The following is a 72,089-nucleotide window of genomic DNA, read 5'->3' on the forward strand; positions in this document are numbered from 1 at the left end:
TCACTTGATAAACTAGGTTAGCACTTAGGGTTTCATCAATTCACCAAAACCAAACTAGAGCTTTGAATCTCCCCCTTTTTGGTAATTGATGACAACCCTTGCACAAAGATATGAATTGAAATTCAGTTAAATCCATGTTGCTTGCTCAAGCATTTTTAACATTTGTAAAAGGATATGGACAAGTTTCATGAACCCCAAATGGTAGCAATTGCTCCCCCTACATATGTGGCAAGAGTTTGGATTGAAGCTTGCACATATGCTTAGATAGGAAATATAGGAGACAATGTCTACCAAATGATGCTAAGGTATAAAAGATGACCTTTGAAGCGTGATACCAATCGGAGTGCACCAATATACCATCCTTAGCATCATGGTTAACTCTATACCACTTGGAAACACTTAGAAATGAAATTACTAGATAAACTTATGCATGCTAGATTTTCATTTCATCATTCAATCCTACAACTAGCATACACCACATAAGCATGGATATTGAAATTTAAAACTTGTGCCATGCAAGCAAACATATGAAATGCACCTTCAAATGCACCATCCAAGTTCATGAGCTTGCTCCCCTTACTTGTGTGCTCAAAGTTTTAATTTATCCCTTTCCTTTGTCATATTTCTCCCCCTATGTCAAATCTCCCCTTTGTTGTCTTTTTCACTATCTTTGTACACTATTTCTCCCCCTTTATCATCAATGACCACAAAGGTTCAAAATGTAGATAGGTTGAGATTATCAATGTCGATCAATGGGGTGAGGATCATTTTCTCAAATTTGGTCCAATCTAGATCATTTGCCAAAGATATTTAACTCGGTTTGATCCAAGGACAAGCTTCTTCACACCTCCAAATAAGGGTTATCTTGTACCATGTTGAGTTAAACACTTATAGCTTATTTTCTAGATCAAACACTAGGTTTACAAGCCCACAAACATGGCATATGTTACCACTAGATCAAAATAAGCATAGAAGCAATAGTGGTACCATACAATCATCAAATTCATTTGATTTTCATGAATGAGCCTATTAAATGTGGAAGATGTCTAGATGCACTAAACAAGTCCTTAGCAAGGATGTATGCCATGCCAATCAACTTTTACCTTGGATTGCTCGAAGGAGAGGCATGTCATATGAGTGGGGGTGCATCAACACATATTTGAGAAATCCAATATGTTCAACTCATTCCTTAGCTTGCAAAACCTTTTCTCATCCAATGGCTTGGTGAATATATCGGCAAGTTGATCTTCGGTGCCTACACTCTCAATGCAAATGTCCCCTTTTTGTTGGTGATCTCTTATGAAATGGTGGCGGACATCAATGTGCTTTGTTCTTGCATGTTGAACCGGATTGTTGGTCAACTTGATTGCACTCTCATTGTCACATAGCAATGGCACTTTCTTGAACTTGATTCCAAAATCACTCAAGGTGGCCTTCATCCAAAGTACTTGTGCACAACAACTACCGGTGGATATGTATTCAGTTTCGGCGGTTGATAATGCAACACTATTTTGCTTCTTTGATGACCATGAAACAAGTGATCTTCCCAATAATTGACATATGCCCGAGGTGCTCTTCCTTTCAACCTTGCAACCCGCATAATCCGAGTCAGAGTAACCAACTAGCTCAAACTTTGCTCCTTTGGGATACCACAAACCAACATTTTGTGTATGCTTCAAGTACCTCAATATATTCTCTTAGTAGCCTTCAAATGACTTTTTCTGGGTGAGGCTTGAAATCTTGCACACATGCATACACTAAACATGACATCCGGCCTTGATGCGGTCACATAGAGTAGGCTTCCAATCATAGACTGCTATAATTTTTGATCCACTATATTTCCACTTGCATCACTATCCAAGTTGCCATTTGTTCCCATTGGTGTGCTAATAGCTTTGCTATCACTCATGCCAAACTTCTTGATCATGTCCTTGATATACTTGCCTTGACTCACAAATGTACCATTCTTCAATTGCTTGATTTGAAGACCAAGAAAGTAAATCAACTCTCCAATCATGGACATCTCAAACTCATTAGCCATCATCTTTCTAAACTCATCACAAAAATCTTTATTGTTTGATCCAAATATGATGTCATCAATATAGATTTGTAACACAAACAAGTCTTTTCCAATCTTCTTAATGAAAAGAGTGGTGTCAACCTTGTCCATTATGAACCCTTTAGAGAGTAGAAAGTCCCTTAATCTCTCATACCATGCTCTAGGTGCTTGCTTCAATCCATATAATGCCTTCTTCAACTTGTACACATGGTTAGGCTTCTTGTCATCTTCAAAACCAGGAGGTTGCTCAACATATACTTCTTCATTGATGTAACCATTGAGAAATGCACTCTTAATATCCATTTGATAGAGCTTGATATTATGGGCACAAGCATAGGCTAGCAAGATTCTTATTGCTTCTAATCTAGCAACCGGGGCATATGTTTCTCCAAAGTCAAGACCTTCAACTTGTATATAGCCTTGTGCTACCAATCTTGCTTTGTTCCTTACCACTATCCCATCTTGATCTTGCTTATTTCTAAAGACCCATTTAGTTCCAATCACATTGTGTCCCTTTGGTCTTTCTACTAATTCCCATACTTGATTTCTTGTGAAGTTATTCAATTCTTCATGCATAGCATTCACCCAATCAACGTCCTTCAATGCTTTATCTATTTTCTTTGGTTTAATGGATGACACAAATGAGAAATGCTCACAAAATAAAGCCAATTTAAATCTTGTTTGTACATCTCTAGAAATATCACCAATTATAGTGTCCAATGGATGGTGCCTTGCAATATTGGTTGGTTGGAGGATTGGAGCTTGATTGCTTACACTTGCTTGATCATTAGGTAGAGATGATGTACTAGCCACTTGATCTTGTTCATTTTCATGAGAGCCACTTGTACTAGCTTGATTTGTATCATCTTGCACATTTGAGTTGGAGAGCACTTGCACTTCATCTTCATCATCATTCACTTGCTTAGGCCTCAATTCACCAACATCCATGTTCTTCATGGCATTTGAAAGTTGAATGCCTCTTACATCTTTCAAGTTCTCATTCTCTATTTGTGAACCCTTGGTTTCATCAAATTCAACATCATAAACTTGCTCAAGAGTACCACTATCTAAATTCCAAACTCTATATGCTTTGCTTGTAGTGGAATAACCAAGTAGGAATCCTTCATCACATTTCTTATCAAACTTGACTAATCTAGTGCCTTTCTTCAAGATATAGCATTTGCAACCAAAGACCCAAAAATATGCAATGTTAGGCTTTCTACCATTCAAGAGCTCATATGGTGTCTTCTCTTTCAATGGGTGACAATAGAGGCGGTTGCTACAATAGCAAGTCGTGTTGATAGCTTCGGCCCAAAAAGATTGACTCACGTTGTACTCACTAAGCATAGACCTGGCCATATCAATGAGTGTCCTATTCTTCCTCTCAACAAGGCCATTTGATTGTAGAGTGTACTTGGCCGAGAATTGATGTCTAATTCCAAATTCATCACATAACTCATCAATTCTAGTGTTCTTGAACTCACTACCATTGTCACTTCTAACTCTCTTGATGGTTGTTTCAAACTCATTGTGAATGCCCTTGACAAATGATTTGAATGTTGCAAACACATCACTTTTATCCACTAGAAAGAATACCCATGTGTATCTAGTGTAATCATCTACTATTCAAAGCCATATTTGTTACCACCAATGCTAGTGTATTGTGTTGGCCCAAACAAATCCATGTGCAATAACTCAAATACTTTACTAGTGCTCATCATGCTTTTCTTAGGATGGGTGTTTCCAACTTGTTTACCGGCTTGACAAGAGCTACAAAGCTTATCCTTTTCAAACACAACATCTTTCAAGCCTCTAACCAAGTCATGCTTAACCAATCTATTCAATTGTTTTATTCCAACATGACCAAGCCTTCTATGCCATAACCAACCCATGCTAGACTTAGTGAACAAGCATGTAGATAATTTAGCTTCACTAGCATTGAAATCAACCAAGTATAGATTCTCATATCTAAAGCCTTTGAAGACCAAGTTAGAGCCATCTACACTTATGATCTCTACATCATCTACCCCAAATATGCATTTGAATCCAAGATCACACAATTAAGCCACGGATAGCAAATTGAAGTTCAAGCTCTCTACTAGCAACACATTGGATATGCTCATGTCATTGGATATTGCAATCTTACCAAGTCCTTTGACCTTGCCTTTGCCATTGTCACTAAATGTGATATTATGATAACCATCATTGCCATTAGTGTTGATTGAGTTGAACATTCTTGCATCATCGGTCATGTGTTGAGTGCACCCATTATCAAGAACCCAATACCTTCCTCTGGCTTTGTAATTGACCTACAAAAGAAGATCAATTCTTTTTAGGTACACAAACTTGCTTGGGTCCTTGAAGGTTAGTAACTAAGCTCTTTGGTACCCAAATGGCTTTCTTCTTTGAGCCCATCCATGGTTTACCAATGAACTTAGCCTTTACACCATTTGCACCCTTTATAAGCATATAAAAACAATCAAGCTTAATGAAGGATACATTAGCATTTTTGCTCTTGTTTTTGCATTCATGCTCTTTATGACCAACTTGCTTACAACTAGTGCAAAACTGACCATTGTTCTTCACAAAACTAGTCTTGTGAGGAGCAAAGGCTGCCTTGCCTTTCTTGGGGGTATAGCCCAATCCCTCTTTGTAGAGAGAATCTCTTTGGCTACCCAAGCACATGAGCAAGCAGTCCTCACCACCATAGGCCTTAGCCAAGGTGTGAGTGAGCTTATTGACCTCCTTTTTGAGGTTCTCATTCTCAACCATTAGTGAGGCATCACAAGTGAGACCATCACTACTAGATGAGGTGGAAGTAGAAGTACTACAAGAAGGGTTAGTGGGAGGAACAATGATAGGCATAGGTAATGATTCATCAATTATATCACAAATTGAGCCTACATTGCAAGTTTCAACATACTTCTTTTTATTTTGCTCATCAAGCAAAGAGGAATGAGCCTTTTCAAACTTTTTGTGAGCCTTGCCAAGCTTCTCATGGGCTTCCTCTAGCCTCTCATGAGTTGCTTTGAGTTTATCAAGGGCTTGCTTGAGGGCTTTTACCTCCTTATTCAAGCTCTTGCATTCCCTTATATTAATTTTAAAGTGTTCTTTAGCATCTTCTAGCATGTCATATAATTCATCTTTAGTAGGTTCATCATCATCATTATCACTATTATTTTTATTATCATGTTCATCATCACTTCCATCATCACAAGTTTATACCTTAGTGGCCTTAGCCATGAAGCATGATGGAGTGTCGAAGAGAGAAGGCTTCTCATTGATAGCAATGCTTGCAAGTGTCTTCTTCTTGGTGGTCTTGTCATCATCACTATCATCATCATCACTTGAGGAAGCATCACTATCCCAAGTGACCACATATGAACCACCCTTCTTCTTCTTGAAGGTCATCTTGTCCTTCTTATCTTTCTTTTTCTTCTTGTCCTTCTTCTTGTTCTTCTTGTTGTCATCATCATTATCACTATTGTATGGACATTGAGCAACAAGATGATCTTTGCTTTCACATTTGAAGCACCTTCTTGACTCTTCATTGTTCTTGGATGAAGATTTCTTTCTTCTAGCAAGGTACCCTTTCTTCATCATGAACTTGCTAAATTTATTGACAAAGAGAGCCATCTTCTTATCATCATCATCATCCCATGAGCCATCATCTTCACTTGATGTTTCTTGCTTTGCCTTGCCCTTGGATGATGTGGCCTTGAATGCCACACTCTTCTTCTTCTCATCTTTCTTTTCCTTCTTTTCTTCCTTCTCATCATCATCTTTATATGTATCATCGGTCATTATATCTTCCAACACTTGGTTTGGTGTCATGGTGTCCAAACCACTCCTCACTAGAATAGTGACCAATATGCCAAATCTTGAAGGTAGGCATCTCAAGAACTTGTGGGAGAAGTCTTTGTCCTTCACCTCTTCTTCAAGTGCTTTGAGATCATTGACAAGCACTTGAAGCCTATGAAACATCTCCGGCACACTCTTTGAGAATGTATGCCTTTGCACCCTTCATGGCTTGAGTGCCCTCAAATGATTCTTCCAACTTCTTCCATGCCTCATGAGCTCTCTCAATGTTCTTGATTTGCTCAAATGTTCTCTCATCCAAAGCATCATGGATGGCACTAAGAGCAATGTCATTATTTTGGAGTAGTATTTCTTCGGCGGCGGTGGGAGCCTCTTCATCTTCAATCTCAATCTTTGTCTGTACCACCTTCCAAACCTTCCTATTGATTGACTTGATATAAGTTGTCATCTTAGCTTTCCAATAGAGATAATTTGAGCCATCAAATTGGGGTGGCTTTTTGGTGTTGTTGATTTGAGCCATTTTTACACCGAAGGTTGTTAAGCCTCAAATCACGGTGACCTTGGCTCTGATACCACTTGAAAGGTCCTAATGGCTAGAGGGGGTGAATAGCCTATTAAGAATTTCTATAACAACACTTAACAAACCGGTTGGATAATTATGAGGCGAAGCAAGTGTTGCGCTAGCCTACTAAAATAGCAAGCCACCTACCACAATTCTAGTTTATATAATTTCTATCCACACAATAGCTATGACACTACACTAAGTTAGTGTGCTCTCAAAAGCTAACTAAAAGCTACACTAACCAAACTAACAATCCCTCACAACTAGCTACACCAAAGAGCTTGATAACTAGTTTGCGGTAATGTAATGAGAGTGAGCAAGAAGGTTATACCGCCATGTTGAGGAAGGAGCCAATCAATCACAAGAATGAATAACAATAAAGACCAATCACTTCGAAATCAAATGATGAACACAATGTTTTTTTTACCGAGGTTCACTTGCTTACCGACAAGCTACTCCTTGTTGTGGCGATTCACTCACTTGAAGGTTCATGCACTAATTGGCATCACACGCCAAACCCTCAATAGGGTGCCACCACGACCAACACAAGATGAGGATCACACAAGCCACGAGCAATCCATTAGAGTATCTTTTGGCTCTCCACCGGGAAAAGGTCAAGAACCCCTCACAATCACCATGATCGGAGCCAGAGACAATCACCACCCTCCGCTCGACGATCCTCGCTGCTCCAAGCCATCTAGGTGGCGGCAACCACCAAGAGTAACAAGCGAATCCCACAGTGAAACACGAACACCAAGTGCCTCTAGATGCAAACACTCAAGCAATGCACTTGGATTCTCTCCCAATCTCACAAAGATGATGATTCAATGATGGAGGTAAGTGGGAGGGCTTTGGCTAAGCTCACAAGGTTGCTATATCAATACAAATGGTCAAGACAGTGAGCTTAAGCCGGCCATGGGGCTTAAATAGAAGCCCCTATAAAATAGAGCCATTGTACCCCTTCACTGGGCACAACACGGGGTGACCGGACGCTCCGGTCATATCGACCGGACACTGGACCTTAGCGTTCGGTCACGTGATGTGTGCCACGTGTCCCCTCTCTTCAAATGTTGATCGCTCAATCTCAACGATCAAGTGACAACCGGACGTAGCAGCTCAAAGTGACCGAACGCTGAACCCCCAGCGTCCGATCATTTCCAGTAAGCATCCAGAGATGACTTTTCACGACCGGAAGCGTCTGGTCATGCTTGACCGGACACACCCAGCGTTCGGTCACTTGGCGACTCCTCTGTGCGTGACCATGTCAGTTTGACCGAACGCAGCCAGCCAACGTCCGATCGATGACTGACGCTACGCTTTTTCTGCTGCTACTGACCAGACGCGCCGGTCCTTCAAAGACCAGCGTCCAGTCACTTACAGTGACCTCCATCTTTTCTGTCTAGGGTGCCAGTGGCACCATCGGATTGTTCGCACTCTACGGGAGGACACTCCATCGGTGAAGTTCCTAACCCTTGCTCAAATGTGCCAACCACCATGTGTATCACCTTGCGCACATGTGTTAGCATATTTTCACAAACATTTTCAAGAGTGTTAGCACTCCACTAGATCCTAAATGCATATGCAATGAGTTAGAGCATCTAGTGGCACTTTGATAACCGCATTTCGATATGAGTTTCACCCCTCTTAATAGTACGGCTATCAATCCTAAATGTGATCACACTCACTAAGTGTCTCGACCACCAAAACAAAATAGCTCCTACCATTTATACCTTTGTCTTGAGCCTTTTGTTTTTCTCTTTCTTCTTTTCAAGTCCAAGCACTTGATCATCACCATGGCATCACCATCATCATGTCATGATCTTCATTTGCTTCACCACTTGGAATATGCTACCTATCTCATGATCACTTGATAAACTAGGTTAGCACTTAGAGTTTCATCAATTCATCAAAACCAAACTAGAGCTTTCACATTTTATATGTTGATTTCAGAAAGCATCATACATGTACATCGAAGCTTCTATAGGTTTCCTCTTACACAAAAAAAAAACAATCCACTGAACTTACTTAGATGTTCAAGAATTCCACAAGTAACGCTTTCCAACTTTTGTTATTGTATGATATGTTAATCCATTTTTCTTCACCAGCATGTTATTCCACTGATGGTCACTGCTTACTTCTCTGATTTTTTAAATGCAGCCTGTTCTGTAAAAGTTTTTGTGCCATGCCCCCCAGAATGCATGGGTCACTTCGAAGGTTGATCTAATATTTCAAGAATATGGTAATGTTGCCATCTGAGAATATTGTACTTTCCTTCGTTGTTGAGTTTCAATACAGGTTGTGGTTAAGGTCATTTTTCTTTTAGCACTAGCAGTGTACTTGCCCCCCTCTCCCTAGCTCACCTTATTATTACCAGTGATCTGATAGTGTGTGAGATATTTTAGAAATTTTCCACACCAGGTGAAATGGAGCCTTTATTAGGATACTATATTAATAAAAAAGAAATAGATTGCAGTATATACATTTTAATGCCATATTGTCATACGTCACTGAAGAGTCATGAACTATGTTATTTGTGTCAAATGATTTGATCGTTCATTGCCTAGATTGAAGCAGAAACAAACATTGTAGGTCTACTGCTGCATAGAGAAGGGACGACGCCAACCAGAGCCCATTTCATGGATAGATGGGGTATGGATTATTTTTTGTTTTCTCCTCAGCTATTTTTTTACAACTTCATGGTAGAAATAGTTGAAATATATTTTTTCATGGCCTGGACTGAAGCAGGGACAAACCGCCCAGGTCTACTGCTGTAGAGACAAGCGAGGATGCCAATCAGAGCACATTTTCATGGATAGATGGGGTATCAATTTTTTTCCTCCTCAGCTGTTTTTAGAAATCTCCATGGCACAAATACTTTTAATTATATGCCTCTCTATTAAAACTTGGACAGACATGATTTCTGTGCCTTGAATTATGTGATGAGCAACGATTCTTCTATACTTGGAATTTTAGTCTGCTTGTTTGTCAGTATATAACACCGGGATACATTGCTACTACACTTATGCATGTGTGCGCCAAATACAAAAAAAACTCTTAGAGTTTTGCTCATTAAAAAACTATTTATCAAAGTAAATGATAGTTCAGCCATGCTGCATACAGTGCTAGGTCATCTTCAAATGAAGAGTCTCAAACAAAACTGAATTGTTTCCTTTCTGTAGCCTGTAGGGTCCTCAGTGCTTCTATAAATCTATTACAATAATATTGTTGCGTGCTTCACATGTGTGTTCATATAAAGTTGCATGGTGATCTTCCGGTGAACGCTCCGGCTCATTTTCTAGGCCATCGATCCTTCATGGTCATTACGAAAGTTTGGTGCTTTGCATCTTGTCTTCCTTTTGATGATAAGAGGTTGCTCTGCTCATTCTTTTTCCTGCTGATGCAGACTCATTTCTATGTCCGTACACTGGATGTGGTTTTCCAATTGAATGGACAGGCTAAAGTCATTTTACACGTTTCATAAAATATCATTTACATACTCAAAGCTGATGATTAGTCGTTTCTTAGCTATTCCTTTTTTTGGAAATCCAGGCAACTAGATATTGACTGGTAATGGACTTCTATTAGGAAAAAAAGATGCTCCATGCATTTCCACTTCGTATAGAGAAGACACTAATGCTATGCTATTACACACAATTCGGAATTTCATAGTAGTACTTTTCCTGATGTATGTCACGGTTCACATTGCTGCTAATCATGTGTGTAGAACTTCTTGAGCTGTTCATCTGCTACCCAAAGAACTAGGCCGTAAAGCAATTGGGCAGCTCTATACATTGTTGAAATCCGTGTTTTCTTCCCTACAAAATTAGTTTCATGATTTACATGGATAATGCGTTTTCATTGTTTATGTTCAGTAAGAACTGCATCTTTGCTCAGCCCTCAAATAGAACCTTGTCCTATTTACATGGATAATGATCTCTGTTAGTTTCACATGTCTAAATTCAATCCTAGACTGATCCTATTGTGTGCCTTTAATTATATGCCGCCACCAATAAGAGGTGTTTCCAAAGCCTGTGCTTTTAGCGCCAGCTTCTCATATAAGATCACACTCCTAAGGACAAGGTCTTGTACGTTTGTGGATTTCATTTCTTACACTTAATCTTCTTTTTGCTGCAGATCCTTCATGACATTTCGTCATTCTTCCGGACTATTTTCATGTTAAATTCTAGGTTCGACATATAATTCTTGGTACATTCTACTAATCTTGGTTACTGACATTATTCACAGTACTGCCACTAAAGCATTCTCTGAAATTAAGTAGAGGTGTTGTTTTTATTCAATGACAATGTTGCTGGAAACAAATATCTTCTTCTCAACTATACCATAGGAGAAGATGCGGTCATGATTATCACTACTTTATGATCTTTTTTCTGATCTCAAGTGACAATATATTGCTTCCTACATTTCGGCTGCAGTTGGTGTGCGCTCAGGGTGGCCACGTTACTATGAAAAGTTTTGGCCGCTTGTTTCCAGTTTCATGGTTGTGTTTCACCCCGGCGTTTTCCACTCTGCCATCTAAAAATATCCTATGCTCCTATGTCCTCTATCCACACCGTTGCTTCTCTCCCCTCCAAGCTTCTTCTCTCTCCATCTCTCAAGACGCGGCGCCGCCGTGCTGCAGGGGTAGGGGGGTGGCTGCCGCTATTTTATGATGTTTCTATTCCACTTTTTAACTGAGGCGTTTGGCCTATGCAGTGATACAAACCATTACATATGCATGGTTCTGTGTTGCATTCTTAATGAACTGAAGCACTTTGCCATATGCAATGATGACCTACTTCTCCCTGACAACAATCCAATTTTGTTTCCCGCGCTTCACAGCTATCTGCAAAAATTGCTACGATTCAATATTAAAGTATTCTGATTCTTGCTCTATCTTTAGTTGTTCTGATTTCTGCTCTTTACTTAGTCATTCTTCTCTTCTTTGCAGCTAGGTGCATAGCTTATATGCATGTTACAAATTTTATTTTTGGTTTCATTGCAGACCGTAGTTGAATCCTAAAGACAATGACTGAGTATGCTATTATTTTTGAACTATGAGGTTAAACTGCTGCAACCAGATAACTTCGTAGGTAAATATGTAATTTCCTCTTAGTAACTATTGGAAGATAGAGAATTTGTTCGGATCTGGTTCTAGGCTTATCATCTTATTTTGCTTATATATTACTTTAGTGGATCCTTTTCTGCCATGTCGATGCATCGTGTTTGTTTACCTTAATAAATACAGTCCGCTATTTGTAGCATCATTGCCCCTGTATTTTAGCGCATCCATAAATTCTATGTTCATTATATCCCTTTCCATGTACATTTGACAACTTCATGTGTTCGAATGGACAGTGGTTTTTTAATGATTGTTGTTTCATGACCTTTTTTTCTACCTCCTGCATTATGGTTCAGTGACCCTCAGCTTTATTGAGAAAGTGCTTGTGCTGGTATGCTGTACTTTTCTATTATATTTACCTTTTCAGTTGTGATCACATCTTTTTTCCTTCAATTGAAAGAATACCACCCAGCACCACATCGTTCATTGGGTTTTTGGGCATTTTTAGATTCTTGCTACGATGCTGGCTCCTCCCATACTTTTTAGGACCAGGTACATACTACTATATCCATGTGATCAATTTTTATTTCATTTAAGTTCTCTATACTGTCTAATTTCATGCTCCGATCTTAAAAAAAATTATAGACACGTTTACATCTGTGATTGCATTTTCAACCAACTGCCGACACGTGTGAGAGCGCACGTGATGGACCAGTGTATTATGGCTCCTAAATCCTTCGGCGGGCACCGAATCATTGATCCCTGGCCAGGTTGGGCCAATTCTTTCCCGTACAAATTTCGCCGGTCCTGTCTCCGGTAAGACGGATTCCGTTGTTTTCTTGCCCAATTCGGGCAGGATTTTGGTCTTCCTCCTCGCAGCTTGGGGGCGGTTTCGCTCCGGTTCTTGCGCTTCGGCTCCAGGCCATGGAGCAGCGGAGATGGCTCGCGGCAGCCGTTTTGATGTGCCTGCTGGTGCTTTGCTTCAGGAGAGGTAGGTTGTTGGCCCTCCAGTTTCTCGCCCCCGAAAAGGAAAAAATCTTTCTTTTGATTTGGTTTCCCCTACCGTTCCCCAGAATGCTTACTCTGCCTGCCGGTTAATTTTCTCCAGTTTGCGTGTGGAATGTGGGCGATCAGTGATGTGTTTAGCTTAGGGTATTGTTTAGCGCTAGAAGATTAGCAGTACTTATATGCTTTGAACATCCATGCTGTTTGTGTTTGTGAAACGGAAGGCTCTGTCTTGACTCTTGAAGATGCTCGTGCATACATACACAATGTGTCGGCCTAAACTCGAAGGATTCGCAGTCAAACTAGTCTGCTTCCTTCTTGTCGTGTCTTATGTATTGCGCATTTCATCATATTCACATTTTATCCCTGCCTTTTCGATTCAGAACTCAAGACAAAACATGCGCCCATATATGACCCAGCGCTTGCCCGGACACTTGCTGAATATACTTCTGCTGTGAGCTCATCTGACCTTCTTGATGCTGTCATCATCCACATCCACGTTGGATTATGTTATTAGTGAATACCTCCGTTTCTAGTGTGCATTCCTTGTGGAGTTGAACTTGGTGCTTTTGTGCAGGTCTATACTGCTGAACTGATCCAACTGTTTACATGGACGTGTGAAAGATGTTGTGACTTAACAGAGGTATTTTTATATTTGTCATTGTCGTAAAACATTCTATGATTTTACCAATGTTATTCAAATTCACATTTGGCTTGGTGTGAAATATTCATTAAATTTATTTGGTAGCTCAGGGGTTCGAGGTGATAGAGCTGATTGTTGATGTGAAAAATTGCTTACAGGTTACTACTTCTGCCACTGTCACCTGAATCATTTTCTTTTTTACCTAGTAATAGGCTTTTTCTTATGTTGATTGTGTTTATGATGAGTCAGGCATATGTTGGATTTGCCAGAGACATGAATGCAGTTATAGTTGTGTTCAGGGGCACTCAAGAAAACAGGTAAAAGTTCTGATGCATATGTTGGATTGTGTTCAGGCAGCTATTATATCTCTTACCACTTTTTCTTACTTTTAAAATGGTGCCCTTGAAATTCTGATTCTTTGGAAAAGTTTGCTATCCAATCTTCTGGATGTCATAGGTCATAAAATGTGTGGCATTTCAAATTAACAATCAAGCCAGGCAGATAAGTATGTGCATGTTATTCTTCTGCAAAACTTTTATTCCTTTAATTTTTCAGCATTTAGAACTGGATAGAAGACTTATTCTGGAAACAACTTGATCTCGACTACCCAGGCATGCCTGAAGCAAAGGTGAGCATGGTCTTTATAATTACTAGCCACCGCTGCCCGCGCTTCGCTGCGGGTGATGTGCTTGGTATAGGAAAAATCCTGAGAAATATGGCTCATATGTCTAATATGTTTTCTTATCGTGTTGGTACGGAAGATTGGTCTCAATACTGTAAATGAACATAGAGGTTGGCTGTCATTACATGGTGCCTATTCTAGGTCAGCAAATCAATGACATGTTAGTAGAAAGAAGTATTTGATGGAGTTGGGCTCAAGCAACTAACACACTTAGATTTAAAGCACAACATTGGCTAGAATTACATTATAGGTGAAAATAGGGAAAACTACAACACAAGTACTTCTTCTAATGCGAGGGTATACAAAAGAGTGAATTAGAATCCACTCCCCTTAGGCGAAACTACAACACATTTCGTAAATCTAGAATTACACAAAAGATTACACGGTGTCGAACACTAAATTACACTGGGATATAAAGTTACATGGTTAAGAGCAACCTAGCACAACCAAGGCTTTTCTAAGCATTCCCTTCCTGGTCGAGCTGGGCACAGTGCCTGGGATGACATCCACCCAGGCTTTTCTAAGCATTCCCTACTACCCAAGGCTAACTTTTTCTAGGTGTTCTTCTTTCCTCTCCTTCCTTGTACACAATATACGTCAAACTTTGTATGAAGTGAGATCGCAACATACATGCTTCCTCCAAAACCACCTCCTCTTATTTACTTTGAGAGAATACTATTTTATCAACCCGTTGTGGATTTCTCTTTCAAACACCCGAATATTTGTATCAAAAGTGGTATAGCGGTGTAACTTGGTAAAGGTACTTGGTCAACAACCTCGATACCAGCGTGTGGCGAGCAGCGTCACCATGTGGCAGTTGTTTCATAGGGAGCCCTCGGTTTCATCACGACACCATAAGCTACTAACCAGGCAACTACTACCAACTTTATGGCCAGAAGGCGGTGAGGTCATAGACCACAGAATGAGGGGAGTATTACAAGGGAAGATTCAAACAACAAGGATTCCCTTCACAACAAGGGGCAATGAATTCAAATCCAGCGGCGGATTTGATTTAAAGAGATTCAAGTGTTCTACTGGGATATCCACAATTAATCGATACAGCATCCTATATTATCCAATCACGACTGGTTTGCTGATATCTGGATGGCAACTTCTCTTGTAACCCACCTACCATCGCCCTTGAAAACTCTAAGCATGTTTAACGGGAATTAAGTAGATGGACGCAATAAACACAGGGAAATAAACCAAATGCATATTCAAACGGTCTTATACGGGTACATTATATAGGCATCCAGTCTCTCATTCACGACACAACATTCACCTTCCCTACGACGGACGATCTCAATAGTACGGACAAAAACAACGGCAAGAGTACAATACCGAAAGACAGCAAAGAACAGCACTACTACTATGGGTACAACATCTCAAGGCAACTAATCTACTTGGAACTAAGCATCTTCATTCCCGGGCTTTGCGGATTCTTCAACTGCCTTGGCTATGGATCTGCATCTTCTCTTGGCGATGGCTGAGTGAGAGGAATCAAGGGCTCTACTTCTGACACTTCCAAAGGTGGAGGTGCTGGCGGCACTGCAACACCGGTCCTCTTTCTTTCAGGCGAGTGGATAGGGATCCCTTCCAAGATCGGGGCATCCTGCCTTTCAGCAGCTAGCGTCCTCTGCTTGGCCCTGGTGATAAGATAGGCCTCCCGCAGCTGATGGACATGCCGATCTTTAGCCTCCTTCAGAGCTTCGGACATGGCAGTCTACCGGCTCTCAGCAGCTGCAGCATTGGCATGTGCCTCGGCGAGCTACACCTAGAGGATTCGAGTGAAGATCTCAGCTTCCTCCGCCTACCGAAGGTAGATCCTCAGTTCCAAGGCTTGCCGGTCATACTGCTCATCTAGGGCAAGAAGGTACGCAGTCAAATGCACCATGGTAGGACTATCCTCTTGCGCATCCTACCCTTGCAAAGCCTCCATGCGAGCCCTCCATGCCCTCTGATTTCGGTCCAAAGGTGGAAAGAACCGCATGGGGGTACCAGCAATGGGCTCCTCATAGATCTGGCAGAGGTACTGCAAGGCTTTGCGGGCCACAACCTGGTAGGTGTCGATAAAGCTAAACCCTGTTGCGGTCACACTCTAGGCTCCAGTGAGGTCGGGGAACTCCTCACTCTTCCCGATGTAGACGGTAACCTCACACCGCTCGGTGCCTTGCTCCTCATACTCATGGCCCTCATACTCGGGACGATCTTTGACTCCGAGCTTTTGCAGGGTGGCATGCAGGATTCTAGGAAAACCCTCAACGTTCAGGCAGTAACTACTAACCTAGGCTCCTGCCATTTCTGGTGGTGGTTGTGAGGCAGGCTGAGTGAAAAGCTGGCTCAAAGGAAAAGCTAAGCGAGCTAAGCATCGAGTGGTGGTACCAATGGCTAAGCCAGGCTCTGCTTATAAAGGTGGAGCGGTCTGTGGTCCTAACGCGGTTCACTAGGGTTCCCGCGTGGGATCACTACGAATGAAGCGACCAAATTCCACACGTTCGAGGTGAGCGACGTGCGGTGCCATTACTGAGTAGTACGAGGAGCACAGAAAAGGGGTACGCGGAGACGTGGGTCACTACAGGTGTGAACCACGGGTGAACATGGAGGATGAAGCCACAGCGCAGACCTAACTCTGGAACAGGAATGAGTAGGTCATGCACAATACGACACGCGTGACACCTATGGATGGTGTATCTGCCAGCAATGCAGCACTATAATGCACAAACAGGATATACATGAATGCATGTCCTATACGTCCTTTTACTATTGCCAACATATAGGGAAATCGTTCTTAGCTTTTTGGCACATCGTTCTCTCCCTGTTGGTGACCAACCCCAACCACCGACCACCTTGGGAGCAACGTGCACACAAACCAAGCCGTGTCTTAGATGCATGGATGCATGTATAAGTACAAATGTTTCTGCATGGTCAATGAATTGTTTTTATCTGATGGTAAGGAGGAGAGGCATTAAATGTGTCCACCTGCTCGACTTGTTTTTATCTGATGGTAGCATGGAGGGGAGGCATTAAATGTGTCTGCCTGCTTTTGACCCACCCTGCGTAGGTGAAGATGTCAAGCGCTTTTAAATTTACTGAGTGAATTTCTGGATAGCTTAGGGAATGGCCTTGGACATTGCTCGTCTCGTGCACGTAAAAATCATGCCGCTTTCCTTTTATTGTTCTCTGCGGCAGACTAAATGGTGGACTGCGCCAGGCCCAATGACCGCTCCTCCATTACAAAAGGCCTAGCCTAGCCACTTGGTACCACCACTCAATGAGTCTTAGCTCACCTAGCCTTTCTCCCGAGCAAGCTTCTCGCTCGATCCTTCCTTGTAACCATCATCCACCAAGGATGGTAGGAGCCTGGGTTAGCAGCTGTTGCCTGAATACTAAGGGTTTTCCCAAAATCCTGTATGCCACCTTACAAAAACTCAGAGTCAAGGATCGCCCTGAGTATGAGGGTCATGAGTATAAGAAACACGGTACTGAGCGATGTGAGGTCACCATCTACATTGGGAAGAGTGAGGAGTTCCTCGATATCACTGAAGCCTGGAATGTGACCACAAACGAGTTTCGCTTCGTCGACACCTACCAAGTTGTGGCCTACAAAGCCTTGTGGCATCTTTGCCAGATCTATGAAGAGCCAATTGCTCATACCCCCATGAAGTTCTTTCCACCTTTGGAAAAGAATCGGCGGGTATGGAGGGCTCGCATAGAGGCTTTGCAAGGGTGGGACGCGTAAGAAGATAGCCCAATTGTGGTACATCTAGCCACGTATTTGATTGCTCTAGATGAGCAGTATGACCAACAGGCCTTGGAGCTGAGGAAGTTCCTCCGCCGAGCCAAGGAAGCCGAGATCTTCTCTAGGATGCTCGACGTGCAACTCGCTGAGGCGCACGCCAATGTGGCAACCACAGAAAGTCGTGAGACTGCCATGGCAGAAGCCCTGAAGGAGGCTGAAGATTGGCACACCCAGCAGCTAGAGGATGCTTATATGGTCACAAGGGCCAAGCATAGAATGCTTGACACAGAAAGGTAGGAACCCTTGGTCTTGGAGGGAATCCCTGTCCACCCGCCGGAAAGGAGAACCGGTGTTGCAGTACCACCAGCACCTCCACCCTCGAAGGTATCAGAAGTAGAGTCCTTGCTTCCCCTCACTCAGGCACCACCACAAGAGGAGACAGATCCTTAGCCTGTGCAGAAGAAGAACCAACCGAGGCCGAGAATGAAGCCGTTTGGTCCGACGAAGTAGATGAGTTGTCCTAGGGGACATGTACTCGTAGTTAGTAGTGCTTTTCATTGCCATCCTCTAGTGTTGTAATCTTTCCATTGTATTTTAGCCTTAGATGTTAAGAACTGTCGGGTCGTAGGAGCCAAACGATGTGTTGAGAATGGGAGAGGGAGTGCCTGTATGTTGTACTCTTATAAGGGCATTTTGGACGTGCATTTTGCTTTATCCATTGTGTTTGTTATGTCGATTTACCCTTAGACCTCGTTAGACTTGCTTAGGGTTCTTGAGGCAAAAAACAAACGGGTTACAAGAAAAGCAACCATTCAGATGCAAGCAGACCAGCTATGATTGGAAATGAATCGCAAAGGAGGTAACAAATTAAAGCTGCCTTTACACAAATTAAAGACCTCCCACTAACATAGTGTAGGCTTTCATTTTCAAGTTGTGTGTTTGACCTAAGACCGCATGCAAATTAAAGCCATGCGCACCGCTAGTGGCCACTCACCCACGCTCCTTTTCTCGTACACTGGTGCCGTCCTCTCAGCGCCATGCTGCTATCTCTTCTGCACCGCCACCCACCGCACGTCGCACCACCACCCCATGACATCGCTCGTGATGTCATCTCCATTGGGCCGCTGCTGCCGCTGCTGTCCCCCACAAACCTGATTCCCTCAGCCCCCGATGCTGCTCAGTGCCACCAATAACGAGGCACACCCACCCTCTAAACCCGTCGTCAATCGCCTATAAAATGCCCCCCCTTCACAACAAGACACTCCACACTCGACACTAATCACCCGCATAAGCCCCCTATTCAAATGCCAACCTATTTCAATATTTTAAGAAGAAGCCTGAGATAAGTGCTATAAGCTGGAGACTATCGAAGAAAACATCAAGCAGGAGCCGGAGTACATTGTTAGAAGCAAGAAGCTGACACTCTCAAGATGTGCTTAGATGAAGATGAGCTCACCATGACCATCTTTGCTATCCTAACTCCTACTATGGTGGCATCAATCATACTGTATATCCTTGTAATACGCCCGCTACCCTACGAGAGGCCCCGAGATAGTTATTGAAATAAGAAGAGCTGAATAAATATTCAAGCTTCGCGGATTTATTCAAATTTCGAGGGCATAGGGCCTGTCCACAACTTGACTACACATGATTAAGTTATTTCTTACATTCACCAAATAAATAGCGGCGCAATTCCTATACCAGCTATATTGTGATGCAAGGTCGTTTGCAATTGTCATTGTGGTTAAGTTTTTACGTACCTAGCATAGTGGCAGTGCTGGGTATCCATGTGAGTTCCTTGTCAGTAATAATTAAATAAAGTTTGTACAGGCTGCACTTTAACTGCATTTCTGTTTCGAAACCAAGGATTATAATTCCGGTATATTGAGGTCAGGCATTCTTGTCATGCTTCTTGGGCTTGGGCAGCATGCATACATGTTTCAGGAAGTCTCATCAGGCACAAAAGCAAGTCTAAAACTCTGATGTAGATCTAAAAAATGTAAGATTCTTTTTTTTCGCGACCACGCTTAGGCACATTTTTCATTAAAGGAAAGAAGATTTACAACAAATGGTCTTAGTAAGCCAAGGCTTACCAAAATCAGAACGATCCCTGTAACGTTTCACAGGGATCAAGAATTCATAATTAGGCAATTACATATGAACAATTCACGACCAAGACCAAGACCACTATCAACTCTAAGAGAAGCAACGGACGTAGCAGCACAGCTAGCCACTGAAGGTGACACCTCTAAGCAACTGAGATCTCTATGCATCTCCCCAATTGAAGCTAGCATCTCATTGACGTCCAAAGGTGACGGAGCAGGAGCACCAAAGCATCCGATAATTGAGGCAGCGACATGGTCTTTTCTTCTTTTCTTTGTTTGTTTTTTCCACACAGGTAAAACCATTACCGCAGCAACGAAATTACAAGAAGTTTTCTTTTCTTCGTTGGTTTAGGAAAATACCAATGTAGTTCTCTCACAGAGATGATTGGCGTGCATATCTTTTCCACCTCCCGATTTTCTCACATCCCTAGAAACCGTTTAAATAATTAGGTAGATAGATCAAGTGACCATAGTTGCAGGTATAGATGCTGGTTGAGTAGCTGATGAGTGCTCATGCATTAAGAATGTGATAATGTGGCCAAGCCATGCCGACAGAAACTGTGGGCAACATGAAGTGTCTTTGTACTATATAAGATGACTTATAATGAGAAAACAATGTGTACCTTCCGTGGTTTAATGGCCACATCACATGTCTTCCATAAGAATGGCCTTCAAACCCAGCGGTTCCAGTACCTTCTGATAACTGGATAATGAATTCCTTCCCTTACTCCTGTATTATCATGGCTAGCTGTTTGTTGAATTCGGTGTATACATTGTCCATGATATACACATTGTTGATTAAAATACATAATCTGGAGCTTTAAGGAGATTCAATAAACAAAAAAAGGTCAAATACAAATAATATTACTCACCATGGAAAATAGTCACTTCGAATGGCCAAAGTTGCAGCTAGCAATATGTCAGTGATCCACGGGGTTAGTGTCCTCAATGGCTTCCAGTCAGATTCGTTTCCTAGAGAATTATTAGATTTCTTATCTGTGGAATCACTAGATGTTGCCTGATCAGATGTGCTGCTACATTCAGCTTCACTATGTTGGCGCTCAACTTTGAATATTGGCCTATTGTAGTGAGTCAAGACTCTAAGAATTTCTCCACAGGCCAAGGCCCACTGCTCTGAGTACTCTTGCTGCGGTGAAAATTGGTAATGAGAAACAGTATAGAATTGTGAAACTCAAAGCCAACACAAAGAGAACTGGAACTAACCACGATAGTAATGGCCTCACCTCAGAAGTATGGCTAAATAAAGAGATGAAGGAGCTGAATGGGGGACCATGCCTATCATAGCACAACGTCCCATCTATGATGTGTGAAAGAATTGGATGTACAACTGCATGACCATGCTCCGGATGATGAAGAACAAAAGCTATTGTACAATGCAAGTAAAAGCAATATGTCAAATTCTTTCTTGGATTTCCAGGCAATTGTCCATAAGAAGTTTGTATTACCCAACACTTCATCTACGAAGTGACTTTCTTTTGATGCATGCATGGACAAACTTTTTCTTCAGTAGATGCTGGCTTCAATTTCTCAAACATCTACACATGGAGAAGAATCATAAGTTTCTTACACTGTTTTGTGTACAGGCACCAAATTTCAGTAAAAAGAATGCAGTATTTAGTCAATGCACTAGACAAACAAGTTCACGAAATTGCATATACTGAGCGCCTAGCTATACTCATAGCTCCACTCTCTATAGTCTATCACCAAGTTACTGTAAAAAAAATTGTTTTCAGTAAAAATGGTTTATACTGTTTCCCATCTCATGGCGAAGAACACTCTAGGAGTAGAACTGAGCATCATGGTGGCATGGATGTATGTCTTGTAAAATTTCACCAAGAACTAGATGCTATGAATTTCATACTAACCACTTGTTCATCCAGACAATTTATTAAATTTGCAAAGATTGCAGCAACATGTATAGAACAAAATCGGACAAATGCATAGTAAGGTACTGCACCTACTCACTTGGTGTTGCACAAGCACTTGCTACCTGCAGGTTTAAGCATGCTGTGGACGTTCTCGACTGGGAAAGATTCCCCTCGCACTTGTAGAACTCTAGCTCCTTGTTCAGAATCTTCTGTGGAACCTAAGATACCACGAGTACATGAAACACAGTTTCCATGTGATGTATTATTGAAACCTACCAAAAGTATTTTTTGACACAAATACATGGACTTTTATTCCATTTATTTATCTTGATCCAGATGTGTGCACAATATCACTTTCATATTAAGCTCTCAACACTGATGTTACCCAAAGCTTTTTTATTTAAAAAGGAGCAGCATAATGACATCAATGTTCAGCTGACTAAAGGCTAGTCCAGTACCATCCCAATGGATGCAAGTACCAACTACCAAACAACAAACAACACGGTACTGTGCAGACATCTGAATGAAGACAAAGATGCAGAATAAAAAGAAGGCAAGGGATACAGAGAATGTTGAAGTTAACCATGAGAATGTCAATAGATCAAACCAAGCACTATTGTTTCTCTGTCAGAATCATTGGAAGAAACAAGATTTTCAACGTAATCGGACATCTGGTGCTCTGTGCTCATGTCTAGAGAAGATTCAAGATCTAATTGGAGAAAATAAGTCATCCCGATGCAACGATTCATGGAGCAACTAAATGAGCCAACCAAATCGAAAAAGGATTGCCTCCACATTCTTCTGAAATAAAAAAATAGTTTCCTCCGTTCTTCTGTCACCTAACACATTCCTAAATTTAGTCCTTGGTGTAAATATCACTTTCTGATTGCGACCAACAACTGAAAACATTGATATAGCAGATAAATCCCACTTGATACAAAACTAGAGAGAAATTCAAGGTGGAAGGATCACACGAGATCTAATAAACAACAAAAAGCTCCATCAGTTGCATCCATATATAGTAAAAAAACAGGATTCAACAGAGAAGTCAACTCCAATTCAGAGAAAAAGATCCATGTTCAGTTTCAAGGCTAATAACACGGATTCAGAAGTGTTAATTTCAACGTAGGAGCTACCAAATTGGACACCTTTAAAACAAGTCAAAAAGAAAATTTTACATGGCTGGCAGGATGAACCAATCAATTCATCCATGATCCAAGGAAAGTAGGAAACATCACAGTAATGTAACCATAAAAGAGATCCAACATGGACCATGACATCACGCAGGATTTTCAACAAGAGAAAGGAACACGGATGAACTATGTTTGTAAGAAAGGGGATTAGTTTTGGCAAACGAAGAACATGTAACAACTACCTACTAGAATTACCTTCAGTCCTAATAACCGGATTCCTCGATCGGGATTTCCAGCTTGAAAACCAAACTTAAATGCTACGATAAGAATCCATCAAACTATGAACACTCGCAGCCTGTAACAACTCAAACATTGGGTGTCAAGGATCGAACAGCAAGAAAGGAACGCGTATGAAGACATCACTCTGTAGAAAATCTGATTGAGATTTTGAGGCGGAGGTCGCACGGGAGGCGGTAACCGCCTGTGCGCGTCCGTGCGGCCACGCCGCAAAGCTAGGGTGGCGCCAGTCCTACCTCCTGCTATGCTCCCCTGCAGTAGGGCTGCACCAGGGCGAGGTGCCGGGGAGGGGGAGACCGATGCAGGGGAGATCGAAGAGGCCGTGGCAGGAGGCGACGGCGAGGAGGGCGGCTACGGCGGTGACAGGGTTGTGGAGCTCGTCGGGCCTAGGGTTGCAGGGGGAAGGAGGGAGGAGCAGAGGAGGTGGAGGCCGGCGGGGGAGGGACTGGTGCCGGCGGCGAGGTGGAGCTCGTCTGGCTAGGGTTGGAGGCGGCGGGTTTGGGTGCCTGTGCGACTGAGAAAAGGAGATGGGGATGGGATGAGAACCGGAGACGGGGACGGAATGGGAGCCTGCGCCAAGCCATCTTGGCGTTTGGGAAGGCAACCTCCTGGCGATTGCTGGCGTTGTTGACCACGCCCGACACTTGTGCGTCTGCACACGCGCCATCGGCCATCATTGGCGTGCCTAGGAGGAGGTACCTGCAAACATAAGGGTGAAAGCAAGCCTCCAGTACGACCAGCATGGTCCTCTCCATCACCGTAGCGTGGTCCCTCGTGCCGCCCCCGACGGCCACCGCAGCGGCAGTCCTAGAGCCGGACGTCCTCCGTCCAGGGCCCCGCTCCGAGGAAGGAGGGGGTCGGCGACGCAACCGAGCCACGTGACCACGGCGGGGGCTGTGGCCCGTGCGGCACGCAAGAGCGAGCAGGCACCCACAGCGATGGCCCGGGCGTGAGTGCGGCCAACCAAGGCGACGACATGGTGCAAAGCAGCGGCGCGCGGTGGCAACCTCGGCCACCCACGGGTGTATCTAGAACAAGCGCGAGAGAGCAATGCAGAGGGGAGGCAGCTGCACCCACCGCCGGGGCCTGGCCACGCCGGTGCGCTGGTGGCCGATCGATGCGGCCGCAGATCTGGAGAGAGGGAGAGGGAGAGGAAGAGAGAGAGGCACCGCCCGCGTGGAGAGAGAGGCAAAGAGAGAGGAGGTCGAGAGTAGAGAGAGGAGGACGAAGGAGGCGAAGTGGGAAAACTAACCCGCGGTGCACGCAAAGGAAGCCAGGCCCCAGCAGCATGGCATGTGTGCTGACCACCGTACTAATTAGGCACCGACCATGCATGTCAAGAATCCACCGTCCCCTACTATGCGCCACCATCCATTTGCGTGCCGTGTACGATCAGCAGGGAAGCCGTACTTCATTGAATGTGTCCACTTGCTTCATTTGGACACTGCCGAATGCACGGAGGAAGACCGGTTGTGACGCGCCTCATCTGAGCCGTGGAATTTCGATCTAACGCACCAACTAAAAAGAACATACGTGGACACCCTAGAAGGCCGCTGATTTGGCGTGCCTTCATGTCTTTAATGATGAAACTTCACTCATGCAGTTTGCGGACACTATAAATGTTGGTCTTCTATCTTATAGGTTCACAGTGGATTTTATTCTGCTTACCATCACACAACAATGCGTGATGGAGTTGTCAGAGGTATTAAAAATACTAGGGAACTGCATGGTGATATTCCCATCATGGTCATAGGACATTCCATGGGAGGAGCTATGGCTTCATTTTGCGCCCTTGATCTTGTTGTGAGTAACAAAATTTGCCCTAGGAAGTCTTTTTTTTCTATGCTTAGAAGTTGGCCACATTGACTGAGGGAGGATGTTTTTGTATCTCAACTTTAGTACTTCCTCTTATCACAAATATAAGTCCATCTAGGTTTGTCCGAAGTCAAACTTTTTTGACATTGACCATCAATATCTAAAATTGTATATTAATTGGCCATTACTAGATTTGTTATGAAAACTAGAATTATAATACATACATACACAGGTATTGCTAGCTAAAGTTCAAAATGTTTATAGTTGAAAGGATCAAGATGCCCAAGAGGGGGGTGAATTGGGCTAATTCTAAATTTCTTTCAATAATTAAACTGTACGGTTAGCAGCGAGGAAGTCTGAGACGGTGTGAAGCCCGTTTAAAGAGGTGTGAACTGCGGGGCTAACACGGGCGAAGCAAACCACTGGGACACCTGCTCTGTAGGTGAATCAAACTATGTTGGTGGCTGTCTTTGACTCTAAAGCCCACTAGGCTGTAACGCTGGAGTCATAAAAGTGGTGGCAGGCTGACCAAGCTGGGGTGAAGACTGTGGCGGTGGAACCCCAATAGCTATCACTACATGCTGCATAAATCCAAGGAGCTACTGCTGATGCATGGCCTGCTGCTGCTGTTGTATGGCCTGCTGCTGCCGCTGAAACTCATCCTGTCGAGTATGGAACTGTGCAAACATGGTGGCGGTCTCCTGAGCCTGGCGAACCTGATCCTGCCTCATCCGCTCAAGTATGACAAGTAGAGCGGGGGTCTGTCTACGGTGCAGGTGGAGCTGAACTGGAGCTACCAGCCTCATGCTCATGTCATCAAGGAGGCATCTGAGGTATCTCACGGTAGTCCTCATCTGAGCTATCACTGGGGTTGCTCACGACCATCCCCTCCTGTTGAGCATCCAACTGCTCCTCCTCTATAGCTGCTATGCCCCTGATAGTAGCATCCTGCTGGGCTACAGTCTCTAGCACCTCTAGACGACGGCTCGGCTAGCTAGGTGTAGTCGGTGTACTATGATGGATCATCTGAGTCAAGTTATATACAGGGAACTCTGTCATAGCACCACTGTACTCAGCTATCATCTCAGGCGGCCTCACTGTAACTACCCTATGAATAAGAAATGTGATCCAGTGGGCATAGGGCAACTGTCGGTGACCTCTGAACCCCTCAGCAATAGTGTCCTCCATCTCTGATAGAAAGAGATCTCAAATATCAAACAATGTCTACTACATCAGATAGTTCAGTAGCCACAATTGTATGTGAGTCAAGCCCTCGCGATACTCCATCCTTGAAAGCAGTGTCCTCCTCATAATGGCATCAAGCACTCTAGCAGTGGGAGTAAGATCACTGGGTGTTCTGCTAGACCCCTCGCCGAATGGCTCTGTGAAGCAGTGACGGACTAGATCTGTAGGGGGCACCATCCCGCTATGAGGACATTTGGGGGGCGCTGTCTGTCCATAGCAAACCTCATGTAGCTGGACGGATTGCTCCTAAAGCCTGAGTATCTCTCTGACCCTAGTGCTCATCAGCCTATAATCTCTGCCATTGAATGCAAAGTGTATGAATGTGTGCTACGGGTCAATCCAAAGAGAAGCATAGAACTGATGGACCCAAGATGGAACATACAATCCTGTTCGTCCAAGTAAGTCTGTCAACCCTGGCAGGTAAGTAAGGTAGGGGCAAATGTGCTCTCCAGCTGCTGCAACAATAGACTCTATATTGCACACCCTCTGAGATCTGAAAATAGCTCCATTATTAAGATATGCATTATAGAAATCCTCCTGCAGTGGTGTGTAAAAGCCCTCTGATGCACGCTCATCTCACCTCGACAGAAACCACTGCTCAAACTCCACAAATCTGAGTTGTTGCACCTACTTGGCCATGGCGGCCCTCAGATCTAGATGAGTCACTGGATGCGGACCCTCTGGTCTGGGCGGTGGATGAGAACCCCTCTGTTGTGTATCTGCCCTCGGTGTGACTAGAGCACGAGTACGACTAGAGCGGCAAAGCTGTGGCTGAGGTGCCTGCTCTATCTCATGTGCCTGCTGTTCCTCCTAAGTCTGCTCTGCTGCCTGTGGCTCCTATTGTGACTCTCCCTAAGGCTGACTCTCATCAATGGCAACACACCACCCTTCAATCATGAGAGTCCCAGGAGGATCACCATGAAGGCGCTCAACCTGCTCAAGTGTAGCTCTCGCTTCTGGTGAAAGCTAGTCTGCGATCCGGACTCCACTACAAGCACCTCCTCTCTTGGCACGCTCTATGGCCTTTGCAACTGCGGCTGCTCTAGCTGTATCTGCATCTAGATACTTGCACTTCTTTGTTACCAGCTTCTCTATCAACTTGCCTTTTGGATCTATAGGCAAGCAAGACGAATGCCTCGGATCCTCATCACCGGGACCACCTCCAACATTCTTGACGCGAACCATCGGTTGGATTAGAAAGAAACAACTGCCGCTGATAAGAAACAACTGCCAACTGTCACTTACGAGGCTTGGTCTCGATCCATACTCACGAGCTTGGCCCTGAGCTGACTGACAACTGCAAATGTGACCTCAACGGCACCGACTCGCTGCACGATAGAATAGAGGATATATAGATAATCTTAATTAATCATCTAGAGATACGAAACCCTAAAAAAGCAAGCAATTAGGTATGAAATAGAAACCGAGGGCTTGCTACCTGACGAACCGGTGACCCAAGAAGCAGAGGAACGATACGTGGGGGAAACCACCAGGAATCCTAGGGTAAGGGTTGCGGCAAAGCAATGTAGCTTGGGATCGGCCATGAAAGGACAATAGATTGCAGTACGGGTGCTAGGGCTTGATCACGGCGATGCTGGATTGTTGCTAGCGCGAGCGTGGATGGCGCTGGAACTCGGGCAGGGCACTAACGTGGTGGCGGTAGCGTGGGCGAGCGGCGGTGTGGTGGTGCACGGGAGTAGTGTTGAAGCAAGGCGTGGCGGCGCGTGGAGTGGAGGCGCGGGCACTCGGCGATGCAAGGCTACGCGAGCAGCGGCGTGCGGCGTGCGGAGGCAGCGGCGGCGGCACGCAGAGGCAGGGCAATGCGTCGAGCGATGCGAGCAAGGATGGCGGCGATGTCGGTGGGTTAGGTCAAAAGGTGCGTGCGGCGATTGAGTTATATGGGTCCCCCGATGAAAGCTCTAGTTTGGTTTTGGTGAATTGATGAAACCCTAAGTGCTAACCTAGTTTATCAAGTGATCATAAGATAGGTAGCACATTTCAAGTGATGAAGCAAATGAAGATCATAGCATGATGATGATGGTACCATGGTGATGATCAAGTGCTTGGACTTAGAAAGAAGAAAGAGAAAAACAAAAAGCTCAAGGCAAAGGTATAAAGCATAGGAGCTATTTTATTTTGGTGATCAAGACACTTAGAGAGTGTGATCACATTTAGGTTTGATAGCCATACTATTAAGAGGGGTGAAACTCGTATCCAAATGTGGTTATCAAAGTGCCACTAGATGCTCTAACTCATTGCATATGCATTTAGGATCTAGTGAAATGCTAACACCCTTGAAAATATTTGTGAAAATATGCTAACACATGTGCACAAGGTGATACACTTGGTGGTTGGCACATTTGAGCAAGGGTGAAGAAGTTAGAGGTGAAAAGGAGTTAGTCTTGCTGGTCACTAAGTGACCGGACGCTGGTCTCAGAAGGACCGGCGCGTCCGGTCAAGTGTGGCAGCATAGACGTCAGTGTCGGTCAATCGACCAGACGCTGGGTTATGGACTGACCGGATGCTGGTGAGGTGTGTCCGGTCCTATTGTCAGACAGCGCTCAGAAGCTAGGGTCTCTGACCGGACGATGGCAGGGTCCGATCATGCTTGACCCGACGCGTCCGGTGGGCAAAAGGCATTTCTGGAACCTTACTGGAAACGACCAGATGATGGTGGCTCAGTGTCCGGTCAGTATTGTGCATAGTGTCCGGTCAACTCAAGTGACCATTGAGTTCGGGACACGTGGCTGTCGTCGGGCGACCGAACACTGAGGTCCAGCGTCCAGTCAACATGACCGGAGCGTCCGGTCAGCCCGCGTTGTGCCCAGTGAAGGGGTACAATGGCTCTATTTCATGGGGGCTTCTATTTAAGCCCCATGACCAGTTGAAGCTCACACCTTTAGCCATTTTCATTGACATAGCAACCTTGTGAGCTTAGCCAAAGCTCTCCCACTCATCTCCATCATTGATTCATCATCTTTGTGAGATTGGGAGTGAATCCAGGTGCATTGCTTGAGTGATTGCATCTAGAGGCACTTGGTGTTCATGTTTCGCTGTGGATTTCACTTGTTACTCTTGGTGGTTGCCACCACCTAGACGGCTTAGAGCAGCGAGGATCATCAAGCGGAGGTTGGTGATTGTCTCTGGCTCTGATCGTGGTGATTGTGAGGGGTTCTTGACCTTTACCCGACGGAGAGCCAAAAGGTACTCTAGTGGATTGCTCGTGGCTTGTGTGATCCTCATTTTGTGTTGGTTGTGCGGCACCCTATTGAGGGTTTGGCGTGTGAAGCCAATTAGCGCGTGAACCTCCAAGTGAGTGAATCGCCACAACGAGGACTAGCTTGCCGACAAACAAGTGAACCTCGGTAAAAATCATTGTGTTCATCATTGATTCTGAGGTGATTGGTCTTCATTGTTATTCATCCTTGTGATTGATTGGCTCCTTCATCTACACGGTGGTATAACCTTTTTGATTACTTTCTTTATATTACCGCAAACTAGTTGTCAAGCTCTTTAGTGTAGCTAGTTGTGAGAGCTTGCTTGCTTGGTTGGTGTGGCTCTTTAGTTAGCCTTTGAGAGCATACTAACATAGAGTAGTGTCATAGCTATTGTGTGAATTGATACTATCTAAACTAGAATTATGGTAGGTGGCTTGCACTTTGAGTAGGCTAGCGCAACACTTGCTTCGCCTTATAATTGTCTAACCATTTTATTAAGTGTTGTTATAGAAATTGTATTAGGCTATTCACCTCCTCTCTAGCCATTAGGACTTTTCACCCGACGGATTGGATTAGGAAAGAAGAAAGAATCCGGGTCCCGCACATTTCCTATTAACCGGATGCTCCGGTGGCAGTGACCGAACACTGCCACCCAGCGTCCGGTTGATTCCAGTAAGGTCCAAAACCCCTAGAATCGCGATCGGACGTGTCCGGTGGACACCGACCGAACGCAGCCAGAGTCCGGTGCAAGCTTTTTCCTTCGTCTTCGATCGATCGAACGTAGAGCCACCATCTGACCGGACACTAGGAGAACATTGTTTCAGCGTCCGGTCACTACTTCACAGCAAGTTCACCTCCTGTGAACTGACCGGACGCTAGACGTCAGAGTCCAGTGCATCGTCCGATCACTCCTTTTCCAGCGAATCCTCAAAGTCTTTCGTGCTGCCTGTTTCCAATCAAGTCCCAACTCAAATAAGATCCAAATAAACACCAATTGGGACTGATGTGAGTGACCTCTCTCAAACACTCATGTTTTTCAAAAATATTTTGCCTTAGGCTATAATTCTTTTTAAGAAAATAGGCAATAAGAGGGTAATTTAAGATAAACGACAAAACAACATTCATGCATATGCAATGCAATACTTGAAAGTAAATTTAGTTGCTTGTCAAGTTTGATCCAAGGTTAAGCTTCTTCACACGCTTTTCGGTGGTTATCTTAACCATGTTAGACAAGCCCTATATGTATTACCATAAATTAAACATGTCGTATAATACAATGCAATGCAAGGGACAACACAAGCTCATCTTTTAGTAAAGTTGATAAAATTAAGAACATTGAGCTCATTCCGCAATCTACAAAAAGTTGCCTCATCTAGCGGTTTAGTGAAGATATCCGCCAATTGATCCTCGGTCCTTACACCTTCTAGTGAAATATCATTCTTTGCAACATGATCTTTAAGAAAGTGATGGCGGATATCTATATGCTTGATGCGAGAGTGTTGAACCAGATTATTTGCAAGTTTTACCGCACTTTTATTGTCGCACAAAGGAGGTACTTTATCTAGAACTACACCATAGTTTAGCAAAGTTTGTTTCATGTAAAGTATTTGTAAAAACAAGCATCCACGGCAATGTATTCCGCTTCGGCGGTGGACAAAGCCACACTATTTTGCTTCTTGGAGGACCAAGACACAAGTGATTAAACAAGCAAATGGCACCCTCTGGATGTGCTTTTTCTATCAACTTTGCAACTGGCATAATCCGAATCGGAATAGCCAACTAACTCAAATATAGCTCATTTAGGATACCAAAGGCCAATACTTGGTGTGTGCTTAAGATACCTAAGGATTCTTTTTGCGGCAATTAAATGAGTTTCCTTAGGATTAACTTGAAATCTTGCACACATACACACACTAAACATGGTGTCGGGTCTAGATGCGGTTAAATATTAACAAGCTACCAATCATAGAGCGGTAGATAGTTTGATCAACCGTGTTACCTCTCTCATCTAGGTTGAGATGTCTATTAGTTGGCATTGGTGTCTTGATTGGCTTATATTCATCCATCTTGAATCTTTTGAGAAAATAATTTGTATATTTCTCTTGAGAGATGAAAATCCCTTCTCTCATTTGTTTGATTTGAAAACCAAGAAAGAATGTAAGATCTCTAATCATTGACATCTCGAACTCTTGACATCAATTTCCCAAACTCTTTGCAAGAATCTTCATTTGATAATCCAAAGATGATATCATCAACATACACTTGACAAATAAAGATACGCCCATCAAGCTTCTTGGTGAATAGTGTGGTGTCGACCTTCCTAATGGTGAAGCCTTTCTCAATGAGGAAGTCCCGAAGGCGCTCATACCAAGCTCTTGGGCTTGCTTAAGTCCATATAATGCCTTAGACAACCTATAAACATGATTAGGATATCTAGGGTCTTCAAACCCGAGAGGTTGATCAACATAGACTAGTTCATTAATAAAGTCATTTAAAATGCACTTTTCATATTCATTTGATATAGTTTCATTTCATGATGTGATGCATATGTAAGAAGGATACGAATGGCTTCTAGTCTTGCAACCGGTGCAAAAGTCTCTCCAAAATCCAACCCTTCAACTTGAGAGAACCCCTTTGCAACTAGTCTTGCCTTATTCCTCACAACTACGTCTTGATCATCTTGCTTGTTGCAGAACACCCATTTTGTTCTAATAACTCTTGCTCCTTTTGGCCGCTCTTCAAGAGTTCAAACTTCATTGCGGGTGAAGTTGTTCAACTCTTCATGCATAGCATTTATCCAATCTGGATCTTGAAGAGCTTCTTCTACCTTGGTAGGCTCATAGCAAGAGATAAAAGAGTGATAAGCAATAAATGAAGCAAGTTTTTGTGAGCGAGTCATTACTCTCTTTGATGGACTCCCTATAATGAGATCTTGTGGATGGTCTTGTAGTAGAGGTGTATTTCTTCTATTGACCACTTGAGGAGGAGATTGTGGAGCATCAACATCTTGTGCTTGTGCCACCATTTGATCATGGGAGACATGGGTGTCTTCATTTTCTAATCTCCCATCTTTATCATCATCTTGTGGCACACTTGATGAAGAAGGTGGATCAATCACTTGTACATCATCTTTAGGCTTGATGTCTCCGACCGAAATGTTCATCATGATCATCGGCCTCAACCACTTGCTTGCCCTTGTTACTAGAACTTTGCTCAATGCTCTCAATGATCAAATCATTATATGATGTAGCTATATCAATCTTAACAACATCGTTAGTAGCATCATGTGGCTCATTGGATAAAAATTCTTGAGCAATGACAAGATTATCATGATTAATCTTAAGAGTGGTGTATTCTTCTCTTAGCTTGTTGTGGCTAGTGATGAGCTCTTTGTGCACCCACTCAAGTTTATCATGTTTATCTATTAGCTCTTTTTTAGAAGATTTGAGCTCCTTGAGTTTGGATGATATAGCATCATTTGCTTCTCTAAGCTCAACACTAGCCTTTTCGGCTATATCATATTTTGCTAAAAGTGCATCATTTTTAGCCTGTAGCTTTTCATTCTTAGCTCTAGTTTTTATAATGATCTTAGTGTATTGTTTTAGCAATCTAGCAAGATCATCATAGGAAGGTGATTCATATTCATCATCATCACTATTATCATTACTAGCATGTTCTTCACCACTACTATCATCATCATTTGATACCTTGCGTTCACCCTTGACCATAAGGCATAGGTGTGTAGAGGATGATGGCAGTGGTGGCGGTGAAGATGATGAGTCAATAACAATGGCGGCCACCTTCTCGTTGTCACTATCATCATCGGATGAGCCACTAGATGAATCAATATCCGTGAGCCAATCACCAACGATGTATGTATTTCCACTCTTCTTCTTCTGGAAGTCCTTTTTCTTGCCATCTCTCTTCTTGTATGGCTTATCTTTCTTTTTCTTATCTTCATCACTTGAGTCATCTTTTTTGCCCTTGTTCTTGTTCTTGAACTTGTCTTTCTTGGGCTTTGTACATTGGTGAGCTAGATGACCAAGTTCTCCATAATTATAGCAATCCATCTCGAAGATTGACTTCCTTCTAGAGCTTGTGAAGAACTTTTTCTTCTTGCCATCGAACTTGATGCCACTCTTGTTGAGCTTCTTTAGCATCTTGGTGGTTTTCTTCACCATGAGAGCAAGACTTGCATCATCAAATTCATCATCACTTGAGCTCTCATACTCAAGTCTTGCTTTACCCTTCTCTTGGCTAACTTTGAATGCTAAGTCTTTATCTTTCTTCTTGGTAGAGGATGAGCCATCTTGTGGCATGATGTGCATATACATCTTATGAGCATTGATCTTTCCCAAGATTTGTGTCGGTGTAGCGGTGGAAAGATCACCTTGATGGAGCATGGTCACAATATGCCCATATTTATCAATGGGGAGGACACTCAATATCTTTCTTACAACATCAGATGGTTGCATTTGAGTAAGTCCAAGCTCATTGACTTCCTCTATAAGAACATTCAAACGTGAATACATTTCATTAGCACATTCTTTAGGGAGCATTTCAAAAGAGTTGAGCTTTTTCATGACAAGATGATAGCGTTCCTCACGCTCACTCTATGTTCCCTCATGGAGCGCACAAATGTCCGACCATAGTGCATGGACGTCTTTGTGGTTTCTCATCCAGTTGAACACATCTTTACAAAGGCCTCTAAATATGGTATTTCTAGCCTTTGCATTCTATTTTTCATAATTCAACTCATCGCCTTGTAGGTTAGTAGCATCCCGAGGTTTTGGGAAGCCTTGTGAGGCAGCTCTAAGTATTCCAACATCTAGAGATTCTAAGTACGCCTCCATGCGAATTTTCCAATATGGAAAATCATCCCCCTCAAAGATAGGAGGAGGTCCATCCCTGTGAGACATCTTTCTCTAGGCGGTTAAGCCTAAATACGTGAGCACGAGGCTCCGATATCAATTGAAAGGATCAAGATGCCCAAGAGGGGGGGTGAATTGGGCTAATTCTAAATTTCTTTCAATAATTAAACTCTACGGTTAGCCCAATTAACCCCTTGTGCCTAGAAAGTGTTTCTATTGATCTAACGCACAAAAGTTTTAGCACCCTAAGTTTCAATCCTACTCTAGCATGGCAATTCTAGGAATGTAAATGACAAGAATTGAATTGCTCAAAGTAAATGCTCAAAGTAAAGAGAGAAGGAGGAACGCGGCGATGTTTTGCCGAGGTATCAGAGAGTCGCCACTCCCCACTAGTCCTTGTTGGAGCACCCGTGTAAGGGTGTAGCTCTCCCTTGATCCGCGGAAGGATCAAGTGCTCTCTACGGGTTGATTCTTCGACACTCCATCACGGTGAATCACCCACAACCACTCACAACTTGAGTTGGGTCATCCACAAGCACCGCCAGATGATCACCAACCTTCTAATCACCACCAAGCCGTCTAGGTGATGGCGATCACCAAGAGTAACAAGCATGAACTCTCACTTGATCACGACAAGTCTAATGAGAAGGATGGATGCACACTTTGCTACTCTTGATCTCACTAATGAGGGCTCTCTTTGGGATTCTCAAATCTCAATCACCTCACTAGGACCTTGCTCTTCTTGGTATTCTCAAAGGTGTTTCTCAGCTGTTGAAATGAGCAAAAGTAACCCCACACACGAATGGAGGAAGTATTTATAACATGGGCTAAAAAACGAACCGTTATGTGCCTCTGTGGGGTGACCAGACGCTCCGGTCATGCTAACCGGACGCGCCGTCAGTTCACCCCGAACTCCAGTGTTTATAGTGTGACCGGACGCTGGAACCTTACTGGAGTCGACCGGACGCTGGCCCTCAGCGTCCGGTCATTTGACCTCTCAGCATCCGGTCGCACCAGACGAAAACACCTTGGTCAAATGAACTGATCGGACCCTGAGCCAGCATCCGGTTAGTATTTGACCCTCCATTCACTTCCAACTTTCGATCATATGTGAATGAAGTTTGCTCCATTGGATCTAAGGGCTATTTTGGAGCTACCTAACGCTAGTTTTAGCAAGTGTGCACCACACCTAACCCACTAGACTCACCTAGGTCAAGCTACCCATTCGTACTCCCCTTAATAGTACGACTTAAGGAAAAACAAAGTCCTAAACTACTCTAAGTGTCACTCCAACTCTAATCGACACTTAGAACTAGTCCATCCTTAACCTTGTCGTCCATCCTTTGAAAACTGAAACGATTTCCATCGTAGGAGCATGACCACCATGATAGCCCAATCGATCTCCATTACCGTGACCTAACTTAATTGCCTATGCAAAACACACGTTAGTCATAGTAATCATGTATTATCATTAATCACCGAAATCCAACTAGGGGCCTAGATGCTTTCAACAGTGAATAAAACCTAGATTGAACTTATGTTTGTTATCAAAGGAGTTCCTAATAAAGTATTATGGATGAAACTATTTTTGCTATACTTCTGGTATTAGTTATGAGTTATGACTGTTCATTATTACATTACCTTGCATAGTTTGCATTCTGTCTGGTATAATAAATGAGAAAACAATGATATCCACTTAATTTCAAAATTATTGGATCAAACTCCTTTACATTTTATGGGATGACTATTGCTAATATTTCTTGGGAATCCTACCAGTACCGATACCAGATGAAATTAAGAACAATGGTCTGAGCATAGATCTTATCTTATGGCAAACTTCCTGTCCTAAGACTAGAGATGTATGTAACTATATGTTCTCCCAGATGGTTTCACACATTCTGTATATGTGATGTGATACCTTTTCAGCATGGACATAAATGTTGCCTCAAGCATATGAAGTCCATGCTATTGGTTTTTGGTGGATTAAAGGTTTTTTTCCTTCCTCGCATTTAATATTATGCCCTATGAAAACCCAAATTTCTTTGTTCTTCTAGGTTAATGTTGGGTTCAAGGATGTGACACTCATGACATTTGGGCAACCTTGGATTGGCAATGCTATATTTGCTTCTAATTTCAAAAGATATTTGTCGAATGCAATTCGAGTGACCAATGCACATGATATTGTACCTCATTTACCCCCATACTATCACTACTTTCCACAAAAGACATACCACCATTTCCCATGAGAGGTATGTGCTTAGCTTGCTTCCCTTTTACCTTTGCTAGCAACTTGATCTAGTATTGTGTTGATGTTTTCTTAAGATACATGATGAAACTTAGCTATGATTTAATTGTGTCAACGATTTTATGGCACATCCCAACTATGTCATTCTTCTAGGTATGGTCAACCATCATGAGAGTGGCGCATGCAGATGCGGGGCCCCCTCCTCTCACAAACTCCCAACGCCGTGTGGTAACAGCCCATGCACGGCCCCCACGCGCTCCATGCACCCCACGCTGAGCGAGTGGCCGCACGGGCTCCCATGCTCTGCCCCACGACACATGCACCCATGCCGAAGGAGTGGCCGCACGCGCTCCCATGCGCTGCCCCGCAGAAAGAATGGGTGCGGGCTCGGCTTACTACAACTGCGCGCCCCTCTTTTTTTCTTGGTTGTCGCGAGCGGGGTTCGGTCCGTCGTTCCGGACGGACGCCCTGAACCAAGCATTACCGTTTCATGATGCCTTCAGGCTTGTTTGGATGCACACGTACTCACCTGAACCTACGTGTGTTGAAGTGGATTGTGGTGGAAATTAAACTAAGTTTCACTGCCAATCCACTCCAATACACATGGATTGAGATAGATACATATATGCATCCAAACAAGGCCATCTTTGGTCAATCGCACAAAATAGAAGGATGTTTGCTTTGAGGGGTGCATTGGTTACAGATCATCCTACTATAACTCCGAATCTAGCCAATTTGTTTGGTTTGATATCACTAAACTCTCGTAGGAATATGTTTGGTGCTCTCACAAATAAAAAGTTTGTGGGTACCTCCATAAGAAACTGGGTTTAACTAGTTTTCTAGCCACCCATGTGTATGCTCGTCTACCTTGCCAGATTTAAAATATTGCCTAGGGAGTTCCTCCCATCAAAAATCAAAATTCAAATTCATGGGATGACCCTATAATAAAACAAAATTCAAATTATACGGTACTCCATTCTGAAGGTTTGTGAGTGACATCCTTGAGGAACAACTAAACAAATGACACACAATACCGATACATTTCTGCAGAAGGAAGGAAATAAAATTTCTTTTAGAACTACGCAGCTTCATATCTGAATTTATTAGAGATGAAAATGCAACGGATATTTTCCATCCACTCGTCCACGGCCGACTCTAGATATTCAATATCCCTCCTTTGGTATTAGAAATTGTATATTTCATAGTCATACCACTTGAACTAAACCCGAATACTCATAGTCAGAAAACCTGTGATAATCCCATAGTCATGGTGGCTGAATGTTCATGTGACAGACAGGTGAATGGCAAATCAGTTTTAGGAGAAGTTTTAGCAATGGAGATATGTCTCTCTGGGAGGATCTTCTTGATCTCTTGGACAATATCTCCCTCTCTGATGAAGAGGACAGAATCTCCTGGGAGCTATTGAAGTCTAAAGAATTTACTACTAAATCTCTACCGTTTGCGGACTCATGGGGTGTATGTGTATGTGTCATATTCTTGGCTTGGACTTTTTCGGTGGACTTCTGAGGGTGCTGGTTGTATGACAAATGCAATGTCCCAAACCATTTGTGTATATTTGTATTTGCAGGATTGACTTGGGCTCTTTGGAATTCTCGGAACAAAAGGGCGGCAGAAGTGGATGGTGCTGTTGAAAGAGGATCAAGGAAAGATGCAAGCTGTCATCAACAGCATGCTGTGTCGCAGTTCAAAACTAGGAATATCCTGCAATCCGACATTGGCGAGATTTGGTCTGCTTGTAATAGTATAGAATGTTATCTTTCAAACTCTAGCTTTGCACACTGGTTTCCCAGTTTTCAGATTCATGGCTTTCAAAATATATATAAGCAGAGGTAATCTCCTTCAAAAAAAAAAAAAAATCAAAGTCGGACGGTTCACGGTTACGTAGCTCACTAATTCAATTATTAGTATTCATTGACTAAAACTATCATATCGTATACATATTCAACACATATCCATGTCTGAATTTGAGTCTAAGAAATATATTTAGGTATTTATATTTGTATATATCTAGTGGTATCCGATCTGTTTTATCCCTAGACATTTTACAATGTGAAATAAACATGTATTAAATTTTTCTTACATACTCCATCCTCTATCCGTCCCATAAAGAGTGTCATTCTCACTTCATGAGAAATAAAAAGTTATCAACTTTGGTCAAATATATAGAAGAAAATATTAATATTTATTGTGCATAATTAATAGTATTAGATGAATCGTTGAATATATTTCCATAATAAATTAGAGATACAAATAATGCTAATGTTTTCTACAAACCTAGTCAAACTTAGAAAAGTTTAACCAACACAAACCCATAGCGGCAAGTATCCTCTAGAAAAGATCATTGGAAGTGAATGGATATAATACCAGTCATGATTGGCACCCAGTTCTGATGCAATGAATCTAATGAATGAAAATTTGGTGCACCAAAAACAAGGAGGAAAAACCAGTTTTCAAAACAGCATGCATAAGATATGATGAAAGGGGCACGACAGTTTTCTGGTACAGAGAGCATAAAGTATGTGTTCTGACAACTCAACACAAAAATGTCACAAGACAGATGTATCAAACACAGGTGGACTGCTGTAACCCCAGGTACAAACCATTCAAGAAACAACATCACATCCCTCGACAATGGTGTGACTGCTGACACCCATCATGCAACAGCAACAGAAGATACCCACTGGGTGAGATCCTGTGCTCCCCAGTGCAGATTTTTGCCTTACCTCAACATTTTGAACCGAATGTTGTTATACACCGTGATGACAAAGGCTCATAAGCATGTTGATCACATTCATGAGGAATAGACGCCAGGAATGGGAGTTTTGAAGGTGGTTGTGGTGGCAATGATATTTGTATGGAGAAGTTACAAATCAGTGGCAATAGCCGGTGAAGGGAAAAGGGGAAAGTTCTATTCACAAAGACCAAGGGACCTAGATGTCCTGTTTGGTGCTAGCAAGGAACTCATCATTTTTTTCTGAATGATGAGTGGATGAACCTTCTGCTTCAGCGTTCTGCTCATACGTTCAATGCTGCTCTGAGAGTTTGGTCACTTTCTCCCTCTTGATTTTTCCCCACATGTTTTGGCCTCTGCTATAGCACGCTGGCTTTCAGCAGTCCTAGGAGATCCCCTCTTCCTTCCTGCGTGAGCAGGACTACCAAATTGTGAACCTGACATATCCACGTCATCCAAGCCAGACCGGCGACCAGAACCACTTCCAGAGTTTGTCCTGCTAACCTCAGCTTCGTATTTTGATGCTGTGGAGGCTTCCCTTCTCAAATCTGGAGAATGGTGATTCGGTGAGCGGAGACGGCGTTGGTCATTGCTCCCACCACCTCGGCTAACCCTCGGAGTAGATGAATTACTCCGATTATGTTGAACAGGCGCATTTGGATCATATGTCTGAGAAGCTAGGTATGACAGAGCAGTGACCACGTCACCTATAAAGGGGCGAGTAGCAGCCTGCTCTTGCAAACACATTGCAGCAACAGCTAAAGCTTGATACAGTCCCCTCATGGGGAAGCGGCCCTGAAGTAATGGATCAGCCATCTTAGGAAATTTTCTGCGGTCCTTGAATAGAGGACGAGCCTGCAAAAAAATCGACCATAAACTAGGTATCCAAACTTATAATTCAGAACATATATCCATAGTAATGTTTATATAAGACTAAGCAGCCTAAGAATATGCACAAGACATTTTTTGGCGTAACTAATTCTAGGCATGATATCGCACCAACTGAATACTTTTATGGAGGACTACTGATGCCACAAGCAGTCTATACCGTTTCAAAAATAATTTGATCAAGTACAGCAATGGTATCATGCTTTAGAATTTGGAGATAGTGTTCAAGGAATGAAAAAAGAAAAGGAAATGGTTTACGAAGTAGCACAAGATAGAAGTCCAGCACCATAAATACTGATCACATGAAAAGGGGTTAAAAGAAATAGAACAATCAAACAATAGTGAAAGGGAAAACCATAGCAGAGTAGCTCAAAGCAAATGATTTGCTTGACTGCAACAATCTATGTGGCTTCCTAAAAACTCCTTGGTTGGGCATTTGTTCTGCTGACTAAACAGGCTGCACTGACCTATTCTGTTTCTGTTTCTTGGAACTGTCTTATTGTTCAAGATCAGGAAAACAGTTTAATCCTATAGTAATTCTTTTGACAAAATCTTGCTGTAATTTTTATTAGATGCACTATTATATAATTATATTCACTTTATCTCAAGAAATGCAATGGCTGTGTGACCTTTTCATTGGTAAACTGAAGGCAAATGATTAATTTTACGAAGAAAATTAAGTAGACAAAACAAACATACCCATGCAACTAGGTTTTGTTCTCCGTGGGGTTTTGTGTTGTCAATTGCTTTGCGGCCAGTAATCAGTTCAAGGAACACAACACCGAAACTATATACATCAGATTTAACTGTAAGCTGCCCTGTCATTGCATACTCTGGAGCACAGTAGCCATAAGTTCCCATAACGCGTGTTGAAACATGAGTCTTGTCACCAACAGGGCCAAGTTTGGCAAGGCCAAAGTCTGACAGCTTCGGATGAAACCCTTCACCAAGTAGAATGTTTGAGGACTTGAAATCCCTGTAAATAACAGGAGGACTTGCCTTATCATGCAAGTGCTCTAAGCCCTTGGCGGCACCAGAAGCAATCTTCATACGTGTATTCCAGTCCAGAGGTTCCTTCTCAGTTGGAATATCTAACATAAAAGTTAATTATATAATTAAATTTTATTCAGGAAAATTTTGACATATGAGAATTGTTAGACTATATAGATTGGGCTGTTAGTCTATCCTCTATAGGCCTAGTCGCCCAGGCCTATTGGCCTCACGGGTGTGATCTGTTGCCAGCCTTGCACGCCCTGCAGGATCTTCCCTGATGGATTACAAGTTGTATTAGGCAAGGATTACAGTAGATTGGTTCTGTTTCCATAGGCCATCCTACGGCATCCTTGCCTACATATTTGGTAGCCTTGCTCCTCAATTAATCAATCTACGATTTCCCCTTGACATATTCTCTCACAAGAATAAATGTGTGAATATCTTTTTCAAAAATAATTAAGAGTTCCCACAAGTCATAATTAAAGGGAAATGAAAAAAAAGTTTTCATTCCTGGATGGTGATCTAAAGAAACACAAACTGCAAAATTCCAAGTGCTGAATGTTCAATAAGAAATAACATGGATACATGCCCATTCTCCTTCTCCACAAAACAAAGCATCTCAAATGTAGAATGATGGATATTAGAACTGCCACTAAGTGATGCGATTATGCCTAGGTCCATTTAGATTTCTCAAAGAAGATCTGTTGATTGATGCTATTTAATAGAACTCTTTCAAGATAAGTGTGTCTTAGTAATAAATGTTGATAATTATAGCAAACTAACCATGCAAATGATCCTCAAGTGATCCCAATGGCATAAACTCATATACAAGAAGACGTTGGTCCCCATCAGCACAGTATCCAATTAGGTTGACTAGGTTGTCATGGTGCAACAGACTAAGCATTAGAACCTCAACCAGAAACTCCCTGTTTCCTTGAAGGCCATTGCGATCAAGTTGCTTCACTGCAACAACCTGCATGGTGTAGTTTGGTTAAGAGTTACGCTGAAGAAAAGGTATTCTCACCTATGTGTCAACCATATCGTAAAATAAGAGAGGATCAATATAAGAAAAATGGAATTCAGAAGCATCAAAGCATTTTGAATCACAAACCTGCCCATTCTCCAAACGTCCTTTATAAACACGACCAAAACCTCCCTCGCCCAATAAGCAATCTTGTCTGAAGTTCTTAGTGGCAGCTGCAAGTTCACGAAAAGCGAAAGTGTGTGCTGCAATATGTTGATTGTTCCCATCCCTCAGGATGACTGCATCCTTAGAGTCTGGCCCACCCTGTGCTTTTGATTTATCTAAAGCAGAAGTTAGTCTAGATTAGGTCGCATCCGGGTTAAAGGGTTCAACATAAACAAGTTGAACTACAACTAAATATGCGAAGTTAAAGTAGTAAATGAAAACTAAAAGAAATTCAGTGCAACAAGACAGGTCATACATCAAGTATTTCAGAATAAGTCGATGCTAGAGCACTTTAATACTTATTTTTACTAGCAAACATGCATTGCTACGAGTAACGATCTTACAGTCAATATTTAGAAAAATAGAATATATCATTGGATGATAGTTTAGGACGCGGTATGCAAACCCAACCCAAGTTTATGGGGCGGATGACCCAGCCTTCGGTGAACCACATCTTTATTTGACTAATCCGCCACATACATAAATTACATGTTTTAAAGGAAAAGGGGGGGGGGGGGGGGGGGGGGGGGGAGACAATAAAATGAATAAAAAACTCAACTTGGGCCACATCTTCCTGGTCCAGAACACTTTAACCTCAACCAGCACTCCCAGCCCTAATAACATAAGTAAGGACTCATGTGCTCAAGCACGCAGCGCAGCTTACTTTGATCCTTTCCCCTCGCAGATCTCTTCTTTCGTAAAAAACGCCATAGCAGCACCTTTTATAAAAAACGCACTAATAACATGGTGTTGGGCTGGAACACGCCAGCCGCATCTGCATGCATGTGTACGTAAGAGGTTTGCCGTTGGGTACATGGACTGTTCGACCAGTAAGCATTGATAGAATATGGTTTGTGTTTTGATTCTTACAGGATAGAATCATAGAAGGCATACAAAGGATAGTTTCTGAGCTTTGCACGGAAACAACTTTAGTTCCAAGCTGTCATGGATGATAACGGAAAGACAGGGAACAACATGGCTGTTGATGTGCACAGTTCAAGAAGACTTCTAGAAGCAACGGAAGAAGAAACCTTATTGCTTTCGATATTATTATTAGGTAGAGACACCTTACAGTAAGTTTTTTTTCTCGAACGCTGCAGGAGAGCTGAGTGTCATTTCATTAAGATGGAAGAAAGAACCCCAGGGGAGAGGGCATGGAGCCTTCTCCCAGAAACACCCTTAAACTCCCAACTCACACAACCACACCTAAAACAATACAGACCATGAAAAAATACAAACGACCAGGAAAACTCAAACCTAATCCGGGGGGAGCAACCAAAGGAGCAGCTCCTGGAGAGCAGAAGCTCCTGCAAAGCACCAAAGGCTTCTCTCAGTACTCACCGCCTATAAAACCATTTGCGCATTTGAGCTAACAGCCTAACACACATGCATTTCGATGCTTCCATATTTCCCAAGCTACCAGGATGACTAAAGTGTTAAATCCTTTCCTCATGTCCTTAGGTATCTTCTTGATAGCACCACACCACCAGCTGGGGAAATGTGTTACATCAGAACCAGGTTCTAGTGCCACAAGTTCAAACTTCTGTAATACCAAGGTCCAGACCTGCCGAGCGAAAATACAAGAAACTAAAATATGCTGGATTGTCTCTTCAACTTGGTCACACAATAAGCAAGCAGCAAGATTGTTAAACTATATTTGGACAATTGATTAGCCATCCAGGACTGCTTTTTGACAGCAAGCCACGAGAAAATTTTACACCTCAGGGGTGCCCAGGATCTCCAAATTCTCCTACAACTACAAGGCGCAAACTTGATGGACCCAAAGAAGAATGAATTGTATGCGGCCTTACTAGGATAGGAACCAGAGTAAGGTGCCACCTGTGCTGATAAGGCACCTCCTGGTGTAAAATAATATTGTCGGCCATGTTCCATACTTGCAAATATACAGTTGAGTTTTATCTCTTATAAAGGTCTAATATATATAACTGAAAATATGCATGTATTAATTATGCAACAAACAAACTATAACAATTCTAATATGCACATCGCCATATCCCACTGATGTACAATAGTGTCCGAGCCCACCAAATAATGCAACAGTGTACATATTTTGTTTTTCACCAGATTCAAGTGTGAATATCTAGCCTCTCAGAGCAAACTTTGACCATCCCACTGATATGGACTTTAATTTAAAAACATAGCACTCCCTCTGATTCCAAATGTAAATCATTTAGGAAAGTGATACATTCTCCAATGTGACACTTTGATTTACGTTTTTGTGGTAATATATCATTCAAAATAGTGGAAGTTATATGTTATCTAGTAAAATCAAGTGGGCCATCTGCTGTTCAGATGCCCTATAGCGATGGTGACCTGGTGCTGGGTGAGAAACAGCTTGAGCTGGCCGAAAATACCATCATCCATTGATAAATTCCATGAGCTGTGCCTGAACAGAGGTGGTGGGGATAGGAACAAGTCCTCGTGGGTGATAGTAGCTGGTGTGGGTTGGGTGTTGTGGAAAACAAGAAATGATCTAGTTTTCTCCAAAAAAATCCTTAAATCTCCTAAACAAGTGGCTTACAAATCTCGGATTTCTAAACCAGTGGCAGACGCTGGCGAAGAAGGAAGATAGGGACAAGATGGAGGGATTCCTGTTGAAGATGAAGGAAGGACTTTCAAGATGGTGAAATGTGCCTAGACAGGAATATTAGGCAATAGGAGATTGTATATTGTATATTTAGGCAAGGCGGTCAATTAGGATCAGAGGTTTATTCCTGTCCTTGTATTTGTAAACTGCCATATATAGCAGCAGCCGCTGCCCTATAATATAGGCGCCCCTCTCCCATTGAGAGTGTGGCTAATTGCCCCAACTTCATCTTCCTACATGGTAATCAGAGCAATCTGATCTTGGCCCTCCCTCTCCTTCCCCAAACCTGCGTCGCTCTCTCCCTGAGTGCCGCCCAACAGCCGCGCCATCATGTCCACAGAATCCTCCACCACCTCCGCCACCTCTCCAGCCATGGCTGACACCATCAACCCAGCCGTTTGCCCTTATGCTCTGGTAAACGTGAAGACCCACATTCCCATGACCCTCGAGCTGCGACCCTCCAACTACACCAAGTGGTCCACAGCTTTCCACGCCATGTGTGGCAAATTCGGGCTGCTCTCGCACCTTGCCATCGTCTCCCCTACGCCCACCGATGACGCATGGGTGCAGGCTGACTTTTGCATCCGCAGTTGGATCTTCGGCACCGTCTCCGACTCCGTCCTCAACCTCGCTATGACCGACGCCCAGCAGACCGCCGGCCAGCTCTAGACAGCCATCGCCGCCCTGTACCAAGCTAACAAGGCGCCCCGCGCCGTCTTCCTGAGTCACGAGTTCCACTCGATGACCCAGGGCGACTCCTCCATCGACGAGTACTGCGTGCGCATGAAGGAGGCTGCCGACAATCTTCGCGACGTCGGGCAGACCATCACCGAGCCCAACCTCGTCCTCAACCTGCTCCGCGGCCTCAACGAGAAGTACCAATCCGTTGCCGACAACATCGCCGCCCAGGAACCTCTCACTTTTGCTGTTGCCAGGAACCAACTCCTCCTCAAGGAGCTGCGTCTCAAGAACGAGGACAAGGTCCGCGCCGCTTCGGCCCTTCTCGCTGCCTTCAACGGCGCCCCTGGTGGCGCCCCACCGGCCGGAGTCCAGCAGCAGCAGTCGCGCCAGCGGCAGCAGCCGCGCCAGCAGCAGCAGCACGGCCACGGCGGCCGCCGCGACAACACTCGGCGCGACAGCAAGCGTCAGCCCTGGGGTTTTGATCCTTGGACTGGCGCACGTGTCAACCCCGGCGAGCGCGTCATACCTCCCTGGGAGCGCGACCAGGGCGGTTCCGGCGCCCCTGGCAACCACCCATGGCAGCCCCCACGCCAACAGGGGGTGCTCGGTGCCCCTCCTCAGGCGCACATGGCGTTCGCCCCCGTCCAGGCTTCCTCCACCAACACTGGTGGACCGACATGGGACTCGGCCGGCCTCATTGCTGCCCTACAGCACCTGGCTGTCCAGGGCAGCCCCTCATGGGTTGTTGACTCCGGCGCTTCATCCCACATGACGTCTTCCGATGGTATGCTCCTCCAGCGCCTACCCCCTCCACCTCCTCTATAACAGTAGGCAATGGCACTAGCATTCCGGTCACGTCTAGAGGTCACTCCATCCTACCCACCGCCTCAACAAACTTCTCCCTCAATAACATTCTCGTCGCCCCTTCCCTCGTTCATAATCTTTTATCCGTTCGTCAATTCACCCGTGAAAATCGCTGCCCTCTTGAATTTGACGCTCTTGGTTTTTCTGTTAAGGATACCCAGACGGGACGCGTGATTCATCGCTACAATAGTACCGGCAATCTCTACACCATACCTGCTATCCCTCCGACCGCTGGCGCCTCCTCACATGCTCTCCTGGCTGTTTCGTCGACCCTGTGGCACCAGCGTCTCGATCATCCAGCCCCTGCTGCATTAGAACATTTAAATAAAATACATGCTGTTTCCTGCAATAAAGTAGACCGCTCCGTCTGCCATTCATGTCAGCTAGGCAAGCATACGCGTCTACCCTTCAGTGCCTCTCAGTCCTGTACTCATGCACCGTTTGAACTAATTCATTGTGATGTTTGGACCTCTCCCATCCCTAGTATATCTGGTTTTTCATACTATTTAGTCTGCCTGGATGATTACAGTGTCACTATTGTTGGGTTTTTCCTCTCCGCCGCAAATCCGAGGTCCACCAACACTTAGTTGAGCTCACAGCTCTTGCACAAACCCAATTTAACCTCCCTATAAAATGCTTCCAAACCGACAATGGCACCGAATTCGTCAACACAGCCACCACCACCTTCTTCGCTGCTCGGGGAACACTTCTCCGTCTCTCCTGCCCATACACTTCCCCTCAAAATGGCAAGGCGGAACGCACCATCCGCACCCTCAACAACTCAATTCGCACCATGCTGCTCCACGCTTTCATGTCGCCTGCATACTAGGCTGAGGCTCTTGCTGCCGCCTGCTACTTACTCAACAGGCGCCCTTCCTCCTCCATATCCCATGAGGTTCCCTTCACTCGCCTCCATGGACAGCCACCCACCTACAGCCACCTTCGCGCCTTTGGGTGCCTATGCTACCCAAACCTACAGGCCACCTCCCCACATAAGCTCGCACCTCGCTCCGCGGCATGCATTTTCCTTGGGTATCCATCCTCTCATAAGGGTTATCGGTGTCTTAACCTGACAACTCAACGCATCATTATTTCTCGTCATGTTGTGTTCGATGAGACTGTTTTTCCCTTTTCCTCCACCAGCGTCATCACATTCCCTCGCTCCATGGATTTCCTTCTCGACAACGATTCGGTTTCGGTGCCTTTGCTCTACTGTTCCTGCAGGTGGAGGTCCCTCCTCAACGACCACGGTTGCTCCGTCCACCTTGGACATTGTGCAGCCGCCCCCTGATGATGAGCCGGACCCGGCTCTTCTCCTGCCTGGGGGGCGCGCCCCTAGCCCCAGTTCGGCTTCTCCACCACCGGGCAGGTGTGGTCACGTGCCCCGCCTGGCCTTCCTGTGGCTCCGTTCCCACAGACCTACAGTCGACGACCCCAGCCGGTGCCTGCGCCATCGGCTACCCCTGCAGCACCGGCGCACCAGGCTGCGTCCGTGGCCGCAACCCCATCTCCGCCGCTCACGCGCACCAGGACCGGCGCCCTCCCGCGTGTGAGCTACGAGGGGCTCGCTGCCACCTCCTCGCCCTCACCATCGCCTCTACCGGCCAACTACCGCAGCGCCCTGGCCGATGCCAACTGGCGGGCTGCGATGATGGATGAGTACCAGGCACTCATCGACAACAACACCTGGCGTCTTGTTCCGTGCCCTTCTGGCGTGAATGTTGTGACGGGCAAGTGGATTTTCCGGCACAAATTCCATGCCGATGGGTCCCTCGCTCGTCACAAGGCCCGCTGGGTGGTCCGCGGGTTTTCTCAACGAGAAGGCATTGACTACGACGAGACCTTCAGTCCGGTGGTCAAACAGGCCACCATTCGGACCGTTCTCAGCATTGCCGTCTCCCGCGCTTGGCCGATCCACCAGCTGGACGTGAAGAATGCCTTTCTTCACGACCACCTCGACGAGACGGTCTACTGCCAGCAGCCACCAGGTTTCGTCGACCCTGCCGCTGCAGATCACGTCTGCCTCCTGCAGAAGTCCCTGTACGGACTGAAGCAGGCCCCGCAAGCTTGGTACCAGCGGTTCGCGGCCTTCCTTCAACAGCTCGGCTTCGTCACCTCCACCTCCGACACGTCCCTATTTGTTCTCACCGAGGGGACGAGTCTCGCCTACTTGCTGCTCTACGTCGACGACATCATCCTCACTGCCTCGACTCCCGCTCTTCTACAGCGACTCATGGCCCGACTCCAGTCTGAGTTCGCCATGACCGACTTGGGTGCTCTTCACCACTTCCTCGGCGTCGCCGTCACCCGCACCTCCGACGGACTGTTCCTGTCGCAGCGACAGTACGCCGCCGATCTCCTCCAGCGGGCGGGCATGGCTGAGTGTCATCCTACGGCAACCCCTGTTGACACTCAGGCCAAGCTCTCCGCCCATGAAGGCAACAAACTGTCAGACAAGGACAGCTCAGAGTACATGAGCATAGCAGGGGCTCTTCAGTACCTGACTCTGACGCGTCCTGATCTGGCTTATGCAGTTCAACAGGTGTGTCTCTTCATGCATGCCCCGAGGGAGCCCACCATGCGCTGATCAAGCGCATTCTGCGCTATGTGAAGGGCACGCTATCCTCCGGTCTTCACATTGGCGCCGGCTCCATCCAGACGCTGACCGCATACTCTGATGCTGACTGGGTTGGTTGCCCTAACTCCAGGCGGTCCACTTCTGGCTTCTGCGTCTATCTCGGCGACAACCTGGTCTCCTGGTCCTCCAAACGCCAGGCCACGATCTCCCGCTCTAGTGCTGAGGCAGAATACCGTGCTGTGGCTCACGTTGTGGCCGAGTGCTGTTGGTTGCGGCAACTCCTTCAGGAGCTCCATCTTCAGCTGCCCCAGGCTACGGTGGTCTTCTGCGACAACGTCAGCGCCGTCTACATGACGGCCAATCCGGTCCACCACAAGCGCACGAAGCATATTGAGATTGACATTCACTTTGTGCGCGAGAAGGTGGCCCTTGGCGAGATTCGGGTCCTTCATGTTCCTTCGTCTCATCAGTTCGCTGACATTATGACGAAAGGGCTCCCAACGCCACTGTTTACATATTTCAGAACCAACCTGTGCGTCCGCAAGCCTCCCGCTTCGGCTGTGGGCGGGTATTAGGCAATAGGAGATTGTATATTGTATATTTAGGCAAGGCGGTCAATTAGGATCAGACGTTTATTCCTGTCCTTGTATTTGTAAACTGCCATATATAGCAGCAGACGCTGCCCTATAATACAGGCGCCCCTCTCCCATTGAGAGTGTGGCTAATTGCCCCAACTTCATCTTCCTACAAGGAATATGGTGTCAAACAGATATGATGAGGGTCTGGTGGCCAAAAGACATGAAGAAAAGGGAGGCCAAAGGCAAAGCAGCTGTGGCTTAGCTGTTTCTTGTTCTCGTTTTGCTGTTCAGGATTGCTCTCTTGCTGTGGTTTCCTCCTTTTCTGTTTGTTTTTCGTTGTAGCGACCTACCTGTTTCTGTTAGTGTTTCTCTGGTTGGGTAGGGCTTGGTGTTGGCTTTTAGGTGGAGGTGGTCTTAAGTGGACGTGAGTTTTAACTGGGCTTTGCACGTTCTTGTAAGCTGGTATCCCCAGCAAAACTTCTGTGATGCTTTCAATATAAGCAGGGCTAAAATGCCTTTGGTCTAAAAAAATCTAATAAAATCAATCATATGTTGTCTATCTATGTAATGCGCATGTATTGATGGGCCAAGTTAAAGAAATTTGACCACCTAAAATCCTAAAACAACTGACATTTGAAACCGGAAGGATTAAGTGATAAATAAAGGGAAACTTAAATCTACTGGTGAAATACATAACAAACAAAGAAAATAAGTAAAACTGAAGCTACTGATGCTAATCAATATCACATGATCAAAGAGTGCAGGGCGAAATCTAGGGGCTGGGGCAGACAGATATGTGCTCAATAATCATCATCAAACAAATTACAGAAAATTTTCCAAAACTTCCACATTCCATAGAACCACACTACTTTGGGCGCTTCTCATAAACCTATGCCTCCTACAGTATCCTCAGCACCTGGGCCCACTCGTCATTGTCACATTTTACCACTACTTTGTTTTACTCTGTTTTGCACTATGTGACACTGACGAGTTGGCTCAGGTGCTCAGGATAATGCAGGAGGAAAAGAGTGGTAGTTTGTGGAAGGGGGCCGAAATTAGTGGTAGTTTAGTCATGAGTCTGAATTTCTTTTCTTTTTCTGTGAACACACAGGAGAGTTGTGTATCGTTGCATTTAATAGGAGAAGATAAACATACAACATACCAACCCACCCCATTGTTCACAGAGTATGTTTGTGCGCGTTTTATAAAACAAGAAACGAGCTGACTTAAAATAAATCTGGCTTCAATTTTCACAGTTAAGACAAGGATATGGAGTTAGGGATGCAAGGTCCACTTGTTGGGGTCACTGGGTTCACCAAAACTTTCTAAAATGAACTAAAACGGCATGCAATGTAATAACTAATTTAGATGGGGAGAGATGAACTAAAATGGCCCAGTTGCATCATCTATGTGGTGGTTTAATGACATTTACTCAACAAATATTTGTCACTTCTTATCTGTAAAAGAACATATCTTTGACGAGCCTAAGCTCTACTACTCTAGTACTTCCAAGGCAATGGCCATGGTCCTTTTTTAGTTTAAAGGGTAATTATCCCAGCCACTTTATGAACAAAGGATGCACAAAACTCACTACTTCATGAACAAAGAGTGCATAGAACTCTAATGGTTGTCCTCCCCGGCATGCTTGGGACTACTCCATGAACTCTTCTTCACTAACTCCACCGTGGAGCAGCTCCGCAAAAAACCTGGAGTTTTTGGAGCACCCCTTTAGGTGCTCTCACAGCTCCACATTTTTTCCTGGAGAGTGCGTGGAGCTTAACCTGTTTGGCTAAAAAGCGTGAAGCGGAGCTACAAAACGTGGAGTGGAGTGGTCCCAAACACCCCCTAAAACTCGAACAAGGTAAACTAACATCACTTACTTCATCATATAGCCCAACATAAATACTAATTCTACAAATGCTAAATGCCATTTGCTAAACGAAATATGAGAGATTAACTTCAGCTCTATCATATCTGAATCCAATAACATAAGCAGTTTAAGGACTGCCACAACAGTGAGCTTGCTCATTTGCTAATACTATCCACCCAAATCCCGGTTTTGCGCGCACCAGCCGGCCACGTCAGAAGAAGTTACGGACCATTTCCCACCACAAACGCATCCAAGATCCAGCTTTTTCCCAGGAACCGCACCTGATTCGACCCGGGTGACGCGACAATTCGACGAACCGTCCTTCCGCGCACCGCCCTTCTTGGCCGCCCCCTCACCAGCCGACCCGAAGCACGGCAGGCAGCCCATCCAAGAGCCGCCCTTGCGAGAGGGGAAAAGAGCCAAGAAGCGAGCAGCGGAGGCCGACCCACCAGACGGAACGGGGATTCCTCCCCGATCTGGGGGTGGTGCTCCTCCCAAAATCCGATCTTTGAAAGACGCGGAAGAATTAGGATGGGATTTGGGAGCGGCGGGTCGGCGGGGAGCGGGAGCGGACGCAAGGACAGCGAAGGGGTCCAAGACTCCAATGTCAAAAGCAAAAGTCAGCTCCAGACAGAGCAAGGAGGAGAGATCCTTTGCGGAATTCAGTCCACGTCCTCCCGTGCGAATTTTTTTTTAAATAATTCTCTTTTAGCATAAAATTTTAGAGATAACAACTATTATATATAGACTAAATTCTCTAAGGACGTCTTCAGCGATATGAGCTAAGATTACCTCTAAGCTGATAGGGTTTTAAAAAACTCTAAGAAGCCGTTTGATACTTTCATTTTGGAGAATTGGAATCCAGTTAATAGACTAGGCTATTTGGCTGACATTCCATGATTTTCTAAAATTCACATATAAGCTTATCTTAAATTTATAGGGTAAGAGACGAAAATTAATTTTATAGATCAATATTCTATGTTCCTACTTTGCAACTAATAACACGCTTTTCAACTCGCTCTTCTATGATAAAAATACAATACATAAATATCTCTCTCATATAACCCATAATAATATACAAATATATTTCATATATAACCATATTAACTTAATTAATATATGGCTAAATTATGAATATTAAAATAAATTCAATTCCAATGATCTAAACGGGCCCTAAGTGAATAAATATAGAAGAGAAAGACCGCCGCAAGTAGTCCATGAGAGCTATATCATGAACATGTGAGAGACTATCTTATTTTTTGCACCATTCAATAATTAAAATAATTCAGCTAGCTCTAAACAGGACCATTAGAGATACCTTAACAACAAAATTCTTTGACAACTATCACTTTTTACTAGATCTCAAATTAACTTTACTCCCCAACTATATGTAATAATATTGAAGGGCTCTATATGTAATATTGAAGGACACTTCTTCATAGGCTAGTGCATCACTTTCTCTATTACATTAGAGATTTATAAACTATTGTCGTTGTCCTATCTCAGTTATCATTATTAGTTTAGTAATATAGACATAAAAGAGTTCTAGCCAATTTTATTACATGTATTGCGTGGAGAGTCCTATGTCTTAACCATGCATGTGTTTGGTCTAAGGAGACGAGAGAAGCATCCAACGCATACACCTTGCTACATGCTAGGCTCTGTTCGCGTGCCCTTAAACCTGGCTTGATCCGCTTCTTTTTTTATCTAGAATAGTGTTTTTCTCTTATAAATTCCTCCAGTATTCCTCCAAACCATCCAAATTCCTCCAGAATTCCTCCAAGCGAACTGTTCTGTATGTTTCCACCGAAACGCATAAATCAACATCAGGCTGGCTGAAAAAATAGCTGATGCTGATGCTGATTTATTTGCGAGAGAAAAATACTGTTATTTTGTTGAATAAGTACGTCCGATAAGTTCAACCCTCCGTCTCTAAATAAAAGCACGTTTAGAGTGAAATTTCTTCCACAATTAAAGGTAGATATAGGAATAGTATAGGGGTTAACTGGCAGGCAGCAGCTGCAGACGATCACGTTGGGAGCAACAAATACTGATGGGAGCTACGGACGGGAGCTACGTGGAAGCATCTGGACCAGTCATTCGAACCTAAACTGTACCATCCAGCGGCAGGCCGTACCATCTGCACCTGAACTGCCTATCACTGTACTGCACTTTTTAGAGGCAAAGATGTAATTTCACAGCTACAGTATTTTTGGACATTTGAATTCTAAACGTGTTTTTATTATGGGACGGAGGGGTATGCCAGATAACTCGGTGAGATTCATTAGCTGCACACTGATAGACGAGTGGTGAGACGTTGCTACAACAGAAGGCCAACATCCTTGCTCATCATCAACGACGTCCTTGCTCGTCATCAACGACGTCAAGATTGGATTTGGCACCCATCATGATAATGCTAAACACAACATTGATCGTGTCTCATGGTGAGCACACCAATATACAATATATTGGATTTGGCACTGACGACATGCAGGGCCCTCATGCTTCTCTTGTCCCTCTCGAATGCTCTCCTTGAGATTGTCTCCAACAGTCCGTACCCATACACGAGGTACATTGGGTGGTTTGGGTAGTGTACAACAAATGGGTGTGTGACCCAAAACTCCTCTTTTCCAACAGCTGACGCATACTCGATCGCGAGCCCCGACTTCATCGCCCCCATCCCAATCTCTGACGAGTCTGCCGCCCTGGGCACCCCAGCCTCGGTCGCTCCCATCCTCGACCCCGCGCCGGCCTCCACCCTCGCGCCCACCTCTGCCCTTGCGCCGGCAACCCCGCGTCCTCGGCAAAGCGCCCCTGGCCCGTCGCCTCCAGCTCCGACGGATTGACGGCCCCGTGGTCCTTCCCGTCGAAGCGGTGGCCCGTACACCTTCCTGGTAGCGACGGCGGTCGCCCCTCCACCTCCCCTTGCGGATCCACTGCAAGGCCTGGCCCCTTCGTCACCGATGGCGGCGGCCTCTGGGAGGCGGCGCGGCCACTGGCGGGAACCGGGGACGGTGGCTCGTGGCTTCTAGGGGCAGATCTGGTGGTGGCGCCTATCCTCCTTCAACCACGATGGCGCCACCGCCATGGCTGCTCCTCCTCTCCTAGCGACGATGGGAGCCTCCAGATTTGGGTCACGATGGAGAGAGGATGCTAATTTGGGTTCCCTCTCTCCTTCTACACAAAATATGTGCCTCTTTTGTCTACTCTGTTGGAGGCCATTTTTTCCCTGTGCATGATGCATTTTTGGTATGGGTAGTGGTATGCCTAGGCTCTTGGAGACAGTCTAATGACCTTTCCTTTCCATCATCTCTTGCGCCCTCCCAAATCCTAAGCCATTTTTTTGTCACACTTCTATGACCAATAGCTCAGGTTCGTCACAACAGAACAAATATGATGCTTGTTTTTTTACAAATAGATTTTCGTCACTAATTCGTCGCAAAAATATTCTTTATGATGAATGTCGCTTCTACAGTGATGAAAGTTGTTTGTCATGTATGTTCACATCCCTACTAGTGAACAAAGAGCGCTCCAACTAGCCTCAAACATTCCATCAGAGTTGCTCTTCACGATCTTCCACGAGGACGAGCACAAGATGTCCAATAATCAATCATCATATATTGTGACCTAATTTATAGTACACACGTTAGTCGCAATGATCATGTCATCATTAATCGCTAAAACTGAATTACCAAAATTAAACTCAATTACCAAAACTAAATGGGTACTTTCAACTAGTGCTAGGGTCCTTGTGCCCAAGTCTGTGATTCATATATGAAGTGGGGACTCTTCGTTCCCCCTCCCCCCTCGTTCCATAAAAAAACAAAGTAAAATTTAAAATGACCACACCTGGCCCAGCGATCTTGCGAGTTGTGAACTTGCCCTGGAGCCGGTTACGTACTTCATGCAGCTTCGTGGAACTGCCGACTCCGCAAGTTGTGCAGGCATGCAACCTGTCGTGTTACCACCGGTCGCCACCCACGCTCATACAGAATATGAGATGTGCGATCCTTCTACCGCTAGTTTTGCTACACCGAACACCATGAGTTTGCAAATCACAATCTCAATGAACAATGAATCTACAATTGAGTCCGTGCAACCTAGGGATTTAGTTTGCTAATTGGACAGCCATACATCGAATATTTTTTTGCGGTAGAGATCAGGAGGGGCGACGCCCCTGCTGGCCCCTTCCATCTGCAGCTGGGAACCGGCCATCTAGCCATTTATGGAGAAGTGAAGGCATAGAGTCGGTTGCAGGCATGGGTGGATGTGGGGAAGGGGAAGAGGTAGGGGCAAGGGGGGAGAAGGGAGAGGGGGGCAGAGGTAGGGGCTATGGGAGAGACAGGAAGGGCATCGGGTGGATGCGTGAGTAATTGCTATGATTTTTTTTGCCATCATCTATTGAAAAGCCGGTTAGGTGGGAGTACGGAGGAGGAGGTGGATAATCAAACGGACTATACTAAGCAATGACATGGAACGCGGTGGAACGAGATAGACTCTTTAGTGGGGTTTCAAGATGTATTTGATTTAGACATGTTTTTTTAGAAAAACACGTAGACATGCTAGTATATAATACTAGAAGATTCCCCGCGCATTTCTGTGGATATTGAGCACAGAAAGAGCAACCCAAATTGAAAAGCTATGCAATATTAATGACTTTTGTAATTTTGGATAATATATCTGTTGTCATACATGGCTAGATTTGAAAGTAGTATTTAAAAAAAAACAAAGGAACTCACATGATTGAATGGTACTAGTACTAGTACGTTTGTAAGTGGCAGTTTGGTTCCAAGGGACAAAACTTTAGTCACCGTCACATTAAATGTTAAGATATTAATTAGAAGTATTGAATATAGACTAATATTTAATTACAAAACTAATTATATAAATAAAGACTAATTTATGAGATAAATCTATTAAGCCTAATTAATCTATGATTAACCCATGTGTTGCTACAGTAAATATGTGATAATCATGGATTAATTAGGTTTAATAAATTCGTCTCGTGAATTAGTCTCGGCTTACGCAATTAGTTTTATAGTTAGCTCGTTAGTCCTCCTTATTGCTATCTAAACATCCAATGTGGCAGGGGCTAAAGTTTAGTCGTGGAATTCAAACACCCTCTAAATTGTATCCGAGTCATTTTGTCCTTGATCTCTTGGTGTTTTGTAAAAAGACTAAACTGTCTTCTTTGTATGTTTCATCATTATCCATCAAAATAAAAAAATAAAGGCAAAGTTAGGGTCGGCATTAGCAACATGGCATTATTACTGCATTAGCAACATTGCACGTTCAGGTTTAGTCGTTCAGCTCTCTAGCTTCTAACTTCGACGATTGATCCTATTACTGCGAATAAAATAATCAATCAACTACAAAGTGAAATTTAAAATGACCATACCTGGCCTAGTGATCTTTGCATCTTGCGATCTTGCGGGTTGCAAACTTATAATGGAGCCGGATGCGTACTTCCTGCCACGCCATGGAACTGCCCACTGCGCAAGCTATGCACGCGTGCAGCCTACCGTGTTACCACCGGTGTATTTGACACCAGAAATAATGCTGCTTTCTTATTTGACATCAAAACTGAAATTCTTTCATATCTATCCTTCACTCGAGTTTTTCTTTCCCATTTGACATTTTCGTCAGTTTGGACTGCTAACGGTGTTAAGTCCTAGGAGAAAAATCCGTTTTACCCCTGGAGTTCTTTTTACCAGTCATGACATTCCATGGTTGACATTGATATATTCTTTTTGAATGTTTTTATCTCGAACTGCTATATTTTTCTTTTGCTTTTGTAAAATAAATAAAGGAACGAACATAATCTTATATAATTACTTATAATTATATCAGTTTAATATCAATCCGTTTAATCTTAGCCGTAGATCACGAGATGGATGGCTCAGTTTTGCTGCTGGTGTGAGACACGTATACGTGTATTCATAATATATAATGAATTTATGAGATTATTTTTTTAAAGAAAACAGCCATATAATGCGTATGACGTCATGATGACATCAAGCAAAGAAACACTAGGGCAAAACATAGCACAGCTTGCGGCCGACGTTCAGGGTTCGCAGGCACGCGGCCATGGCGGCCTCTCCCGCGGTGGCGCGGCCGGGGCCAGAGCTCGCAGGCGCGGTGACGGGATGGGTGTGGCCTCGCCTGAGCTAGCAGGTGCGGCAGCTTGCTGTGAGTTGGTGCTGTGTCCTCGGCGTGCCGGCCCTGCTCGCGCACGCCTTGGTCGCGCTAGCTGCCCCCATGTCCGCGATGGCCGGCCTCGAGGCCGCGGCGCCCGTCCGCGTGTCTGCGATGGCCAGCCCTGAGGACGAACAGCCACGGCTCCCAGAGACTACCGAGTTCATTTGCTTCCCTCAAAGGGCATAACGGTCTTTTCCCATTGCCTCACTTGGACAACTAACGTTAGTTGCTAACAGACGGAAATGTCAAATAGGAAAGAAAAACTTAAGTGGAGGACATATAGGAAAGAATTTTAATTTCGGTGTCAAATAGAAAAGCATCATTATTTCTAGTGTCAAATAGGAAATTTTCTCTACAATATATGAGTTGTGCGATCCTTCTATCGCTGGTTTTGCTACATGGAACACCATGAGTTTATAAATCACAATCTCAATGAACGAAGAATCTACAACTGAGTCCCTGTGACCTAGGATTTAGTTCGCAAGGTGGGCAGCCATACATCGAATAATTTTTTTTGCGGTAGAGATCAGGAGGGGCGACGCCCCTAGCTAGCCCCTTCCATCCGCCGCTGGGGAACCGGCCACCTAGCCATTTATGGAGCAGCGAAGGCATAGAGTTGGCTGCAGGCGTAAGTGGATGCTGAGAAGGGGAAAAGGTAGGGGCAAGGGAAGAGAAAGGAGAGGGCGGTAGAGGTAGGGGTTAGGGGAGAGACGGGGAGGGCGGTAGGTAGATGCGTGAGTAATTGCTATGGTTTTTTGTCTTTTCTTTACCATCATCTATAGAAAAGCCAGTTGGGTGGGAGTACAGAGGAGGAGGTGGATGATCAGATGGACTATATTAAGCAATGATATGGAGCACCATGGAATGACATAGACTATTTAGTGGGGTTTTTCTAGACTCCAATTTCAAGATGGACTAGGTTCTGTCGGGTATCGATATTAGGGATACCCAGAGGAAGGAAGTTAATGGTCACGAACGTTAATTCGTCCGGATGGTTCAAGACGTATTTAAGGTCTCGCCCGAACCCGAGGGTGCAGCCTCCATCTCGTCCGACCCCGAGAGTGCGGGCTCCGTCTCGCCCGACCCCTCGGGTGCGGGCTCCGTCTCGCCCGACCCCAAGGGCGTGGGTTCCGTCTCGCAAGAACCCTTGGGCGCAGGTTCCGTCTCACCCAAAGGGGATCCATACCGCCTCCAACCACTACGGTACTAAGAGTACGACCCTAGGGTCAAACTTCTGACACCGAAAGGGAAGTGGGCACATCTCGACGTGACCCATGGCTACAACGGACCATACCTGGGGGCTCACGTCGCCAACAGTGTTGGGTGTGCCGGCGCTGTGCTGCCTAATCCCCGTACGGCTTCTAACTGGAGTACCTGTTGACCATGCCACCCGTCGAAATGGAGTGGAGCACCACGACCGACTGACGACGCCTGCGTATAGCGCCAGTGACGAATAGGGCCACGACATGGAGCCAGCCCCGTCATCATCTACAGGACCAGCGGGACCCGCATAAAGGAGATGAAGGACGCCACGACCCTAGAGGCCTTCTTCTCCCTCGCTTTTCTCATTTTCTCTCTCTTTCTCTCTCTATAACATGTGCCTTCCCCTTCACCTATAAAAGGAGAAGAAGGACGCCCCATGGAGGGGGAGAGGCACGAGCACAAGGCTGAACGAGCTCAATAAGACTCAACTCCATTCGATCTTTTCACTAGAGACTTGGGACCTTCTCCCTCTCTCATCTATTTGTAACCCCTACTACAAACTAGTGTCGGTAACATAAGTAGCAGCAGACTGGACGTAGGGATATTCCACCTGAACCAGTATAAATCCTTGTGTCCTTCGAGCACACCATCTGGGCCAGACATGCAGATACAAATTTACTAGCCGGTGGTTCGAAACACCGACAGTTGGCGCGCCAGGTAGGGACTTTTGCGCGTCTCGACGTCCACATCAGGCCTTAGATGGCTAGTCACGGCGTCAGCTGGGTCTCAGGCGTGCATGTGCGCTTCAAGAGCCTATACTTCATCATCACAATGGAGGAAGAGTTGGCGCAGGCTCCTGCTGCCGTCCAGCCTCTCCACTCCACCGACCTCGACGTGATCATCGAGGCGCTTGAGGAGCTGCAGCTGCACGCGTCGGAGGCTCATGTCCCTAGGAGCGACCGACTCATCGACTTCGACTATAGGAGGCTAGAGCGCCAACTCAACACCTTCCTAGGACCTCGACCATACCGAAAGGAGCTACGCTGCCTTACTTTCTCCTTCACCAACGCCATGATGCAACTCACCGGAGAAGAACCGCTCTCCCCGAAACACCTCACCCGGGCCACCCTAGCAGCGTTCTTGTTCGGTCTACGCAATGCTGCGGGGACTGTTGGGCACCTCGTGGCGCAGCACATGCACCCATCCCCTATGAACGACGAGTTCGTGGGGATGACCAAATACGTCGTGGAATCTTTTCATGACCTTCTCGTGGTAGATTTAGAGTTACTCTCCGGCTCTGACTCCAATAGGGGGAGCCATCACCCCTCACGAGAATGTTTCATGGTAGGTACTCCTGAGGGATATGTCAAAAGCGTCCATGAGGGAGGGGCTACCCCACCAAATGACCTCGACAACGAGGTCGAGGAAGATGTAGGGGCCCTTCCTCGCATGCGGGTGGAACAGCTAAGGGCATGGCACCAGGAGCTCGAGGATGCACGACTCCAACTCGAGCAAAAGTGCACAGAGCTTGAGTGAGAGATTGAGCGCCGCGCAGACAGTGGCCATGCATGCGCCATGGCCCACGACGTGAACCAGAGGATCATCAAAGATGATGGAGCCCTCCCACACTTCGCCTAGGCAAGCCAGAACATTATTGCCATGGCAGCTTTGCTTTGAAGGCTCCTGGAGCCCACGACACCCAAGCATCATCGAGCCCATCACAAGCTCTGCACGCTGCTCGAGCGTGTGGCGGTGCAGCAGGCGGAGAGCTCGTTGTCTTGATGACATGAGCTCAACGCCAGTCAGCACGCACCCTCAAGATGACATGTCAGGGACGTGTCTGTCCACCAGGCGCCACGGCCCTGGTGCATGAGCATCTTAACCTCCACCATGATGCGTGTAACACCCTAGATGCCCGTAGGCATGGATGAAGCGACGAGAGAGAGAAAGTCGATAGCGGCTACCACCCTCGTCATGGCGGACGCTACGACAGCAATGAGGACCAGAGCCTGAGCCTCGACCTACTGGGACCTCAGGCCTTCGGTTGACACATCCTCAATGTCGCCTTCCCACCATGGTACCGACCGTCGACCAACATCCCAAAATACTCTGAGGAAACAAACCCTAGACTATGGCTCGAGGATTATTGGCTTGCTTGCCAAGCCAGTGGAGCGGATAGTGACAGTTTCATTATCCGCAACCTCCCATTGTTCCTGCCCAATTCAGCACGAACATAGTTGGAGCACCTTCCGCCCAACCGAATTCAAAGTTGGGCGGACCTAAAGAAGATTTTCGTGGAAAACTTTCAAGGCACCTACACGCGCCCTAGGAACTTGTGGGATCTCAAAAACTACCGATATATGTTCAGGGAAACTCTTCATGAGTACATCCAGCGCTTCTCTCGGTAGTGCAATGAGCTGCTCGACGTCGCTGACGCCGACGTTATAGGAGCCTTCCTGTCCGGGACCATCTATGAGTCCCTGGCTCATAAGCTAGGCCTCAAAGGGTCTGTGAACCACTAAGGAGCTACTCAACATCACCACTAGCCATGCCTCAAGTGAGGAGGCGGTCAGAGTGATTTTCGACTGTCCCAAGGGCAAGGCAAAGCCGATGAGGACGCCGGCGAAGGCGCCTCCAACCGCCCCAATAAGAAGAAGAACAAGTAGTGCCTCAGTCCGCTATGGGGAGCTAGAACGAATTGGTGATAGGCCACCGACCCTGGGCTCGAGGGCTGACCAACCCTTAGCTCCCCCTGACCTCAAGGTCATGGAGCTTGACACAGACCCAGTGGTAGAGCCCAACCCTCTTGCTCACTAGAGGACGCCTTACCTCGATTATCTCCTCCGTAAGGTGCTACCGATGGACAAAATGGAGGCTCAGTGGCTTGCGCATCGTGCCAAGTCCTTCGTCATTATTGAGGGGGGGCTCTACAAGCGAAGCCACACTAGGATCCTACAGCGCTGCATCCCCATTGAACAAGGAAAACAATTGTTGAGAGATATCCACGGTGGGGTTTGCGGGCACCATACCGTACCTAGGCCCCTAGTTAGAAATGCGTTCTGATAGGGCTTCTACGGGCTGACCGTAGTAGCCGATGCTAAACAGATTGTGCACACCTGCGAAGGGTGTCAATACTATGCTCGGCAGACCTACTTGCTAACCCAAACACTCCAAATGATCCCTGTCACGTGGCTGTTTGTGGTCTAGAGGCTCGATATGGTCGGACCACTCAAGAGAGCACCCAAGGGATATACGCACCTACTTGTCACCATAGACAAGTTTACAAAGTGGATAGAGGCTCGGCCAATCTCCGTGATCAAGTCCAAACAAGCCATGCTGTTCTTCCTTGACATCGTCCATCGCTTTGGAGTCCCAAACTCCATTATCATGGACAACAACACACAATTCACTAGGAAAAAGCTCATCTGATTCTACGATGAATACCACATCTAAGTCGATTGGGCCGTCGTGGCACAACCCCGCATGAACGGGTAGGTCGAGCGTGTGAACAGCATGGTCCTACAAGGCCTCAAGCCTAGGATCTTCAACCGGTTGAACAAGTTTGGTGGACGATGGGTCGTGATGCTCCCTGTGGTGCTCTAGAGCCTGAGGACGACGCCCATTCAGGCCACCGGCTACACACCCTTCTTCATGGTCTATGGTTTCGGGGCTATCCTCCCAACCAACCTTGACTATGGAGCGCCGAGGGTCAGGGCATACACGAGCAGGGAGACGAGGCGTCCCTCAAGGATGCCATGGATCAGCTCGACAAGGCACATGACATTGCCCTCCTTTGCTCGGCTGAGTACTAGCAGGCGCTGCGCTGGTACCATAGCCATCGAGTGCGGGGTTGGGCCTTCAACATCGGGGAATTAGTACTCCATCTCATCCAGAGCAACAAAAACCATCATAAGCTCTCTCTGTCATGGGAGTGACCATATGTCATCGCAGAAGTGCTCTGACTCAACACCTACAAGCTCAAGACCATCGACGGCAAGGTCCTCATCAACGCATGGAACATCAAATAGCTACATCATTTTTACCCTTAGCATATGCATATACCCATGAAAACTAAGAATGGTGTTTCTAAAATACAAAAATGCTTTCTTTTTTGCTATCTCATTCTCTATCCTTAGTGACACCCGACCCCTACAATGGCATGGGGCCGGGCCTCACTCGGGGCTGATAAGCGCATACCTATTCAGAAACAATCGCTGTGCCTAACCCCTTCTCATGTTAAGATCTAAAAGTGAGAGCTGTGGAAACCAACACTGAGTAAAGTTGGTTGGACTGCAAGGAACCTACGCCCCAGTGGCTACGGCGTTCTTGCTTACCTATGTGATTAGGGTTGTTTCTCCTGTGCCTTAAGCATTGTAGCCTTAACAACGAAAAAGGGGTCGGAATGCAGTAACATTTTTATAACACTAAAAGAAAAAGTACACCAAAGTTTGTTTGACCGAAACAAAAGAACTAAAACTTGTTCATTTATTACAAGACCACCACTTCGTTTATCTAACTAAATAATTTTCTGGGGGGATGATCTCATCCTCTATCTTGGTAGATAAGTCCTACATCAGAGGGGCCACCTCCTTCTCAATGTCCTCTAGCTCGGCGTTGGAGTAGCCGAGCGTGAAGCCTTGGCTCATCGTTGCTAGATCGATGTTCTCATAGTGAGAGCGAGCGATCGCTAATGACCGATTAATGCCAAAGTAGAGCGCGCCCCTTGCAATGTCCTGCGCATGCTACCTTTGGCTGCTCCCTCAAAGGACGCACCAGATGATAGTTCGCTCAATAGATGGGCCAAGAACCACCATAGGTAAGGAGGGATACAGAGCTAAAAATACTCCCATGGCCCATTTAGGCCTAGGAGTTCGAAGGTTGGCCCATCGATGGGTTCACAACCGCTCCGGGGCGCCTTTAGAGTAAGGGTTGGAAAGGGATGGGCCTGCTAGCGACCAGTACTCGGGCGCACGAGCACCGTAGGCATCCTGGCCCATGTTTGAGTCTTGGTCGGTTCATAATCCATGGTTTTTCCTTGAAGGAAGGCAGCGAGCCCTTGGGACCGGTCGAATAGACCCAAGAACTATATGGATTGGCCGTCAAGAATCTAGAGTCGGTCACCAATTGACCCATGCCAGATCCTTATGAATGGGAAGTCGAGGCCCCACTCGGACTAGCTCGTTAACAGCTCACCGAGCACCATGATTTGTCCATTAAGGAAAACATGGCATAGCTCAGCCCCTCCATTTTATCAGAAAAACGCTTGTGGGAGGACAACCACAAGATGAGCTGACCCCTCGACCAGACCCATGCTACGTGCGGGGGCTCGAAGGAAGTTGGACTCATAAGGAGACCGAATATGTGGTTGCATGATGATGGCAGATCGATCGGATCCTAGGGAGGGATCGGAATCAAGAGAAATCTTTTTTGACCCCCCAAATCCCGCTGCTACATGTTCCCAAGGAGTCCGATCATGACAGAATGGAATCGCAACCCTACCAAGACACCCCACGGGCTATAAAGGGAGACCAAGGCCCTCAAAGTTCTCCCACCTGAAAAAAGCATCCAAAGGAGTATTCTACTCCTCCGTAGGCTCGGGTCTACTGTCGAGTATCGATATTAGGGATACCCAGAGGAAGGAAGTTAATGGCCATGAACCTTAATTTGCCCGGATGGTATGAGATGTATTTAAGGTCTCACCCAACCTTGAGGGCACGGGCTCCATCTCGCCTGACCCCTTGGGCGTGGGCTCCGTCTTGCTCGACCCCTTGGGCGCAGGTTCTATCTTGCCCGACGGGGATCCATACCGCCTCCAACCACTACGGGTCTACGTGTATGACCCCAGGGTCAAACTTCTGACACTAGGAGGGAAGAGGGCCCATCTTGACGTGATCCATGGCCACGACGGACCATACCTGGGGGCTCACCTCACCAATAGTGTCGGGAATGCTGACGCTATGCTGCCTAATCCTCGTACAGCTTCTAACAGGAGTACCTGTTGACCATGCCGCCCACCGAAACAGATTGGAGCACCGTGACTGGCTGACGATGCCTATGTATATCGCTAGTGACGAATAGGGCCATGACGTGGAGCCATCCCTGTCATCATCTACAGGACCAGTGGGACCCGCATAAAGGAGATGACGGACACCGCAATCCTAGAGGCCTTCTTTCCCCCCGCTTTTCTCCTTTTCTCTCTCTTTCTCTCTATAACATGTGCCTTCCCCTTCACCTATAAAAGGGGAAGCAGGATGCCCCACGGAGGGGGAGAGGCATGAGCACATAGCTTAACAAGCTCAACAATACTCAACTCTATTCAATCTTTTCACCAGAGACTTCAGACCTTCTCTCTCTCTCGCCCGTTTGTAACCCCTACTATAAACTAGTGCCGGTAAGACGAGCAGCAGCAGACTGGACATAGGGATATTCCACCCAAACTAGTATAAATCTTTATATCCTCTGAGCACACCATCCAGGCCAGACGCGCAGATACAAATTTACTAGCCGGTGGTTCGAAAGGTTTAGACATGTTTTTTTAGAAAACACACATACATGCTGGTATATAATACTAGCACGATAGGCGAGCTATGCTACGTCGGTTTTTTGAGGAGAAAAACACCCACAAAAAGAAGGGAAAAAGCAAAAAAAAAATAGAAAACAAAAAAGAAAAGTGAATAGTGTTAACAGTGCTGATGCCGCTAGAGGCCAGGGATTCCTGGATGCTTAAAGAGAGTAGTTACTAGAAGATTTTCACGCGTGTTGCTGCAGGTTTTTTTGAGAAAAAAAATTGAATTGCATTGAGGGCTGAGCAACAGAAAGAGCAACACAAATTAAAAAGCTATGCAATATTAATAACTTGGAGAATATATGTGTTGTCATACATGGCTAGATTTGAAAGTAGTATTTTACTAGAAAAAACAAAGGAACTTGCATGATTGAATGGTGCTCTATGTGTCTAAATTATATGATTGTCATTTTGTTCTTGGTCTCTTTTTGTTTTGTAAAAAGACTCAATTGTCTTCTTTGTATGTGTCAGGTTCATAAACCCAGGGTCCCTAATGGGCCCGCTTCCTAGCAAAAGCTCGGCTTGGTAGACGGCATTACGAACGACGCGCAACTCCTGGGCTGGCCCAAATACCTAACGATAGGCTGGAAGAGCGATCCAGTCTCCAACTGGAAGGCCTGGTCAAGGAGGGGATGACACTCGCTTCCAACTCCGACCCGCCTCTTCGACCGAAAGGCCTAGCCAAGGAGGGGACGATGTTCACTTCTGATTCCGACCTGCCTCTCCGACTGGAAGGCCTGGCCAAGGAAGGGATGACGCTTGCTTCTGACTTCGACCCACGCTTGCTTCTGACTCTGACCTGCCTCTTCAACCGGAAGGCCTGGCCAAGGAGCAGACGACGCTCGCTTCCGACTCCGACCCGCCTCTCTGACCGGAAGACCTAGCCAAGGAGAGGATGATGCTCACTTCTAACTCCGATCCGCCTCTCCGACCGAAAGGCCTAGCCAAGGAGGGGACGACGCTCACTTCTAACTCTGACCTGCTTCTCTGGCTGGGAATACACCGAACCTCTATTTATGACTCTTCTCCGACCGGCGCGGTCAGAGCCAACTAGGAAAGAATGACCAGGGATGCCCGCTCAGTGAGAACCCAAGAAATCAGGCAGAGCAGATAAGGTAAGGTGCTCAAGTCAACCGCAATACCAAGAACCGTACCCTGCACACCTGCAGGTTAGTACTGTCAGGCCATGCCAAAAGGGTACTTTATAGCCTTCCAAACATGTTAGAACGCAAATAGTGTTGTAGGCACCAACATTTGTCCTATAGTATGGTAGGCGCCGACATTTGCCAAACTAGAAGAACACGATGGAGCCTACAACATGCATCTAGGCATCAACAGTATTATGGGTGCCGACAAACTATCTTGTACCCGATGACGTGGGCAACGAGACTAGGGCGACCAGTCTCTCTCTCTCTCTTGAACGTGTAAGGCCGTCCCCTTCATCTATAAAAGGGGATGTGCTCTCTCCCAACAGAGGACGGATCATTCTGACTCTCTCTCTCTCTGCTAGCTTTAGACATTCTGATCACTCGAATAGCTTCATGGCTCTAGAACTCTAAAGCTACACAGAGCATACGTTCCAATACTTAGCGCACGTAGGAGCTCTCATCACTCTCGGCCCTTTAGTCCATAGTCTGATCAGACCTCTAACACCCCCATCTTATTCTCGCTCGTTTGTAACCCCACAATAAACTTCGAGCACCTAGGCTTAGGAATAAAGTCATCGACCAACTCAAACTAGACATAGGGCATGTTGCCTGAACTAGTATAAACCCTATGTAATTGAGTGCTAGGCCACATCTGATCACAACATACGGCAAAACAACAAATATTTACTTGTTGGTCACTTTTCACACCGACAGTTGGTGCTGTCCGTGGGGAGGGCACCGTACGTTCACGCTTTTGGTCATCGGATGGCCCACCTTTCCACCATCTTCTTCATGGCGGGCTCAAGTGAAATGACTCACTTCGGCTCGCTGAAGTTTCCCACACTCCCACCTGTTGGGATGTGGGTTCCTCCCATCTTCGAGCCATCCCAGACCTTCCTCTTAGGAAGCCTAGACTTCGTCGCCGACCGGCTCGGCGTGCTTCACCTCTATGAGGAGGCACTTGTCCCTCTGACGGGTGCCGAGACACCCGGCGACCTCAATGACGAGACACCCGAGCTTCTCTTTGAGCCCACGCTGGGCTCAAACCCCACTATGAGTAACATACATATTGTTCTTTACTCGCTATTTAATATCTTTCACCGACTCTCCGAAGGGACCCCGTTGTCCCCACTGCAACCGCCATACAACCAGTTCCCCTATGGCCTTGCATCCCCCATGGACGCGTATGCATGAGGGTTCCAAAAAAAGCTAATGCCGCCCCTCTCACATCCTAATTCATGGGGATGGCAGGCTACGCTCCCACCTCTTTCCATGACCTCATGGATGATGAGGTTGAAAGCGATGGCTCTAGCATCGGTGATGTCATGGCACCTAGCCACCCTCTGTCCTAGGAGTGTGCTATGGTGGACGCTCTGGGACAGCCGTCAGTGGTAGCAGAGTCCCTACAGACTCACACCCCTCTAGACCCTCATGTGGAGGCCCTCGCATATGTGCAAGAGCACGGCGAGGAGCTACAACAAAGGTGGCAGAGCTAGCCACCACCTGTGCTGGTGTGCTCGGCGTAGCATGCTGCACCACACGCGCGTGCCAGCACAACCTCATGAACGGAGGAAATAATCCCCCATAGTTCGCTCGGGCTAGCTAGAACATCGCCGCTGCGGCGATGCTTCTGCACGGCCTTCCCAAGCCTGTCGACCCCCAGGAGTGGGCGGTCCACCGGAACCTCCGGGTGCTGGAGGAAACCATCGCCGTTCAATAGGCGGAGAGCTCCGCGTCATGACACTGACTCATGGCCTGTCTCCCTACCAGGGGAATGGGGGCTGAAAGCTCTAGTTTGGTTTTGTTGAATTGATGAAACCCTAAGTACTAACCTAGTTTATCAAGTGATCATGAGATAGGTAGCACACTCCAAGTGGTGAATCAAATGAAGAACATAGCATGATGATGATGCCATGATGATGATCAAGTGCTTGGACTTGGAAAGAAGAAAGAGAAAAACAAAAGGCTCAAGGCAAAGGTATAAATGGTAGGAGCTATTTTGTTTTGGTGATCAAGACACTTAGAGAGTGTGATCATATTTAGGTTTAATAGTCATACTATTAAGAGGGGTGAAACTCATATCAAAATGCGGTTATCAAAGTGCCACTAGATGCTCTAACTCATTGCACATGCATTTAGTATCTAGTGAAATGCTAACACCCTTGAAAATGTTTGTGAAAATATGCTAACACATGTGCACAAAGTGATACACTTGGTGGTTGGCACATTTGAGCAAGGGTGAAGAAGTTAGAGGTGAAAAGGAGTTAGTCTTGCTGGTCACAAGGTGACCAGACGCTGGTCCCAGAGGAACCGGCCCGTCCGATTAGTTGTAACAGCGGAGACACTAGCATCGGTCAAACGGCCGGACGCTGGGTCACTCAGTGACCGGACACTGGTGGGGAGTGTCCGGTCCTATTGTCGGGTAGGGCACAGAGGCTAGGGTCTCTGACCAGACAATGGTAGGGTCAGGTCATGCATGACCAGATGCATCCGGTGGACAAAATGCGTTTCTGGAACCTTACTGGAAACAATCGAACGCTGGTGGCTCAGTGTTTGGTCAGTTATGGCTTAGCGTCTGGTCAGTTATAGCGCAGCGTCCGGTTAACTCAAGTGACCATTGAGATCGGGACACGTGGCTATCGCTGGGCGATCGGACGCTGAGGTCCAGCGTCCGATCAACATGACTGGAGCGTCCGGTCAGCCCGTGTTGTGCCTAGTGAAGGGGTACAATGGCTCTATTTTATGGGGGCTTCTATTTAAGCCCCATGGCCGATTGAAGATCACACCTTTGGCCATTTTCATTGACATGGCAACCTTGTGAGCTTAGCCAAAGTCCTCCCACTTATCTCCATCATAGATTCATCATCTTTGTGAGATTGGGAGAGAATCCAAGTGCATTACTTGAGTGTTTGTATATAGAGGCACTTGGTGTTCATGTTTTGCTATGGGATCGCTTGTTACTCTTGGTGGTTGCCACCACCTAGATGGCTTGGAGCAGCGAGGATCGTCGAGCAGAGGTTGGTGATTGTCTCTGGCTTCAATCATGGTGATTGTTAGGGGTTCTTGACCTTTCCCCGATGAAGAGCCAAAAGGTACTCTAGTGGATTGCTCATGGCTTGTGTGATCCTCATCTTGTGTTGGTTGTGCGGCACCCTATTGAGGGTTTGGCATGTGAAGCCAATTAGCGCGTGAACCTCCAAGTGAGTGAATCGCCACAATGAGGACTAGCTTGCCGGTCTTGCCGGTAAGCAAGTGAACCTTGGTAAAAATCATTGTGTTCATCATTGATTCCAAGGTGATTGGTCTTTATTGTTATTTATCCTTATGATTGATTGGTTCCTTTATCTACACGGCGGTATAACCTTCTTGATCACTCTCTTTACCTTACCGCAAATTAGTTGTCAAGCTCTTTAGTTTAGCTAGTTGTGAGAGCTTGTTTGCTTAGTTGGTGTGGCTCTTTAGTTAGCCTTTGAGAGCACACTAACATAGGGTAGTGTCATAGCTATTGTGTGAATAAATACTATCTAAACTAGAATTGTGGTAGGTGGCTTGCTTTTTGAGTAGGCTAGCGCAACACTTGCTTCGCCTCATAATTGTCAAACCTTTTGTTAAGTGTTGTTGTAGAATTTTTATTAGGCTATTCACCCCCCTCTAGCCATTAGGACCTTTCAATTGGTATCAGAGCCAAGGTCACCATGATTTGAGGCTTAACAACCTTCGATGTAAAATGGCTTAAATCAACAACACCAAGAAGCCACCCCAATTTGATGGCACAAATTATCCTTATTGGAAGTCAAAGATGACCACACACATCAAGTCAATCAATAGAAAGGTGTGAAAGGTGGTAGAAACCAAAATTGAGATTGGTGATCCGGAGAATCCCACCACGGCCGAAGAAGTACTTCTCCAAAACAATGACATTGCTCTAAGTGCTATTCATGTTGCAATTGGTGAGAGAACATTTGAGCAAATCAATAATACTGAGATGGCACATGAGGCTTGGAAGAAGTTGGAAGAATCATTTGAGGGCACTCAAGCCGTGAAGGGTGCTAAGGCCTACATTCTCAAGGAGAAGTTTGCAAGCTTCAAGATGAAGGAGGATGAGAGTGTGCTGGAGATGTTTCATAGGCTTCAAGTGCTTGTCAATGATCTAAAAGCACTTGGAGAAGAGGTGAAGGACAAGGACTTCTCCCACAAGTTCTTGAGATGCTTACCCTCAAGATTTGGCACATTGGTCACTATTCTAGTGAGAAGCGGTTTGGACACCATGACACCAAACAAAGTTTTGGGGGATATAATGACTGATGACACATATAGAGATGATGATGAGAAGGAAGAAAAGAAGGAGAAGAAAGATGAGAAGAAGGATGACAAGAAGAAGAGCATGGCATTCAAAGCCACTAGACACCATGTTCACGCATGGAAGCACTGTAGCTTCGCAGAAAACACCGTTCATCCACGGTAGCACGTCGTTCCCACGGCGCTTTATTACCTTTAAGCAAGCTAGTTTAGCCACTAACCTTACGACGTGTCGCTATCGCGTCTTTCATTCTCCATTCCTGTGTCTCCTATCTTTAAAAGGATACGCCGAGCTATCTCGCTCCGCTGCTCACTTGTTTCTTCCTCTCAAATCAAGTTCTTCTGTTCTTGCCCGAGAGAGCTGCGTCTATCGATTTCTCCCCGAGCTATAATCAGCTGAGGTAGCTAGTTTACAATTGATCTTCTTATTCTCTAATGTTTCCTTGACCTATGGTCTCCTCCTCAATTAATTCCTTGACCTGCATAAATGAACCAGCACCCCACCGCCAAGCACGTTCAGCCCAAAGCCCACTCCAGTCCTGATGTACTCGTAAGTCCAAGACCACTCAAAGTTCATCCTTGAATTAATTCTCTCATGACCAAAGACCATACCACCGCACATGGCACGGAGCCAGAGGACAACCCTGCCAACTCGTTTCGTGCTTCCAGTCTACCTAGCTTGTCATGACCACCCACAACCAGTGCTATATATGGTTCTGCTCCGCTCCACGCAGGGCAAGCAATTGCTAAGCTCCTTGGTGTCTCTCATCTTGCATTGCCTCCGCACATCGATCACCGTAGGAGGCACTTCATTCAATTCCGAGGTAGTTAGCCTACAAGAATTCCTTCATCCTCCTTCTCTATTATTTTCTTGACCCGCGGTCTCATCTAGTAATTCTAGACCCACAGTCATGTGCAAATCAACAAGTTCAATTGCGTGATTAGCCTCCTCCAATAATATCATTTTCTTCATCTCTAGAGCTCATTTGAATTTATTTATTGATTGTGAAATAAATTTTGTTAGATTCCTAAATTCATGATCTATCTGTTAGTGTAATTAGTTCGTATAGTTCAGTGATACCTTTAGGGTTACTTTATTATTTTGAAATGCTTATTATGGTTATTTAGAGAATGAATTTTTATGATGCATGGTAGCTAGTGCACCTTGTTTTATTATATATATAGTAAATTGATATTAACAATAAGGATGCCTTTAGTTGCTAAGATAATACATGAAATGTTTCATACCTGTTTAGTGGGAATAATAGGTAACTTTGCATATTAGTCAT

General features: G+C 45.3%; 1 protein-coding gene, 1 long non-coding RNA gene and 1 pseudogene across 10 annotated transcripts; 1 reads left to right on the top strand and 2 right to left on the bottom strand.

Moving 5' to 3' along the window:
- Nucleotides 1-12,282: 12,282 nt before the first annotated feature.
- LOC136517099 (lipase-like) lies at nucleotides 12,283-36,387 on the top strand (annotated as a pseudogene).
- On the bottom strand, nucleotides 19,554-23,573 carry LOC136517101 (uncharacterized). 9 transcript variants are annotated; one of them, XR_010774208.1, is made up of 8 exons: nucleotides 22,951-23,570; nucleotides 22,352-22,461; nucleotides 21,660-21,780; nucleotides 21,140-21,229; nucleotides 20,918-21,057; nucleotides 20,546-20,820; nucleotides 20,297-20,421; nucleotides 19,554-20,100 (listed from the first exon to the last, which is right to left on the bottom strand). It is a non-coding gene; the product is annotated as an uncharacterized lncRNA (long non-coding RNA). The 9 variants fall into 9 exon arrangements; XR_010774213.1 differs by having other exon boundaries at nucleotides 22,352-22,401; nucleotides 22,951-23,569; XR_010774209.1 differs by having other exon boundaries at nucleotides 21,660-22,401; nucleotides 22,951-23,573.
- Nucleotides 36,388-38,839: 2,452 nt separating the features above from the next.
- LOC136514824 (receptor-like cytoplasmic kinase 185) lies at nucleotides 38,840-52,022 on the bottom strand. Its single transcript, XM_066508525.1, has 5 exons — nucleotides 51,669-52,022; nucleotides 42,131-42,324; nucleotides 41,803-41,992; nucleotides 40,726-41,117; nucleotides 38,840-39,993 (listed from the first exon to the last, which is right to left on the bottom strand). The coding sequence occupies exons 1-5, from the start codon at nucleotides 51,772-51,774 to the stop codon at nucleotides 39,454-39,456; spliced, it is 1,422 nt and encodes a 473-aa protein (XP_066364622.1). The 5' UTR covers nucleotides 51,775-52,022; the 3' UTR covers nucleotides 38,840-39,453.
- Between the last annotated feature and the right edge of the window lie 20,067 nt (nucleotides 52,023-72,089).

This window comes from Miscanthus floridulus, chromosome 17, assembly GCF_019320115.1.
Source record: "Miscanthus floridulus cultivar M001 chromosome 17, ASM1932011v1, whole genome shotgun sequence".
Classification (NCBI taxonomy): domain Eukaryota; kingdom Viridiplantae; phylum Streptophyta; class Magnoliopsida; order Poales; family Poaceae; genus Miscanthus; species Miscanthus floridulus.

Coding starts and splice junctions, on each gene's coding strand:
- LOC136514824 (XM_066508525.1), bottom strand. CDS start 51,774: ATGGGCTGCCTGCCGTGCTTCGGGTCGGCTGGTGAGGGGGCGGCCAAG. Junction 42,325..51,668: donor CGTCACCCGGGTCGAATCAG/GTGCGGTTCCTG, acceptor CTTCTGCTTTAG/ATAAATCAAAAGCACAGGGT. Junction 41,993..42,130: donor GACGTTTGGAGAATGGGCAG/GTTTGTGATTCA, acceptor TACACCATGCAG/GTTGTTGCAGTGAAGCAACT.